The sequence below is a fragment of the Neodiprion fabricii genome, chromosome 6, assembly GCF_021155785.1.
Source record: "Neodiprion fabricii isolate iyNeoFabr1 chromosome 6, iyNeoFabr1.1, whole genome shotgun sequence".
Lineage (NCBI taxonomy): Eukaryota > Metazoa > Arthropoda > Insecta > Hymenoptera > Diprionidae > Neodiprion > Neodiprion fabricii.
The window spans coordinates 11,370,654-11,428,356 of record NC_060244.1 but is presented as its reverse complement, the minus strand read 5'-3'; the positions used below and the strand labels follow the sequence as shown (position 1 = coordinate 11,428,356).

Genomic DNA, 57,703 nt, shown 5'->3' with positions numbered 1-57,703 from the left:
CATCGTTTTCAAGATTTCCTTTGCAACAATTTACAGCTTCCAAATAAAGTAAATTGATAATCACTCAACGCGCTCCGACCATCTCATAATAATTTACCAAGAAGCATCAATTTTAAACCGTAAAAGCCCCCAAGATCTGATGGCAATTTGAACCTGCTCCATGCACCGGTTGACCCAGTTCTATTTCAAATAAGAACATTTCCGAGGCTGTTGTTGGGGCAAAGTTCATCCGAAGGTATCGCGCACCCGGGAACTGCAGTATTGCGCAAGGGCTGGGCATCAAGAACGTACCTATTGCGCAGAAGATACTCCTTGTTTCGGCGATGCTATGTATACCAGACACAATACGGTATTTTCCCCCTGTCCCGGGTCACTCCTACGTACGGATATCCGTCGATGACTGTACCAGGTACCACCCTGTCACGAGGGGGTGTAAATCACCCCGCACCTGCAGCTTGCCCAAAAGTATATGCAATATCTCGTGTTTCTGGGAAATAATGGTGTACGGCTAATCGATAATCACGTTGCTGGCGAGTGTTTTCAATTGCAGAAAGGCGGGATGATGCTACGGAAGTGGACATAAGTCAAAGTATAGAAGGATTTTTTTTTATGCAAATCATTTCAATAATCGAAATGATCGAAGATATTTCTTAGGATAATATTGAACCACAACTGTGCAACATGTTCTTAATTGTAAAAAGGAGGCATTCATTATGCCCTCTTTTCCGAAAATATTGAAGTTTATATGCTCGACACGGCGTGAATTAACTGATTCCGAATGACAGAGATGATATTTGTTTATTTATGACAGTTATTCTGACAATATAAGACAGTAAAATACATCTAATCCTTTCGTTGTATATAACTAAAGATTTCGAATTCATTGGTATCGATGCAAATGTTGCAGATATTGTTGCTTGGTTTCTCTTTCAACAGATCGGAAAAAGCAAAAAATTTATACAATATCGCTTAGCCATTTTCCGAAAGAAGGGCAACATTGAAGTTTCTTCTCTTCTTCATCGACGCCCTAAATATTCAACTATTTCAGGTCTTTGCATGGTAATTCTCGAAGAAAACCGAATGCGTTTTGCCCCACAATCTGCGCTGTGAAATCGTGTATTTGCGTTTCATTTTTCCAAATTACATTGTACACGAAAATAAAGAAACGGTATGAATTCTAGGAAATCGGAACAGTAAATTTGTAGAATTCACGCCATGTCCTTATTTCTGCGTAAAATAAAAATTTGTTGGAGTGTTTTTGTTCAGAATTGCGTATAGAACGGGGCTGTTAAGTCGATTTTCGCGTTTGAAATACGCGGACTTCCATATTCGAAGGTATACACGTCAACGTCGAAATCGAGCAGGGCATGATGCACCCGCTTAATCGCTTTCTTCGCCACAGCGCCGCACAGGTATGTGGCAATTGCAGATGGAATTGCATACTGCAAAGTGTGAGACGCCCATGCGCTGTGAAATGGTTTGAATGATCGTGACACGTATAATCTGGCTGCATGCACGACGGCAAACGTACACCCATGCACTATGCATGCAGAGCGTATATCCACTATATAATTTTCATTTACCCTATTTAGAGTTGTGCAGACCTCGGCGAGGCCATCGTGCCATCGCACATACCTCGAGCCCTGCACTCCATCGACTATAGCCAACTCTAAGTATGCATGTGTGGCTGCACTCTACAGTACAGACAGTGGAGGTCGGTGCAGATAGGTGCTGTGGTCGGGGTCGATATTGCAGGCGGGCGTTCACTGTACAGCCTAAAAAATAAGTTTGTCCGCGCATAGTTGCCGAGGTGCATAATGCGCATATAGGTATACGTTGGTAGTCTATACGTCGTTTAGCTGTGTATATATCGCGATATCGGCAATATTGCCTCTATAGAATGTACAATTCAAGATGATCGAATATACATTTGCGATGTACGTTCGTTTTTTTCGGGTTACATTTAAGGATAATTTTAACAAATACTAATCCATATTCCAGTTCATTCATGTTTCATGGCCTCCCAGACTGAATTTTTAACGAGGTCAATGAACCGGAAGTCTCGCCGAATAACTGACGATTCGCGATACTTTAGTCGCATGAAATATGACGAAACCGCTATCGAACGATCAGTAACCATTCCAGCGGCATTAAATTTCAATATAATTGTTCGTCCGCAGAGGTAACCAGTTTCGTGAACACTGAAAATCAAAAACTGGAGAGAATATCTTCCGCACTACGTACATGTACCGTAATTACATGTACCTGGACAAACAAAGACAGAAAAAAAAATACAGCCACGTTTCTATTTCTCCCTCAAGTTTATTTTATGTAACAACACGTTTCGACGGTGAGTCTGTTGTTTCAATATGAAAAATGGTTTTCGTTTGCCGCATGAGAGATTGGCTGGCAATTGCCAAAAAACAAAAAAAAAATACCCCGACAAGAAAAGAAAAGCGTAACTGCAATGCATTATGGGAAACAATTGACCCGTATACGTATATGATCGCCAATAACTCTATCCGAACTGCATTACAACTCGACGAACGTCACTCCGCAGAAACTCAGAGAGCACCTAAACCTGGGTTGATTGATGGGCAATCGGTAATTTGTATCAGGTAGAAACGGAGAGGAATACGATCGCGGAATGCCCGGGTGGCAGAGCGGAGGAGGGAGGAATATCTCGTCGGGTTCCGGTCGCTCCGTCGCGTCGGTAAGGAAGAGGCGGCTGGGCCCGGTTGGCTTGGCAGTCAAGCAAGTCGCTCCGACTCCCCTCCGGAGAATCGTCGTCCTCGACTGCGCCGCGGCGCTGCAGCCACACTGACGAGCGGACGGGCTGTTTCGGGACTTCAGTCTGTTCAGGTTGACGATTTCAGGCGGACGATAGGCGCGGACGGTCTGCCGCCTCTGCGAATAACCGACTTTTCAACCGGCGGTCTCCCGTTCCACGCCTTCCGAGTCGAAAACTACATTTTCAAACGAGGCGCGGTGCAGCGCGCGGATTTTGTTTCGGATCGGACTTTGTCGAGTGATTACAGCTACGGTATATCCGAGTTGGGAATATATATATATATATATTTTTTTTTTAACTTTACCTAAGACCGGTGTTTTGAATAAAACTGGAACATAAGGAGGGAGGGAAAACAGTGTGCACCCCGTGAAGCAGGAAGATCACGATATATGGAACCACCCCATGGATAGTAACATGTCTACAGCCTTCGCACATCGGTATGATTACACGTCGATAGCATTTTCATTGATCCGACTCGTTTACAACGCTTTGAATTTTACTGTATAATTATTATCAGTCCGAATGATCATTTTCGAAGTTTTCATTTGAAATTTAAACTCCGTTTGGTAATTATTCTGAGTTCACCCGTCCTTGCAGAGCTTAGAATTTTTCTCTTCACTGTATACAAATTTCATATTATTGAAGTCGGGCACAAATATGTAATATAGATATATACATATATATAGGCGCGGAATTCAAAAAATAACATATACATATATAATATATACTTATATATATATATATATTATTTTTCGAATTCCGCGCCAAGATTTATGCAAATATTATCGTACAGGTCTATTCGCTCTGTGGAAAAATTGTACGGATTGCTGCACGTATGTATGGATTTTGGGCCGAGTCAGTGAAACTTGCGCAAAATTTTTCACAGCCGTTCGGGATGCTCGGTGTGTCTATGTATACATGTATATATGTATGTCATGTATCCGCGGTGCGTTGATCCTCGAGGCGCAATGTGCCGGTGCCAACAACGCTCCTGCGCACTGTCTTACTTTGGTTGGATATATTACGCGTGCTAATTTAATCTATCCGCACGGGCACGAGAGGCTCGCGAGCATTTGCCTGCACACGTATAAATCTCACATGTATACGTAGCACAAAGCAGAAGTGCATTTCTTTGGATGTTAACGTGCACCACTCTTGCAGGCAATGTCGGCAAAGTTGTAATATCGCTAATAATACTTACAGCCAATTAGTCATTATAATCCCAACATTATAATTCAGCTTCGAGCCTGCAGAAGCAAGTTATTTCGCGGCTGCAGCTGCCGCCGTTGGTCCCGTTCCAGCAATTATAACTCTTATTGTGTAATCGTAGCGAATAAGAAAAAAAAAAACAAACGTTGAATATGAAATTTGCAAACCCATGTCGCTTCTGCGGCTACACTGCAGCAAAGATGGATAAAATATCAGAGGATGTACACAGCTAGCTTACCGTCCGCACCTGAAACAATCGCTCGTCGCTTTCTTAACTCTGAAGTAGTATGCTCGTCTTTCTAGTAGCATCATATTATAGCCATGCAGCAAAAATTTTGTCGTAACAATTTTCTGCGAGTGGATCTTTGCAAGCTTCTTTCGTTTTTAATTCACAGACTCGGCTTCACCGCTGGCGTTGAAACTTGTCTTGATGGTTAATGAGAGCATGTTTATTTTCCCTAGTTTAGCTTGCGAGTCTATAATATACCGCATGCACAACGGTGTCTAAATTCGCATGCTAAACGACATAGTCGGTCAGCAATTACCATCGTTAAGGTAACCAGTATAGGAATTAACTTCGAGGAATGAGAAAATTACATACACATTTGCGTTGCAGTAATATTACGAGAAAATTGATTTATTAGAATAAAAACAGAATGAGTAAATGATTTACAAAGGGAAAAGTTGTTTTAACTTATATTATACGCTAGTGGCTGACGAACCATAGTTCTACAGAAATAAATGAATAAGCAGTTTCGAAAAATATAAATCGGTATAAATTATCGTAAGTTTACAAATCCATTCTTGGTCTACCCCTGTTTCTAGAGTTTGTGACCGCAGAAAAGAAACTTAGATTTTAAGATATAATTCGCTGGCAACTGGGATGTTACAATTTTAGTTGGACTGATTTCGTACTGTCAAAAATAAAATTCCTACCTTTGCGAAAGTACATCGCAGCTAAATGATCGAAATACATTGAATGTGAACTTGGAACCGTTGCTAATTGTCGTTACGTTGTCACTTAGTGTTTGAATAACTAAATTTTGGAGACTATGTAACAATCGTTACTAAAAAATGACTTACGATCAGATAGTACCAGTTGGGGCCTATTCGTCGAACTGACAACACTCACTAAACAACCAAGTGTGCGATATCCTAGGACTAATCGAAAAAGCGAACGCGGGTTCGTTTTAGACTCCCTCATTGTCAGAATTATAGTTTTGGGCGAAACAGGTGGTCCGGTCGAGAGGCGCAGGTGACGACCAACATTGTGTAATTTCTTATTCGTTCGTTCGGAATATGGTTGGAGCAACGGCCCGTGTCGACAATACACCGTATATTAGTGGTACACATAGAGACACGTTATGTACCTAAAATTTTTACGTATTGCGCACATGGCGGTGGAAGACGGACTCACTCGTTGGAGGGAGGATGTCATGGGAGCGTATGCTTCTCGGGGCGGTCGATACACATGACGATGACAAACCGTGTGTAGTACGGGCGTGCATGAAACAGGCTCGCGAACCCGAATTTTCCGCATGACGCATTTCGCTGCCATGAAAATACGGAGGGTGCCTCCCGTGGCTTTGCATCACAATCGATGGGGGGTATTATCATCATTCCATGCACAGGGTGTCAATCGTCAATATTTACCACAGAATTCGACCTTATTCGTGCAGCTCATTTCATATTTCGCGGTGCAGTTACAAATTGGCTGAAAATTTGTGAAAAACTTACAACCACATGTATTGTAGGGATATAAGTTATTTCACATGTTATATAATAGCGTAGAAAATGTTACATACTTATAGACTTATAAAGAAATCACTGGGCATCGTCGTATATGTATGATGTTATTGCGAAAAAGTTTCTCATAGTTATTCAGATATGTCGTCTCATTCATTTGCTCCTAGTTTATTTTTCTTTAAAACATTGTTCAACTAGGAAGAGCTGAGAAATTTCCGAGTAACTATGAAAGACATTACCGAGTTTTATATAAGTGAATTTTCACGTTTCCGTAATAATTGCGTCTGAACAATTACGCAGACTGTTCTGGAAATTTGTCGAGGTTGTGAAATTTCATGTTCCGAAGAAATGTTAAATTTTTCATCCAATGCAATTTTTATTCCAAAGTACGGTGTAAAGTCAGTAACATTTTCTCGAGATTATGATTCCGTATTCGCTTCCAATACGATCGCAGATAAATTTTAAACAAACGCCAGAGAAAATTTATATAATTTTTTTTTATAAATCGCGTGCCATTTATCTTTGATTGCACAAAATACACGCTGCGGTTCCCCTTGTACAATTTGCTGAGAAACGCATCCTGCATTCACGAGAAGAAAGTGTGTGTATAAAATGTCACCTTAATTCTACGTAATTTCTGACTCAAGTGGGATGCTTCCGAGCGATCTCAGCGAGAGATTTTTCCTGCAGGGTCAATACACCACGAGTAACCCACACTGAGGTATATCATACGTACATAGATCCATATACTAGAATAGCAACGATGCAAGCTGCGGCTCACGAATTATAATCAAAGGATTGACTAATTTACCGCTATTTGTCAGATGTAGCCAGGGCAATATCACTTACGAAACCTGAGTGCAAAAGATGAATCACGAACGATCTGACTAATTTCTTCCCTTCTTATCGTTGGTCACCACACGTATAGCTGCGATTGGCATCTAAACTTTCAATCGCACGTTCGCCATCTGATGCGCGTAAGTAGATAGATCTAAAATTGATAGGTATAACTACGGCACAAGGATGATACCGTTCAACTCTGTTGCGTATCTTCGGTGGGTGGAGATAGATGATTTTTATCGGACTATCTGTGCGTACGCTGCATTGTCTGGAGTTTTGTTTTCCCGACGTTTAGTCCTCTCGTAGATACCGTGATGGTAGGCGTAATAATTAATCAGGCAGGGTAAAGACGGTCGGAGATTAATTATCAGCAGAACAGGAATTATACGCTCTTAATAGGCAAATTCCGAATGGCTGTATACTAGCGGTCCAAGACCGGTTTCAATCGATTTATTGTCGCAGGGCGATAAGACCTCTCGCAATGTTTGCTGGTGCAGTATACCGGTGAGCTAGTTCTGCACATCAATTCTCATTACTTACTTTCAGCTCTGATTACTCGCACTTTTAGTCCTGTAAAATAACTGTCGAATGAAATATAAGATAATACATGGAAGAAAAAAGCAATGATCAAAACAACGAAGCAAGAACAGGGTGAAAAGAAACTTTACAACTTTATAACGATGAAAATTGTTCAAGTATATGTGTATGTACGTACTTAGCTTGATGTTATGATGCATGCTCCGGAGAAAGGGATTCCGCTATTTTGCCTACTGCGCGCATACATAACCTAGCAGCCATAACTATAATGCGCGTGAACCGCGTTATGGATTAATTAATTTTTACGACATAAGCTTTAGCGAGGGATAGCGAGAGGAATTATTTTCTCGCGCGCGGTTTTACTGCGTGTTATATTTGAAACATTCGTACCCAGTGTCCAGAAGTGGGGTGGTTGACCATTGCGGGTTCCCGACAGTGGCGCCATCTGCTCGCCGTTTCGGTGGCGTTTCGGAATCAATAAAGGGGCAGAACCCATGAGTCACGTGTGCGTTTCTTTTTTTTTTTTGCTTCCTCATCCAGTCCTACGCCTAGCAGCTACCTGTTATCTAGCCGGATGTCGATATAGCTTTGAAAGAAGGAGAGGGATATATTTTCTGAGGGGTGAGAAACGTGAGGATTGGCAACGTTTAGAGGATGATATAGGTGTGGAAAAAAGGGCGGTTGCTTAATTGCGCGTAATCAAACGTTCACCGCAATCCTCACGTTGCGACAGCTCTTAGGACAATTCGAGCTGACTCCTCACAATAGGTGTACAAGCTCTTCAAGTATCGCTATAACCTACTCCTCGTTACAGAACAATAGAAAACCATTATTTATCCTCATATAGCGAATCGTGGACAAACGTGGTTGCAACTCTCCTAATACAAGACTCGTACATTTTATACCTACCAATTTGCGATAGTGCCGCGCGTATCTTGCGATAGAAAATTTTTTGTGCAAGTAAAGTTTGGGCGAATGAATTGGTTATGAACAATTTCCTCTATCCTGCAGAGCATATAATAATGCAATCGGTACATAATTTCCGAATGGTCAAACAAAGTAGCTAGTACACGGAGAGTTTCTGTAATTATTTGAAGAGATGCGATCTCTGAGAGATACGGATAATTGCATTGTCGGTACTAAACTTCACATATTTTTTAGGCGTTTCGAAAAAGGTAAACCCCCCTATATTAGGGCCGCTTTACACTGCCGCTACGTTCGTGTAGGAACGTTACTCAAACTTTAAACTACCAACGCAAATTACTCTTTCTGGTCGAAAGAGATAACGCCGAGTATAGCTAAATATCTTACACTCCGATCTTCAAGGTGGGATATTATTTATGCACGGTAATCATACTCCATCCGATGTATTCCAGGACCTAGTCAGCCACAGTATTACCGTTGAACCGTAACAATGGTTGCAAATATTGCCGATCATGCAGCTTGAATCTTTCTACTTGTTCGGTTCTTCATTTTGCTAATCAAGTTTTAAACTTCCTTGTAATTCAAGACGTTTATCCATGCTGGGAATATTGTTGAGGCGCGTTAAGGTAATTGTAAGAAATAACGATTGCAGTATTTTTCCATCCAGGAACGAAAGTAGGACTTCAAGACTAATTAAAAAGAAGAATGACATATTTCAAAGAGTAGAAAACCTGTATGTGTCTCTGGAAAAAAATACGAATATGCACTGGTTGTATATATATATCAGAAATAATATTCCATCCGAGAGACTTTCCTTGCGAGCGTTAGTCGCCAAATGACGACACGGCTGACTACGCTCGAATCAACAAACTAGAAATGTTGGCTTGCGGCTTCTTCAGGGTTCAGATAGTTCCCGAGTTTAAGCGAACAAGAACGCTTTCCCTTGGCAGCGTCTCGACGCGACGTCGGGAGTAAATTCGCTATTTTTTCCCCCATTTTTTCACAGTCTCTGATTTTTTGTCGCCGTATTTTTCAAACCGAGCGAAGAGTCCTAGATCGGCAACTCATCCTTGGGGCACGTTGCACGACTTTTCTATACTTCGTTCAACGCTGGCTAGATTAGCCTTCTATAAATGGTTCACTGACTCTTCTCATTGTCAGTCTAAACTCTATGCAACTTAACACTAATTCTTGCCGATGGAAATGACACGGTCACACTTCAGATTACCTTTTCGGTACGGTATTTCCGAAAAGTTCCAAGAAAACTCGATCGAATCTTGAATATTTTAACACATACTCAATTGTTGCGTACAAATATAAATATGAAAAAGAAAAAAAAAAAACTTCTCAAATGCTTACGTACAACAGTATGTTACCGTGGTTCACAAAGTATGAAAATATTTCGCACAATCATACAGTGTTCTCGAAATCATTAGGGTTCGCACTTATGGGACGGAGATGTTGCTAACATTTTCTCAGTTCGGCGCGTTGATAAATATCCTGACAATATTCCTGAATATGTTGAAAACGAGGTTAAAGTTCATAACGTTACCGTAACGATGTACATATTTTTAGGAAATCTCTTAATTTCGCAACTTTGGAGTTATCTGAAATGAAATGAACCATTCTACAGCATTGCGAAACCAACGTTTTGTAAATTGAAATCCATCGAAGTTATTCTGATATTGCACCAAGATGGTGATTTTTCGTTCAGCGTTTAGTAAAGTTAACGTCACTAAAACTTCAACCACGTGATCGGGGATCGTATTCAATCATCGCTGATTGATGCCATCATATCCTATCCTTGAAAATGAGACGATAGCCTATTGAAATACTCGCACGTATCGCCAATTTGCTGTTTTTAATTTCGTCATTCTTTCCTTATTGCAAAACGTCGACTCAAAGCTTTTCAGCAATCGTTACCGAAACGTTCTTATCGTCTTATATCATCGGCGAAGCAAAAGAAGTCAATTCAAAGGTGTAGTTTATGTATTATACTGTTTCTATACGTCCAATTTCGAGAATACGACATCCGGTGGCTTGGAATGTTTTTTGAACTGTCTATCGAGCAGTGTGACGCACATCTCATTGTGACGGTACATTCATGTGTCATTCTATTTTTATTGTTTGTAGATGTACAACAAATGTCTGTACATACATGTTTACAGTTTCCCTGTTAAAGGGATAATACGTGTACGCTGATAAAAAAACGATCATGGGTAATGCAGCTCGATTCTACTTTACGCTTGATTTGATCCAAAATACCGTAGTCTTCATCATTTTCACGCTTAAGGTTACATTCTTAGAGGCCTAGTCAAACTGCGAATGAACTTCTTCGTATTGCGGATCACAATATACACAATGAGGTAAGACACGTAATCTCAAACTGGAATGCCTCGTAGATTTGTCATTGGCAAATAAGTCGCTGTGAAGGTGAAGTTCAACTTGGAATCACCTTTTGCCATTCGTGAAAACAATTTCGCATCCTGCATTTCCGATCGGTGATCCACATCTGAGATTCAGATAGAGATCGGTAAAAAACATTCTACAGAGATTGATGAGAAATTTTTCAACCCTTGGTAAAAAACGCCAAAAACCCCTTTCAGCTCAAGTTTATAATTTTTGGATCGTTAACCGTCGTGCGTCGGTTTGATCTTTCTAATTTTTTCCAAAATTTCGCACGGTATATATAATTCGGAATATCAACTTTTTATCCGAACTTCAAGCCACGGAATAATTTTCGAAATCGTCGGCTGCTACGGTTGGTTTTTCTGCTTTTGCAGGCATGTAACGTAAGCGACTTGTTTATCACTTTTGCGTGCCTGTCCCTCCTCCTCCTCCTCCACCACTGCCTTTTCATAACACAGCCCATCTAAAATACATTCGTTATCACTACTGCGTCGGGGTTTCATATACCTGCCCGTATATGCTCACGTAAATTCCCCGGGCGATAAAGGTTTGGTGCGTAGGTGGTACTTACGGCGTAAAACGCGGCATTATGTATATAATATATACATATATTATATATATATATATGTATGTATAGATGAAATTACACTTTCGCGTAATAGCAATTATTCACTCTCTGTTACATCGGTTCATCCGTGTCTTCGGATAATATGCCTATGCCATGCCAAAGTGCGTACCCCGAGGCGAAGAAGACGCGATACTAACAAAGGCCTAATAGATACACCGTGAAAGTGTACAGCGGTACAAGGGTATACTTATGTTCCTATTCACGCTCGTGTATCATGTATGCCCAGGTGTTCTTTCAAAGAAATAATACCAGCATCCTCGATGCTGGTTATAAACGGAGCCAAGCATTTTCTGTCGCAAACGTTCAATGTTTTTTATTTGAAAATTTTATTTCAATTACAAACATTAGTTCTACGAAGTGAATTCCAGGTGGATAGACGGTGAATTGGACATAAATTCTGCACCTGTAAAGCGTACACCGATTTTTCTTACAGGTTGAAAAATATGGTTAGAACGTAAGGGTTAAAGGTGGCCTAAAATTCGTACTTTTTATTTATCTTATTACGAGATGGTCGTGCTTTGAGTATTTATTGATTCGTTATGTTATTATGCTACGAAGATGTGTTTAAAAATCGAAATATATAAAATACTGGAATTAAAAATAAAAGTTTAGATACACCGATGCTTCATTTCAAATCCATTCGAAAACGTTGAAATTAAAATCTAATAGATTCGTTTTGTATTTAAATTTATGGCTCATTTCATTCGGAAGGCTTACGGTAAATAAAATTTAATAGACGTCGGTAAATAACACAGGTCTGTAAACATTTTTTTTTCTCCTTCTTTTTATTATGTGTAATTATAATAGATTTGATACTCTGGAATCGAAATATAGTAATAAAAAATTCGCAACACGTATACCTTTCATGTAATTTTTTTTTTAAATTGAAACGCTATTTTCGCTCACAAATTATAATCAAGAACTGACGATAGCTGCAACGTTTATAAAAAAAGTTATGAACCAAAAAAGTCTAAAGTTTAAAATCGTCAGAAAATATATCTACTAGTATAATTCTAGTTATTTTGTAGTTTTACTTCTTTTCGTACTGCGTGACATAAAGTCACAATGAGAACTGCGCCGGGGCATGCATAATTGGTGTGAAAACATTGTTAGGCGATATCTTTCTTTCTCTTTCCATCAGTATGAACTGGTTTTGTATGTACAGATATCATCTAAACAGATTAAAGTAGCGACAATGCAAAAAAAAAAAAAAAAAAAAATACAACGAATTATGAATTATGAAAAACAAAAAAAAGAACATATTTAGTATATACGTGACAGCAAAAAATGGAAAGCAGATATAGACTCGACACATTAAAACCATATTCATATATTCATATCGGTAATGTATTGTTTTTGAAGGAGAATTTTGTTGCAAACCTCAACCGCAAAAAATCAATTTTACAATACCGTGGTGATACTGATTACAATTAGGAAATGGCATTATTGAATTGACAACTGAAATACTGGGAAAAACTTATCTCACGGATCGCTAGAAAATAGCGTTCTGAATAAAATGCGCCATCGTAAAGAAAAATCCAACGGACCTGTTAGATTTTGACCTATTTTTAAGTAATTTGAAAATAAGCATCGGTACCCAAGCTCTTGTTTATGATTTCAGTAATTTCTATATTTTTGTATTCTTCAAGAGTGTTTCAAGCTTACGAATAGAACAATATCATAAATATTCACGGTAAATCTTGCATCTCGTCGTAAAATTACTAAAAACCATCGATTTTCGCTCGACCAACATTGCACGTTATATTTAACAAAGAACGTATGCATTCCTTGAGGCATAAGGTGTAGGTAATCGGGATTACTTAAGTTAAGACGACTGGTGCCGTAGAGCAGTTGTACAAGGACCCGAGCGTTCCTTTCTTGGGCGTTGAGACTGGGCACGTGATGTGAACTCGGCTCGCAGGTGAAAGAAAGTTTTCCTCTGGAATACCGGGCGTACAAACAACGTACGTAGCGTACGTATAGCGTACATATAATACGCATGACGTACGGATATTTTCCTACCCGCCAACTTTGCGCCGCGGATAGTTTTGGTAGCCGGCGCGTTCTTCGCGCGCGGTTCCAAAGGCGACGTCGTAAATTACATGGTAGATGGTACTTGTAGCAGCGTTTCCCAGTTAGACGTGCACGCAATTCCCAGATAATTTATTGTCGCGCAAGCCGTTAGTCACCCTCGGCAGCAGAAACTGGCTTTGCAGTCTGCACGGTTAAAACTCAAGTATATTGATAATAATCTGTACAGAGAGAAGACCTGCGGCCTTGTGGGCTAGGTCAAATTTGCAGATCACCGTACGATTTATAAATTTTCGATCACGGATGTCAAATCGTACCTCTGCGCTACCGTGTTACTTCATTTTCCGATCTTTCTCGTAATTTTATTCCGCAGTATATTATAGTCAGACTTGTCGAATTCGCATGGGAATATATTTAAGATAAGCCTGTAAGTGATATAAAAATTACCACATTCACTTACATTCGTCGATAGTCTGTTGTAGCATGGTTCGCGTTATTTCAATGAGCCCTGATCGAGTTCGCGATATGTTGAACAGTCACTGTACGGTGAAATTCTTCGTCAAATCTTGATAATTTTCACCATGTTCGAAAGGTTTGACAGTTGCTAATGTTACACAATTTGAATTTTTTAATAATCTTCGATATCATTCGTAAGATAAGAATCAATAAAATTGACGCCTGAATACTACTAGACAATACAAAACGTTTTTTTGAGAGCTGATAATATTTTCTGAGAAAGAAGATTTTGACTGATCTGACAAGGAATATGATTTTTCTAAAACGGCCTAGGTGCGTCTAAATGCCATTTGAAAGATGCGACTTTCTCATCAGGCACACGCGTACCGCAATACATGCGTAAGTACATAAATTATGCCTATAATCGTGGTTGAAACTCGCGTCATTTACGAAGCTTTTGCGAAAAGTGTAAAAGGAGGATATATAACGTAGGTATGTACGCAGTCCGTATACCACAAATGTACGCAAGTTGTACAAGTGTGTAAAGATGTGTAATAAGGGGAATTTGAAATGCCAAGTACATGCTAGAGAGCGCTGCCATGCTGCTGGGATTCGAGTGCGTGAGAAACCTCGGGTAGTTTAACCGTGCGAAGAAGATGGTTGCATAATTAAAGATTGCAGTATCAGGCCAGAGTTACATCAATCCCTCCTGCGGTATGTGCTACGTTTGTGATTAATATTCGACATTTAAGGACATTTCTCAGGCTTGAAATTTTAACTAGACCCACAATAAGTAGATTTTCTGAGATAAAAATATTCACTCTTCACGCATTCGCATTCTCACTGTTCCCTCGCTAGGCCAACAGTTCGATTTTTCTAATCAGTAGATTCGGTATTAACTGATTTCCTGGCGCAGTAGAAGGTCGTAATGCACCCGGCGCGATAGCGAAAGACGATTACGTAGTCAGGGGGATTTAATCGCAGTTCCGTATCGATCGACCGGGTCGCGTGTTGGATTAATTCAATATCCGATTTGGTTAGCAGTACTGGAAGAGGAAATTACTGCGGAACTTCTATTAGTGGAACTTAGCTACGCATTAATCTACGCCCAATTATGAGACTCGCGAAAATAGTTCGCAAGAAGAACATTCCGTGATTTTTGAACTCGCTTAAATTCCTTTCAGCGCCACGGCTGTCTTCACTGGACCGGAAATTTCTGATCGCAAAACATCCGGCTTATTGTTAGTTCAGCTTGCTGGCGGATACTTATGCCGTGGTATTCTATAAACGGACGGGCATGGAGAACTCAAGAAATCAATGCAGTTCCATTCGAAACGGATGTATTTGCTAGAGTAAAAAATTCAGGTGGACGAACAGGTTGATTCAATGTGCAGGAAAGTTTGTTGATGAAAAATATGAATCGTTCGAAAACTGTTCAGAAAATCTGTATGGCTGTGTACTGCTTCGTTACTTTCTTAGTAGTTAATGACGTCAAGTCGTATGAACTAAAGTAAGATGTGATTATCGATTATTTGCACACATAGTACGTATACGTGCGCTTCAAGGCATGTTGCCATTATTTTCTCCGCCTATTTCTTTTGGATACAAGAATGTTTTTTGACTCAAGTTGAGATTTGAGTCGAATAAGGTGAAAATGCCGAAAGAATCACTTTTCAAATCACTAAACTTGTAAAACAATCTGCATAAAAATTTTCTGTATTCAACGATCGATTCAACTTACGATCAAGGTCGCAATAACCAGATCATCTGCATGAAAAATTGTCGCTTGTTCATTTCCTGTAACTGTAATCGCTTATTAGATTCTCATTATTGAAACTGGTACCGTTTGGGCGTGGTTCTTCAGGAACCGAACCTACTTTTTGAACACTCAAAATCTAGAGACTCGGACAGACTTACAATTTGTATAATACTTTCTAGTAAGTAAATCCATCAGTACTATAGCTGAATATTATGGCGGACGGAATTTGCTCACTGACAAAAAAAAAGAAATTATAATGTATATTGATTGTGAGTTGGAAAATTGGAGAAACGTTAATTAATTACCGCCGATGAATATAATTCCAAATTACGTTCGGTATTAGTATTTCACTGGACGTCGATAGAAACTCGCCCACGTTTCGTATGCAGTAGCAGCAGCAACGGCAAATACGCTGACTGGGAGTGATGGTTACGGTATGTTTTGGGCAGCCTGTCTCTCCCAGGAGGTTAGTGAACCAACCTGAGTCGACTTTAGAAATGGTCTGCTTGCGCAAACAGTTACTAATTGACACCTCCGCCGGACGACGGCCGTAAAATCCATCCTTCAAAACCAGGGTTAACAAATTTCTAACCTGCAGGTAACACCTCAAAGCCAGCTTTGTGGTGATCGGTCAATGAGAACTAGACGTAGGTGCATGATCGTCTACCGCGAATTCTGAGCAGCGGGTACTTTAATTTCGGAAAATTACTCTGGAACGATATCGAAAACACACGATCGAGACTTTCTGCTTACGGATAACGCAGACCGAATTATTTTTATTTCTAAACGTCAATGAACGCTCGTGACAGTTTCTTGTACGTTGACCTAGCTCGTAGCTGGTTTCTTTCCACAACTTTCCAGGCGCTTCCGAGGCTCGCGTTCAGCTTCGACTTCGAAGCTATCGAGTCGAGACGGTCCGTGAGTTTTCATTCATCGTTTAGTATATATATATATATGTATATATATATGAAAAGAAAAAGCATCTCCGTAGAAGAGGGCACGTTTCAAGCTATGAATCACTCAACTGTATCTGTATTTTTTTTTATATGGCCACAATTGCGCGGTTCAAGCAAACTATTGGTACGATTTTTTCAAAATTGTTAAAATATCCAATTCTTAACCACGACTAACATTGAAGTTCCGGTCATTTGTCCGAACTAAACATTTCATTGTATCTTCAATTTTGCATTTATGTTCAGTTTTGCAGTTGCGATAAGGAAATAAAAACCTGGTAAATTCAATTTTGTTTCAATATAAAGTATCTTTTTGAAAACTTTGAAATGTGAATTCTCTCAATGATAGTTGAGAACTGATTTTATAAAATAAGTTCAATTTGTTCAAGTAACAAAACGTTACATGCGTACACCTTAGTCGTAGGAGCTAGAATTATGCATGCTATTTATACCTTTAGATAAGAAACGTGTGGACTTGTTACAATCTTGGGCAATAAAAAAACAAAGTTAATTACAATTGGTTCAGGGTGACGCGTTTGCGCTGATTTAGATACAGCCGTGAGTCACACGGGCAAAATGACCCGTCCTTGGACATGTTAAAAAATATTTTGATGCGTTTGTTTGCACGCACTGCACACAGCGTTACAATTTTTTGAAAAATCTTGAGATCGTCGCTTGAACACGGGTACGTTTCAACTATTTTTTAACCTAGACTTGCAGCTTCGAGCTAAAAGTGATATAATTTGATTATATAAGTTATGTGTGAAGAATTAGTAAACTCGAGAAGATAAATTAGATAATCCATATCCGTAAAATTATTATGATGTCAAGGAGTTTAATTGATTTTTATACAGATTCTGGTAAGAGTCTATAACCTGAATAAAAGAAACTTGACATACTTTCGGTATGCGGCGCGTGATTTGTATAAGGTGCCACCTTACGTCGATGACCTGCCATCAACTAATTGGCAATTACAGTAAGAAAATCGCGTATTTCGAAGCGCAATACCTTCAATAAGTAATTAACATGATCGTAAAGATTAAAACTCCCATTTTACCGAATACTTATAAAGTAAAATAAAATTTTACTTGCCTTACGCTTCTTCCTGATATCTAAATTCGCGTATCCGCAAGTCGATTAAAAACGTATCCGAACGAAAAACACATATCCGTACAACTTGTCTACCCGCAGCTAGACGTGATACATGGTATATGAAGTATTTCTGATATCAAATTACGTGAAAAGAAAGTGGAACATAAGGCATATCGGTACATACGCACATATGCAAATAAGTTCCAACCGGGGATTCTGGTATAAATAAAATGAAAAATCCCGAGTTAAAAACAACTCTGTCAACCGAACGTATTTAAGGTAGTGCTCAGCTGGGAACACTTGTTACCTGCAATGAATCGGGTCACGCACGTCTACTCGATATTTTTACCTCTGTTTTCTCTCTCATTGACATCACGCCCCGGCGGGCTAATACTTTCATTGAAACAACAGGTTGATATCAAATTACGTAAACGTCACCTGTTTCCATGGTTTGTAGTCGTGTAGCCAATACACCCACACAGAGATTTCCGATTAGCTAACCGCAACCGTATTAACTGTACGAGTATCGTACGAAATATTTACTTTTACGTAACACTACGCTCAGTTTCTTCAGGGATTCGAAAATTCTCCAGCAATGGCGATACTCTCAACAAGAAAGAAAAAAAAAACGCGCAATGCTGGTCCGGGAATTGAATTTCTAACAGTCACTCAAAAGCACCATTGCAGTAAAGCTTCCCTCGATGTATATACAGTTACGATTTAATACACGAAGAAAGTATTCCGAGTGAAATTTTACCTCACAACACTTTCACCCGCTGGATAACGAAGGGAATTTTTCATTTTCGCAACCAACCGCTGGCACCAGTTCGATTTGTCGCATACTTAATGTATGGGATATTTTTCTAGCGAGTAAAAATATGCAAATCGAGTCTGTTGGAGTCACTCGTTTCATTAAACTTGTAATGAGGTTCACACTTGTGCCAGAAACACAATTGGATAGTATCAACAGAAACTAACGAAGTTAGTGATGATTTATTGTTTTTTGACGGTTGAAAAAAATTAGAATAGGTAGCAATGAAATATTTCACTTTTATAATATCACAATAATTTAATAATAATAATAATAATAATAAACTTTATTTATCACAATTTTCTTTGTAAACAAGGGAGTAAGGAGAAGAGTAAAGCAGATTGGCAGTCGCAATAGAAACACTAGTGGTGTGCAGGAATTTAAGATTCATACCGCAGTGGCAAAATCTAGACATAGTTTAAAAATTTGAAAAATGAGTGACAAGAAACAGGATAAAAAAAAATCATATCCCATAAGGTTTTCGAAATTGTTCAAGACTGTGAAACCTGGTTACGAGTTTCGACTTGCTAAATGTTTAAAACAGTTCACGGATAAAGACGAAACAAAACCGGTAGCTTGACTTGCAAATATCTAGATAAAAATATGCCGAGGTGACAAAGTTTCATGTAAGCTATGTTCGGTAGCTGCGAATTTTATCGGTTTTCGACTAATTAGGGCTGCCAAGGAATTGAGTCAACTATTTTTTAGCGAATCGAAGATATATGTGTCAAGTCAACCGTCAAACATACGCTAACCACGGGTGTGCTAACGATTTTTGGAACGTCGTGTGATAATCGCAGCGGCATAACAGTGAAATTCGCGTCGATTTACATTCGTGAAGAAACACTGGAGCGCGAATATGAATCGTCTTTGCGTCGCTTATGCGTTGACTGAAATTAGCATTTCATTGGTTCTTGCAAGGTGTATTTGATGTCTGTCACCTCTGCTTGAATTTGGAAGTTCAGAGGACATACGCAGGTATTATTCAAGTTGACACGCCGTTGACTCCTCGCTCGTTTTTCCGTCATCGCCGAATTGTTCGGTGCAAATTTGCATTTTTCTCAAGTTCTCGGCAAATCCGTATTGAAATTTCCACTGTTAACCATACGCAGTAGTTAAACAGTCGATACAATGCCCAAGGCCCTGACAAGCAAGCAGCTACGCGGGATGTTTGCTCAACCTTTCATCCAGTGTAAAACTTGGGAACGCGAAAGCGGAAGCTGCACGTGGTAAATATCCCGAGCAGCATCCTTCGTGGCGAGGCTTGACCGTCCTGGTCAGGGTGAAGGTCGCCCGGACTCGATCCTTCGCGGTAATCGAAGCGGGAACATTGTTCAGCGGGAATTTCAAACATCACCTTATACCCACTGCGATCATGGACATGGCATGAAAATTATTCAATGTGTGTAATTAAAGTAGGGTATAACGGTGTCGCCTCGTGAAGGACCTACCGAAGGTCCGTATATGTGTACATTTATATATATATATGCATATGTACATGTATGTATGTATGTATATATGGATACGTACAAAACGCACTTGATATTCAACAGGTAAGACTTATAATAACGCCCAAGTTATACACGTGTCATGCAGACATTACAGACAACTTGTACGACTTGCGCTCCGACTTATAATGGCCCAGTCACGACGGCGTCTCTACAATGCATATGCATGAAATACACATAATGCATGCGTCGATCTGTATCTCGTTTCACGCACAAGACGCACGACTTCTGTTACGTTCAAATATACTGTAGAAATTTAGTGAAAGACCGCAAGAATATTAAACGGTTGAGGCGGGGCCTGATGCGAAAGTCATCGCCGGTGTAATTACTATATGAGATTGATGTCATCCAATTTGGATTGAACATATCCCAACGGTCCAAGATATCGTTGGGATCTCATTTCATGGTTGTACGAGAAAAAATACTACTCCGGACGAGTCGTAATTTAATCGTAAGAGTTTGTTTCGACATATTTCGTCTTTGCATCGTATATAACTTCGTGTGAGAAAATAATAAGCCTGACTTTGCATTTTTTTTTATGAACGATGAACCGAAAGCGATTTCTATCGTAATATTGCTCAGCCACGCCTAAGATTCTGCGTCTTAATGCGGGGATGTAAATTGGGTCGCGAAAGTGAAACGCCGACGATTTTTGAGGTTTTTGGATAATCAAGGTATCATCAGGCCAAGATCGCTCCGTGTAATAAACCTGTTTCGAATATCACGCAGGGGGATTTTGGAGGGCAAAAAACCGTTCGTTCTTTCCCATGTTTAATTTCGGGGCCATGCAACGCGGTACGTCCCATTATAAGTATCAAACATTGCATCGTCAGCAAAAAGTTTACATACGGTACAGCCAACGTAGGAATATTTTCGTACTGCAAAAAGATTCGCAAGAGAGCGCGGAGAGCAAAAAGATGGGAAAACAGTTTCCGACTCGTTGGAACAATCGAGTGAGGTTCTAGAACGATTCAGCTGCAACTTGTAAACTGAGTCAAATCAGCCGCGAGATATTAGCTTCCACTCGGAACTAACGTTCCACTCATCTTACGGCTGTGTGCGTAGCAATGTAAAGAGATTTCTTTTCACACTGTAGGAAGTGGGCCCAACACAATAAGTAGGCCTGTGATTTCGTTTCGTATTATATACACAAGTGTGAAGTTCTTTACAACGACTTTATGCTCACTTTACGGTCAATTTTAATTACCGTATAAACATAGGAACACGTTGTCACGGTGCGCTTAAAACTGTAATGAAAAAGAAATTCGAGCGAAGGAACGATACCTTGAAAGCAGAGTTGATACGGCATGGAATTCGGAGCTGAATCAAAATCCAATTCGAAATGTATCGCATTTCGGCGAGTATTAGTTGTGAAGAATATATCTGCCGGCTGGCTCGTCTCTAAAGCCAATGGAAGCAGTCAAGCAGAAATGTTAAGAGTTTCCGAAGCGACGATAATGTGCAAAATATAAAAGGTGCCTTTAATCTATCGGAGATAGATGTCTAGCATGCAAATTCCTGGGATTTGTTTAGCCGAAAAAACACCGTAGAGTGTAACGAAATATTCAAGCATATTAAATCGAGCGGTTCGTACTGAAATGAGGCACCGTAACGCCCGGACATAGTTCGCTGCAAAAAAGGTATATTATTATAATCTCGTTGGTAGGGAAAACTAGTCATACAATAGTACAGATTCATAATCGAAAACCTTGAAAGCGTAGACATAGTTTTTACACGCGAATGGAATGAAACCTGCTGTTCCATGATGGTCTACCATCTTGATCTCACAACAGGTTCTATTTTGTCAAGAATTAGGTGGGATGGATTTTACTGGAAACTGTAAGGTTCATTTCCACTAATTTAATAATCACACAGTCGGATCAAGTCTTGGCAGTTTAGTGGTGAGGTAGCACAAAACTTGAAGCACTTTGTTGGTTTTCAATTGCCGAATTTCCTCATCTCAAAATGGACGTACGAGGAAGTTTTACCGTTCTCCATTCGTAATTTGAATCACAAAATGATTGCTTGATAAAATGGGTCAAGAGACCCAATTGGTCGTTGAAAATTTTCACCCATTACCGTCTTTCCGCATATCTGTACAAGCCCACTTCGAGACTTTGTATCGCCTGCATCTGTAGAATTCCGATAACCAGTACCAAGCTCGATTCCTGAGGCTAGACCGGCGGGTCGAGTGGAGAGGAAAGGAAAGGAGGAATCTATATCCGTGGTTCTGGACCGGGACAGAACTCTCATGTAAGTCGGTCTTCGGCTTACGATTAACTCGGTGTGTGTCCGTCCTGTCAGTCAGTCGTTAAGGAAGTCACCGACCTGCTGACACACTTGGCCCCCTGAAGGTACTACCAGCAGCCGGGCACATGGCACGCATTAGCGTCTTTCATTCTTTCTATAAACGTATGTGCCCGCACGCATCCCAGAGATAGAAGCAGGCAAAGTATATCACACTGCGTGCGCAATTTCAGGCGTCGATGATATTGCGATGGGGTTTATATATCGAAGTCCGTCAAGTCCGAGGCATACATGCGTATGTGGATGTGTGGACGCCAAGGCGGATCCCCATCCAGGGAGTTGCGAAGGCGATCACCAATCAATTACTTACGATTAGCCGCATGAGCAATCCGTTGACCGTTTCGTACCGATCACGTGGTCGGCATAGTTAGAACTATACTATTGGTGGGCAGCTATCACTGCATGTCCAACAAACTAACGCGAACGTGCCTCCGGTTGTTATGGCTCGGACGACCTCTTTATATACGGCTACATGGGATTCCGATTGTTTTCACTTCGTCGAAGTGCTCACGAAGTCGCGTTCGAGTATCCTCGTAGGTCGCGAGTCCTGATCGCTAACGATAAGCAAGTAGTATTACTCGATGATTCATGTAAGACGACTACAGATTTTTTACTTTCTATCTTAAGGAATAGTTATTCATCTTTTCACAGTTTCTATGGTGCGGAACACGAGCTTTCGTAAACTTCCGAGCCGTTTTGTATAATATAATTGATTTCAGTTATGAAGATATTTTTATTAACTATTCTAAGGGATTCGGATTGAAATGGTTTTTTAATAGTCCCGATCGTGATAGTCTTTATGCTCGTTACTAAATAGTCCTTTTTAATTGAGAAAAGCTAACGTGTTTTCAGTCACCAAATCGATCCTGACAATGCATATATCTATTTCAAATGCACTTACCGTAATAAATTAATCAATTAAATTAGATCCATTGTGACGAATTTGAGTAATTTCCCATTAAACGATGATTAACATGATTAAAAACAAATACAAAACGAATAAAGAACATAACTGTGTCACGTGTAAGTTATCCTACATTTATTAGTCAGTTTTACTGTATTATGTATATTTTAGTCCCTGACTAATTGCATCGTATATATAACCTATTTCGACTATACTTTCCTGTTAATTAATCTTGCCATACTTTGAATATTCAACAGTATCGGCACAAAATATTCACTTGTGCCATATATTCATTAGACTTGGTGACAATGTTGTCGAAAATATTAAGTACCACGTTAAATAAATCAGCATAATTTACGTTAATTACAGCAAAAAGTTTATCCTTCGGTAATGATTTTTAGCGAATCTCTTAAAATAGCAGTTCCAATATAGTATGAAACTGGTATTTTAATACATAATTAGTTAGATTACACATACATACTCTGCAGCTAATTAGAACACGAGAAATTCAAGATTAGTATCAATCGAGACATACCGCTTTTCTAAAATTAACCCAACTTTCGAGATTCGCGAGAAAAAAAGTGAACTCATATTTCTGTGGTTTTGGTCTTGCTGCAGCTAATTGTGTTCGAAAATTGGCTATCGACCGATTGAATAAAAAAATATATAAGACAAAAAACGCTGTGGTATAAATATTTTTTGGGGAATTATTTCTGCTCGTGTGACGTTTACGAACGGAATTGCAATTTTTTTTTTCCTTTTTTTGTCCCAGTATTCGTAAGTATATAACGCAGAATGTTTGAAATGAAATGGAACGAGCGAAAAGTTGGGGCCGTGAGTTTTACACCGATCTTGCCGCGGGCAGTACGGGAAGCAGGTCGTGAAGTTTTTACTGGAAGGAAAGCCACCATGGAGGAGTCAATAAAGAATACTAAAGTCGCAGTTTACAGATGCCGTCTTACAGGTGTACACTGCGGTTTGACGAGCCCTTTTTGCTGTGATCATAGAAGTGTTCTTCCTTCGAATGTCAAAACTGCAATAACAGGCAATCGAATTCTCTAATTGTCTAACTTTATATTTTATGCAAATATAAGTAATTTGATCCAATTTTACATGTGAATGTTGCTAAAGAGTTTGATCTTACAATAAAACGAAAATCGACTTCATGAAATATGTATTCGAAATTCTCGTAGTTTCACGTTCAATCGAAGCACAAACACATACCTATGCTGCTAAGGGAATGGCGAGAAAGGCAGGATGATGAATCTAGGCAATCCGGAACGATGAAGAGTTCTATAAATCGTGGCATACCGACAATATTTAATCGGATTGCGGGAGCTAAACGCTTGTGCTAAATCTCCAAGTGAATATAAGCTGTAACAATGATCAGAATGTCTGAAGACCTTTTCACGCGCCGCAGCTATCCCACAGACTTGCGCAACGTATAATATAAACAAGTTTCGCCGGAAAAGGAAGTCGAAATGCCTCCGAATGTGTATCGAAAAAAACAAGATAAACGTATTAAGATTTGCTCCCAGGGTTTTAACGTCTTTGAGTTAAGCATTCGAGCCGCGTAGTTCGTTCGATCGAAAATAGAGGATAAGGTGCGACCACCAACTGATCGAATCACAGTTGACTGCCTTCTGCCAATATGCGGTTCAACTAATCCATTTTTTGACAATGTCCGTAGATATACATGGAAGTTGAGATAAATAATAGAAAGGAGCCGCGACTTTTGACGTTAAAAAATCGTCGGGATCCTTTGGAAAAGTTTCATCGAGCAGTAGAGAGGAACAATTTACGCCAGGGTCGTGGTAAATCATTTCCACGTAATAGATAAGTAAAATCTTACGGTACAGATCAACAACCAATAATTATCGGAAATGAATCTGAGTATTCTTTATAGGTTTTTTAAACACCGATGCTGACCATCGCTGTAAAAATTTCATGTAGCTTTTTCTGATCGCCTATAATTGATCTGGCTGCAGAGAATGTAACAAAGATTTTGAACTGAATTATAACCTTAAGCGATACATTTTCAGATTCAAATCTATCCAAAAATATGACAAAAGTGTCTTTCTACAAGTGGAAAATTTAGTTTGCAACGGGTTTAAAAAAAGCTCTGTTAGTCGGTTTGCGTGACTTTTATATCAATCTCAATGAAAAAAGAACTCTTCGGACGAGGATGAAAATAAGGCCAATTATACGTTTCTCGTTATAATTGTGAGTTCAACTTCAAGTTCAAAGACACATTAAACCGAAGTTCACTGTAAGAATTAGCATACAAAAATCTTCAAGATCGTAATGAAGATTTGCTCTTTGAGAGATGCTACAGCAATTTTGCAGGAATGAATGTCAATGAGTTTTACGTAATTCCCGGTCCACTCGGAAATGCTTTCGTGGGAAAGCGTTACATCGGTATTATAATTCTTAGCGCCAATGTCATGCGATAAGTTTGTTCCGAGGCGAATAATTACAAGTTTAGTTATTATAGCTATATATAGAAAAAGTCGGAGTTTAATTTGCAACGTCAGTGACAATGCAATTCCCCGAAGTAATCTGCTCTCTCGGTTCAACGTTTTCTGATGAACTGAAAATCGATTTATGCTGCAGGTTTCTTGTTTGAAAAGGCGGCAATAAATCACTGGCGCAGAATTAATGATTATACACGGAGAGAAAAATCTGAGAAAAATTACCCTGCTGTTACTAATCGTGATGTAAAAGACACCTAATGCAGTTTTTATCGATGCATGTTACAGAAATTATGGGTTTTTATGAAAAAAATTACTACCTTGCTTAAAAACTATGTATTTCGGCAGCACCAAATTTAAATTGTGACGACGCATTTTTCTGATGAGGCACGGTAAAAACTGCATTAGGTGTCTTTTACATCACGATTATAGTAAAAGCAGGGTAATTTTTCTCAGATATTTCTCTCCGTGTACGTTAGGCAAGAAGTAGGCAAAGATGCAAAGTTGCATTATTTGCGGAAAAATGAGAAATCTGTGTAACTTGTAAAATATCATTAAAAAAATTAACTTCACATTGTTTCAAATCATTCGCCTTGCAGCATTTTCAGTCATTTTACATCTCTAAATCGTAAGCGTGAATGCAAGGTGACGAGTACGTTTTAACTCGAGAAAACATTATACAATACTCCAGAACACAGAATCATTATTTGACAATTCGCACGCGGCATCGTCGCTTCAGGTTACTGGAAATACCGAAGCGAAGAACGTCGCACGAGCATGAATCGAACCGACCACGCGTGACGAAAAGATCTATAGAGCAAGGTACAGATCTGAAGAGTCTGATCTCAAAGCCGGTGTCAGCCAGGCGTATCGGAATCAAATCTCGCTTTAGAGGCCGCGAGTTTCCATCCAATTTATAGCATTTATTTGCAAAAGTTGTAAGCTGGGTAAAGTTTTCGTTCTCTTATATTTTGGGTTGTTAATGCTTATTTGTTTCACCCTTTGTCAATTGCGTTTCAACCGCATGTGTAATTGGACCCCTTTTGTTACAGGGGGCCAAATATTCTGAAAGTGGTTTAAGTTCTTGGAAATTGTCTGTGAACTGATAATCTCAAAGTGCTCAAGTGCTCACAAATGTTGTATCAATTTTGCGAGCAATTCTTTATTCGTACCAATTGAAATTAAATACACACTTGGGTTTGTTTTATAAAGCGATTATAATTTAAATGGTCAGTGTTTCGAAACGATATTGCAAGAGTGAAAAGTTCACGCGTTGAGGATTTTGAAAGTTGAGAATCTTGAAAAGCAAGGAGAAGTGACAAGCTCGCGAACGATAATTGGACTCGGAAACGGGTAATATGCGTCAGTCTGACATCCTCGACGTCTCTTTAAAAAAAAGGGAAATTCACCATGTCACCAAAGTTGGTATCTATTTTCTCTCTCAGGCGAAAGTAACGAGCTCGTATCCTAATTGAAGGCAGTTCGGGTCTTAGAGCGAGTGAATTGCATCGTCAATGCCACGGCTGCATGCGGTATCCCATTGCAAATTAGGCATGTCGGAAAGAGCGATGATAGTTCGGGAACAATGACCCGATCGTTTTGTGGAAAGCGATTAATACACCGCTCAGTCTTTGTAACACAAGCATAAAAAGTGGTTGCGATTCGACTGGATCGAATCGGATGGCCGAAAAAATGCAACGTCAATGACTCGGCATGAGTTCCGCAGCAGTCAATGTAATTAGCGAAAATTAAAGTGAATCTCTCTTTCACCGGTGGTGCGGGGCGCAAGAATAGTATATTGTGTAACATGGAGGTAAAAACGTTCTTTTCGGGCCGAGCGTAAGTTTGCAACATGAGTCGTAGATGAGCCAAAAACGAATATTGCAAATACGCGAGATGAAAAGGCCGTTATCTCCTCGTTGCATACGATTCGTTACATAACAAGAGTATATTACGCGTTTTTTCACGAAGCACGAAATTGAGGTTAGGGTCGCGTAATAACAGAATTGTTCGCGACGGCGCATGCGCGCGGTGTAGAAAATACCACTTTTGACTCCTAGAACTTAAAATGGTCTTTTCAGTGCTCTGCGCATGCGCGTTCGCAGACTCACTATACCTTTGTACTTTGTATATACATGGAAAAGATACGTGGAAAAACGGGTAAATTATACTCGCGTTATGTAAAATATCTTCGAAATAAGTACAGAGAGCGAGCACCGAGGAAATCAACGTCATCGTAAATTCGGTCAGTTGTATTTTTGTGTTTGTTTAATTCAACGTGGAACGCTAATGCAGCTTCGCTTTCATTTCCTGCACCGTTTCATATACCCGCGAGTCATGGCAGCGGGTATGGAAAAGTAGAAATAGATAAAACCGAGGCGCGAAGTATCGCGGCCGGCGCAATAATTCGTGCATAGTGTACAGCACACAATGCCAACTCCCTCCGACTTTCCATCTCTGCATCAAGATCTACCAGAGAATGATCCTGCAGGCTCTGCGGCCATAACCCAAGATGCCTTGCCGCCCGTGCAAGTGAGATGAGATTTCACTCGTAGCAATAAACTGTAAACAGCAAAAACAATCACCTCGCATTTCACACTTACAATTTGTGCGCCCGAACCTCGAGTGCTTAAATTTATTGTAATCTGTGCGTGAAAACGTTCGCACGTAGACCCAACACAAATATTACAGAGTACCTGTGTGCTAACTCCTTATTCGAAATAACAAGCATGTTATGCCGGAATATGATTCCGCAAAGTACCTACGCTTATGTTTTACTTTGTTATTCCTTTCTACCGTGCGATGTATAACAATTCTTTGAATTAAAATGAACGCTCTTACCCGTCGATATTTCGCACGTTGTCTCGTATTGTCTCTACTCATCCGTGTATAATTAAATTTGTCGATGTACCTTATGACTTCCGCTTTGGCGTGCGAGTTCATTGTCATCGATTAGTAGCAGGTGAAAGTTACGTTTTGACACGTTGAAGTAATAATTGTTTCTTTGCGCAATCTTTCACACTTGGTTGCTGATGGGAATTCGTTAAAATTCCATACGCACATGACATGTCTGTCATTTCTTTGCAACATTTGTCGGGTAGATACAGAAAATAGATTTCCGAAACTGTCTCGTTGCACAAGTCTGATCGTGAATTGCGGACTGAATGTTTCCGATGATTTGTAAAGCATAAAATATTTTATAGCATGGTAAAAAGTTTCACCATACACTGCTACCTGTGAGATGGTCTCATTTTCTACTGCGAAATTTGTAATTTTCCGTATGTCGCCGTCATGCTTTCCAACCGCCTTCGGTTTGCTGCATCATTATGACGTCGCAGCAAGGTCAAATGGAATTTTAAACTGCTCCGTCTTCTACGCAAACTTGGAAGACATGCTGTAAAATCTTCAATCGGTAAATTCTAATTATGCTGTAGGACAAAGAAATGATTAAAACTCTCGTTCAATCGGTCATTAAATTTTTTTACCTTCAAAAATGGAAATATCTCATCTATCATCTAAATCGGCGCGGACGTATTGAAAGAGCACGAAATTTTTGCAAAAGTTGAAGTGCAGGTAATCAAACGTATGTTTCAGGATTGAAAATAGAAAAGGGAATTATTTGATTTGTCTGTCTCAATTTCCGGTCAAATTACGTTCCACTTATTTTTAAAAAACTGCACAACAGGTGAAAGTTATATTACTAATCGCCTGGTCATTCTGCCTCTCGTTATGCACACACACGTGTGATTATATAAATGTTTATACGTATATTTTATATATATACTAAACTTACAAGAAAAAATGATCGTCAATCAAGAACTCCTCTCTCCTTTTTGTTCACTGTACAGTTCCACTTCCATTTTTTGACATTTTTTAATACTGCAGGCTACAGTAATTTTCGTTCACCGTACTTCACCGTACTTCAGTTGTAGACGGCAATGGGAGAGAATAATTACAACTCGGAACTAATAGGCGTGCAAATGATCTTATAAGCTACATATAAGCAAACTACGTGTACAGCTTATAACCAAGATACTTATAGATACAGCTTATTACATAAGATCGAATATTTTTAATAAGAGTGAGCATCCCTTGTGGAATTCTCCATAAACTCAGTATTTATCTTCGTCTCTCATTGTTTTTGGTGAACTTTAAATACCTGTAAAATTATACGTCAGCTTCGATAGTATCATCTATATCTGATGTACAATACAGGTATAACGACAAGGGAAAGTGCATTGATCACTAATCAGCTGAGAATCTGGAGCTAATCGCTTTCAGGTGTAGATAAATCATTATCGCATTGAATAGCTTCTACTATTAATGTATCATTCGTGCTTGGAGGAAAAATGGGGATGTAGAATTGTTATCATATGCAGGTACATTTGTTGTGAATTATAATCTGTAACTGCGATGGCAAATTTACTCTCGCGGCGAAGTTTTCAGAGCTAAAATCATTGATATCGTCTGTAAACTCAGCTGATGGAATGAATTATTTTTTTTATAACAGCGAGACGCTTGACCGTCAACTTCAAAAGTTAGAAAAAAAATATGGCTGCCGTTGATACACTTCAAATTCTGTTTCAGCTTATACACGATCATTTTCAGTACGTATTAATTATCGAGCACTATTTTACATTCATCTAAATGATAGGAAGAATTGTTTAGTCATGATTACACCTCAGACAAAAAAGCGTAAGAACTGAACATTAGGCATACGAATTTCACTCATGGTGCGTACACGTGTCATGCCTGCCTATATATGCTGTTTCTTAATTACTGTTCATCTGACAAGCGGTACGTGGTTAAAATAATTTCACATGTACCTACGTATGCAACAGTTTGAACTGTCGAATAAAACAGCACTCAGCAAATCAAATCATAAAAATAAAATTTTATTTACAAATGGACTCTTCTGTACTGTGGTAAGGGGAAAAAACAGGAATTTCGAGTATTTTTTGAATACTTTTCATTGGGAAATGAAAAGTTACAAAATTGCTCGCGCAACTTATTAATTGTGGCACAATTGGTCAAAACTGTCCATACCATTTTTTTGTACTTCACGACGATTTCGGTTTTATTAGTTGGCGGATTTATTACTTTGGAATAGTAGCGCGTAGATAGAACAAAACAATAAGTTCACTTCCTTTAGGCATATAAGAAGCCAAAGCCAAACTTCAATACGCCAGAAAAAATGAGAAAATTTATTCACGGATTAATTTCATCTGCATCTGTGAAATGGTGACAAGTCTGTGGGCCTTCGATTTCTGCAGTCAAACGCTTTATTATTTCCTTGTGAACAACAGTCGAAATGCATCTACTTGAATTTCGATATCACGAGCCCTTCCCTTTGAATCGGGTAGATGGATTCGACAAGGCTTTTGCCCGATTTTCGACCCTGCTTTTCTGGTGCCTTTAACTATAGCATAACAGATTGATTTTTCACTCCGGCAACTTTTCGTGAATGAACCGATGCAAAGATAGCTGGAATTTACATGCTAATGACAATTTGCACAGAAATCGATTCTTCGTCCTGACGCTGCGGTACTCAAAGTGAAACTGACTGCGAGTCATGCGCCATCTGTTTGACGAAACATTTCGCATTTTGTTCCTCTCGGGGAGAGCCTGTAACGATTTTCAAATACTCCAGACGGAAGAAGAAACCTTTGCTGCATATTATCACCTGTGTATAATCAAAAGTTTAATATTAAAAATTTCGGAGTCGACCTCAGTGATATGTTTGACAGGTGCAGTGGAAAATGGATTGTAGACCATTAGTCTAAATTTTAGGGGCTTTAAAGACATTTATGACAATGATGACATTTTTCAATATTCGAACATTTGCAAAATTTGCATACATTAATCACAATTCTTGAAATCTAACCGATTTCGATGTATATTTATTGAATGTATCTTTTCCCAATTATCAGGAGCAGTTATTTAACGGCCTTGAGGAATTTAGGTATTTGAATATATTCGACTTGCCTCCACAAACCAACCAAGGAACTAACTGCCAGTGCAGGCATGAATTTTTCGTCGAATGCTCACGGCTCTGATGCCAAACAGAATCCAAGGTGGTTTTTCTTTTCATTTGAGTTCCACTGATTGAAAAGAAAATCTTTGTTGGCAAACAATAGATACGCAGTGTTGAAGATTGATCGATTTCAATGATCAATTTTAGTTAAACCTGAATAACCAGTTAATTGTATCGCAGAACGGGTGACGTGTAAGTGCTTAAGTCCTGCCATACCGTGCGAAACAGAGTCCTGAATTTCTGAAGAGTCAAAAATAAAAGATAGGGCAAAAATTATTATAACAACTCATTAGGTCATTTAGATAAATTAGACGATGAGAAATCGTGAATATATTACCTGAGAAACTCAGTCAACGCGGTGTTGTGTGCGTACAGCAATAAGACGATCATAACTACAGAGTGCACAATAACCGCGTCGTCGTTAAACATAAACAGTTTGTTGCGCAGAGCGGTTGATTCAATCCAAAGGTTTTTCATTCGCCTTCAGCAGTTTTCCCACCGTTGCAAACTCGGCCAAACTGTAGCGGTGGGTGATTTGCAGAAAGTATCCTAATTAACATACCGGTTTTTTCCGATAACGATGATACCGCGATGCGGTCGTAAATTTCATCGCGAGTGAATCTAGTAACTAGGCATGTATGTGTGTGTATATATTGCCTGCATGTGGATTCTTTTTCGATTTGACCGGTTGGAAATTCCTTGTCGCTACGAGCTGTGCAGCAGGAGGAGGGCACATAATTTCCGCCAGGCAGAAACCGAGTGAAGTTGGGCGGGTATCCGACGTGTATAATGCATGTATGTACACTTGGGGACAACGAATCTGAGACGGTTAATTTTTTACACTAGGCAGTTACGTTGGCAACACAGAGAAACCTACAGCGCCACAGTCGGCTGAGCGCGAAACTAACTCAATCTCAATAAACATAGCATAACCCATGATCGTCGAATCAAACCTTAGAATATGTCTCAATCTAACAAGTCATTATACCGGCGGTATTCGAAGGTTAGATTCGATTGTGTTATGTTATGTTTGTTGAGATTGAATTTGTTTCGCGCTCGGCCGACTGTGGCGCTGTAGGTTTCTTTGTGTTGCCAACGTAACTGTCTAGTGTAAAAAATTAGCCGTCTCAGATTCATTGTCCCCCAGTGTACATACATATCTCTCTGCGCTTTTGAAAGCTTGCATTAAGCGAAAGTGTGCGTAGGTTTGATACTCTCTCGTTTCGAGTTCGCGACACGACGCGACGATACGATCCGCCGACTGCACCGGGCGTCCGGCGTCGGTAATTCAAGAATCTGCTTTATCATAGTACCAAACTGTAGTTTTAATGCTGCGTGTGCAGCGTCGCAGTCCTTTTATCGCAGCTTCGAAAGGATTGGGAAGGCTGGTAGGCCAAAAACGTCGATACTTTTTGTTCATTTTATTACGATATGGTCGTACATTGAGTATTTGTCAAATTGTTACATTCGTAAGCCATGCAGAAACTATCTTTTTTTGGAAAATACGAAAATGTTAAACAATAGAATGTCGTTATTTCATTTCAAAACGTTTCAAAATTGTTAAAAATCGACTATATTCGTTCGATTTCATTCTACGATGGGTCTTTTTATTCAGAAGACTTTTCCCCAAATTAACTTAACGAATAAACAAAGTAATCCTAGAGGGAAATCGAACGAACCTGCTAGATTTTTAAACATTTTGAAGAGATTCGAAATAAAGCATCGGTCTAAACTTTTTTTTATAATCCCATTATTTTCTATCTTCGTATTCTTTACAGAGCTCCATAATTTGGGAATATAATAATTTGATAAACACTCGACGTACGACTATCTTATGGTAAGATTATTAAGAAGTATCGATTTTTACTCAACCAGCCTCTTTAATCGTTACGATAATTACGTCACCCGTGTAGAAAAAAAAATAGCGTTATAAACGGTACAATTGACTACGTATTCCTCGTGATTATTAACTCGGTGCTGTTTTAATATAAAATTGAAATTTTAAATGGAAAAAATTCAACCTAAATTCAAATTGGTAGTTTCGTTCTATTCAACCGAGTCTCGGGTCATTGTACAGTTTGTCACGACGAAATCTTGAAACGGTGATAATTGCTGAAACATTATGCACGTTTAAAAAATGCAGTCAATGTCAACCGGATTAACATTTTCTAGGAAATGTCCATTGTGGTCAAACTTTTTTAAGCAAGGTAAATTAGTTTTATTGAAATATTAATTAACAAAAGATTTTTGTACACGCGTGAATAGATTATAGATAGCGATGATTTGTTTGGCATTTGGTACAACTGATTTTTCTTTTTCGTATAAAAAATCATTTTACATCGTCAATGGTGTGGGAAAGAATTTTACAAATCTGTATCAGTTAAACAGCGGAGTTTCTATTCACGAACAGAATGAGCAATATCACGTGGTCAAATGCAAAAAACGAACGTAGAAACGAACAGTAAGCAATAGATTGAACGAAATATATGATTTCTCTCAAGTGCTTGATAACTCAACATTGATACCACGAAATCGAAATTATATGTAATACGTTTCTACTGTGTTAAGGGGACATTTCTGGAATCATAATTTAACTTTATTTCCAGCATTTGCATTTTACAAGTCTGTATTACACACATAGGCACAGGTATATAACATATGCGGACGCACTTTTTTGTGTATGTGTTTTATGCTTCTCTGTTGATAGAATATGCTTAGCCAAAACATCCGTTATTAAATTTGACGGAGAGATCGTTGATCATTTTCTAAACGTAATTAAGGTCAAAATTTACGTATCATACGGACTCGATTTACGAGAGATCTTAGTTTCCGCGTAACGAATGGAATACAACTATAGATGCATATACGAAAGAGACGGTACATCGGTCTCAGGATATAATAAATAAATGTGTAAATAGCGAGGCTACATGTATGTCTGAAACGACGTTGTGTCATAGAAAAAAAAAAAACAAAAACAAAAGACACGAAAAATTTCGTGGTTTCGTCAGCATCACGAGGCGTAGAATGCAGGTTGAACATATCGTCGGCCGCCTCTTACGTGTATGTAAATCTGACCTGATAATATCAATTTCCATCATTTATACCACAGGGGCAGCAGCGGCTCGGCCAGCACTTCCAGCAGCGGAACCGGAACTGGAACAGGTTCCGGGGGACGAGTCGCAGTGGTTGGCGTCACGAGAAGCGTCCGTCTCAGAAAACGCGGTTCTTCAGGTTTCGGATTTTCACTGCGTGGTGGCCGGGAACATGCCGCAGGATTTTACGTCAGCGAAGTGCAGCCTGGCGGTGAAGCACACAGAAATGGCCTCAGGGTGAGAAAATGATTCAAATTCCTTGAAGAGAAGCTTGTAATAAGACTTCAGAAATTGCCTTAAGGAGGTTGGTTGGCCGAAAATCAATAATTTTCACTATTTTCATTACGATATAATCGTACATTGGCGTCTAATCGAACCATTATATTCGTAAGCTGCGAAGAATATGTTTGAAAGTACTGAAAAACAGAAAACAATGGAATTATAAAGATGACCTTAGATAACAATACTTTATTTCGAATCGTCTCAAGATGGTCGACAATATAACAGATTCGTTTGATTTAACTCTACGATATGGCCCATTTTATTCAGATCAAGTCGTATTTTCTACAAATCTACTTAAACAGATTTTGTTTTTTGTTCCGTAGTCAATTCAATATTGCCAATTTTTGATTATGACCAACAATTTATATATTTGAATATGGTAACGTGATAAAAGAAATCAAATTTCAGGGACTATATAGGAAATCACATTTAGAATCAAGTGAGTCTGCATTGTTGAGTAAAATCGAATGAATGTACTACATTTTTTGTTATTTTGAATCGATTTGAATCGCATTGACACCCAAGCTATCGATTTTACCTAATTCCAGAACTTCCTCTTTTCGTATTTTAAAAGAAATCTTCATAGCTTACGAGTATAATATTTTAATGAACGCTTAATGTATGACTATCTTGTGATAAAATTACCAAAAATGATCGATTCCTGGTGAACCAACCTCTTCAAGGTTTCATTTATTTTGCGAACTGTTTATTCATGTGAAATATATCATTTAAAATTGTTAAATAGAAATTACAGAAAGCCAAAATCGATTTACACATTGCTGATCACTAATTATGTCGGATCACAAAATTGTGTACACTTGATAATCAACTTTTTTTGGCGCCTGTAATCTTACCCACATTCAGATTATTATAATACGTACCATCGTTGTTTTTTTTTTTCTTTTTTTGTAATTTATCTAAATCTTGGTGGTCTGTGCTGTGCTCCAAGAAACTTCGTACATCCCTAATTATACTTGTAAAGAGATGCAATTTAAAATCAGACTAACGTAATGAGGGGAAAATTTTTGTACAAGAGTTCCAAATTTTCAAGTTTTTACTTGCACATCGAATACGGGTTATCGAATCCTGACATCCTCAATCCACGGTAAAAATGATGACGGTAACCAAATACCTTAAGTTTGAGCCTTCTCGGTTTACCGCCTCTCTAAATATTGAGTCTGTAGATTGCACGGAACTGGAGACCTTCGGTACGTCAAATTTCTAAGAAGGTCGCAATTTTCCACCTATTACTCATAGAGTTAACGCGCACTGTTTAGTGAAGTTTGAAAAATGTTTGAAATATCGGGGCAGCCATGTTGTGATCACTTATTCAATTGGAAAAGATTCAATCTATCGACCGAACGTTACTAAGCATCAATTACCGACTAGGAACGAGTTTCAGAACGCTTGAATTTTTATAATTCATGTTATGTCCAGTTTTTGATCTTGGCCTCGAGGTGAGCTTAATGTGGTCAAACCTTTAGCCGAGAGTGACGATATAATTTTTCTTCTCCTCCTCTTTTCCCCAATGGAACAACCAAGTACAATAACAGGAGCTGTAATTTTAGTCAGAATGCTGCTGCGAAGTAAGATTACTGTTCTGTGTAAGTGGCTAGGCTTCAGCCATCCGGAAGTTGCCTTTCGGTGTTACGTATACGAGTTTGCTTTCAAAGGATGACGCGCGCCTATCTACTTATAATTGCTTAGTGGAACCGGGTTTGTTCTCAGGTTGGTGACCAGATAATAAGAGTGAACGGATACCCGGTGGAAGATGCTGTCCATCAGGAGGTCGCGCTTCTCGCCCGAACACAGCAGGTTCTAGTACTGAAAATTAGAAGTGAGTATACAATCTATCGCAATTGAAAGTTTCTATTTGTTTGGAACGGAAAATCATAGTTCTCCTCTTCGCACGAATATCTGCAGTCAAAGATGAAATTATTCGCGTCGTGGACATACGTATATTATATCTGTTATTAAACCTATATCTTGACAATGGATATTACATCGTACGTAATTCTATTCCGCTTTCTAATTCGTTCTCATCTTCATTTTTGTTATTTCTATATTTTACAGGCGTTGGGATGATACCAGTCAAAGAGTGAGTAACTTTTAACGTTACAATCGTACTACGAAAAATTTGAGACTCACACTATTGCATCAAACCTTATCAAATACTTGCCTGAAATTTATCAGGTATAAATTTTCTCGGTTAACAAGATTTTGGCAAAAATATCTTCTTTGAAAATTTTTATTTTTTTTCTTCAGTAACAGTAGGATAATTTTACAACAGAATTTTTCGCCGAAATTGGTAACGGATTGTTTATTTTTTGATAGACATTATTTTAGCAATTTTTCTGACATCAAGTAAGTAAAATAGTTTCGTGTTGTTTTCTCGAAATGCAAAGTTTAAGAAGAAAAATATCTTCAAAGACTTTGGAAAATATCTGCATCGGTAGTTTTCATGGCAAACTAACTTAATTGCTACGATTTTTCAAGAATGGTGGAATTTTTTCATGGATACACCAATGTCTTCGTGACAATGAATTTCCAAATTTTTTTCTCAAAACGGAAATGCAATATTTTGATCCAAACGGAAGAGGAAAGCGATTGTGCAATTAAAATTCATTCCCAATATTTTTATAACCTTAATCTGCGTTAATTTTTTTTCGAATAATTATTTCAAAATTGGAGATAAATACGCAAAAAAAAGAACGGTTACTGGGTTTCGCCTTGAATTGCTTTTCTTTTTGATCGTGATTAACTGTATTTCGATTGCTTTCTAAAAAAAAAAAAAAACAATTCTCCAACAAAATTTAAAAAACGTTTGCTGATTAATTTTTATTCGAAGAAATTTTTACCCATGTCTGTCACTCGACTCGATAATAGTTTAGATTTAACACCACTCTAAAGGAAGTGAAACAGAAGTTTATCGAAATTCGAAAATGAATTACTGTCAAAAATGATCCAAGAATTCTGCAAATTCTGACAATTTCTTCTGGGAAAAAAAAATTCTTCAAGAACGGTTAATTTGTCAAACTCCTCTGACAAATTTTTTTACCATGTACGGTATTTTTCACGTCACTTCACACGAGCCGCGAATTTATTCTCACCTACACAATCAGCCGTGCCTACTTCTTCTTGATCGTAAAACGAATTTAAAAACTTTTCAATGTAGCAATCCGAACGACCCAGTCACGTGGCACATGGTACAACAGCAATGCGAGAACGGTTCGAACATCCTTCCGCTGAGCACAGAGATTCGAGTACGAGTCATGGTGGGATCCAAGGGCCGTCTCGGATGCGGTGTTTGCAGAGGACCCAACCCCGGCCTCACGGTCCAGGTAACGTGAAGTGCAAAGTAGTAAACTACTAGGTATTGCTAATCGCGAGCGTAAACACCGGTTATGCAGGCATTAATGTCACCGTGACGCGGAATAAAAGTTTATTAATTACACTTGTAGTAAATCGAATCAGATTCGACGTGTAGAATGCATTCTGAAGAAATGATCAATTACGACACACCCAACAGATCTCTCGTCAAACAAAATGCATTTCTCCTGTAGGCGATTAGGGGAATTTTTTAAACAGTCTATGATGGGAATTTTCGAATTTCGTAATACTGCTTACGCATTTGGTGATTCAAAGTATACGGAAATCGAATGGTCGTATTTTGTACGTGCAGTTTCAGTACTGAGAAGTGATTTTACGAATTGAATTCGTGAGAATTTTCTTACTTGTTATTCAAACATGAATCATATCGTGGAGTGTTATAATAAATATAAGGTATTTCCTCTGATGACTGGTTAAAATTTACAAATCAATTAACTCGCGTCTCGGATTCGTATAAAATTTTTAATATATGTAATGTACTACATAATATTTTAGACACAAGCAGAATGTAAAAAAAAATCGTTCTTTCAGTGCATTCTCAAATAGCTTTATTCGTAATAGCGATACTAATTCTACAAAAAAAATCATAAAATGATTCAACTTTATTCAGTAAATTTACATCATTCTTTGTTGTGCGATAAAAATGCATATATTTACGAGTACAGCCTTATCGCACACGTGAAGCAGTTCCCAGCAAATTGAGTCGATCTTTTTTTTTAAATCCATTTCCTGAAAACTACATTTTTTGCACTTCAACTGCGATTGATCAAGAATGAGGCTAAATCTGGATACGAAATTTTGCAGTAAAAATATTAAATCGGAGATCCTTCTGTAAAAAATAGTCGAATCTGACCTTAACACAGAATGTAAAAACCTCATTTCAATTTGTTCTCCATTTTGTTGAATGAAAGAAAAAAAATCCTAAAGCCTGATGCCAATAGTATAAAATATGAAGTTCTATCATTTTCATGTCTGGTCAAACTCATATTTCACATGTCCAACAATTTTGATCAGCAGTATAAGTAATGCCAGCCACGTTTGTTGCAGCTTTGTTATTTCTCTGTAAATAAATTATTATGTTTCAATTAAGGATTGCACTCTGTCCCGGTTGCTTCACGAATAAAATTCATGCTGTTTCCGAAGTATGTAAATTAGTTACCGATTTCAGTGACCAGTGATCATTTTTTTTTATTGCAATGCCGTATCAATATCGAACAGTTTATAACCCTAATGTCCATGTAGAAAAAAATCAGCCAAAACTGCAAGTTTTCCGAAAACACGTTTTCAACTTCCCACTTCTCGACTTTTGGATGCCAACAACAATGGAATTAATTTTTTGTGAAACACATTTTAAGGGGTTATACGCAGCCCGAAAAAAGCTATTTTCCAAAGACTTTTCATGAAGAGACATTTCTTATTTATTATATAATATAATTTATTAATACAAAAATTTATACACATACTGGGGTAATATTGAAATTCATTTCGATATTTTTTATTTGTAAAAATAATGATATTTACAGCTGCTATAGCCGATCTCCGGAAGCACCTCTAAGAAAAGATGTCTTGCGGGGAGCAAGATATGAAAACAAATGAAAAAACGAAAAAGATTTAGTTAATATAAGTTATTGTACGGTCTTTAGTCGAAGGAATAAGCAAACACTAATTTTTAACAGAACGGCGGCTCCTCAAAACAAAAATTCGATTTTCCCTAAAAAATTTCACCTTAATTTGTTTACAAATTGGAAAATATTTATCGGTGAGAAAAATCCTTCGATCAAGGACTGAAAAATGTATTCATAAAGATTGTGTAAGAATTTGAGACTGATTGGTTCAGCTGTTTCCAAGAAATCTTGCTTACCGACTTTGGAAACATAGTTTAGAGAAAAACGCGCTCAAATTTTCAAAGGCACTGTAAAACGCTTTAGGGCGTCTTTGCAAATGTGCGAGTGAGTTTAAGAATATTTGTCGGATCACCATGAAATCGTCTGTGTATATACCTGAATATACATGTGTATTACGAAAATGAATTAAAAAAAAAAATGGATATTTCAAAAATCCTATCTGCGTATAACCCCTTATGAACGAATGAAAGGATTTTTATTAATTTCAATAAATCGCAATAAATGCAGTTCTTTCCGACTTAAGACTGGCTAAATTTTGTGAACAATGCCCGAGTTGTTTGCAAAAATGTGAATTCCTGTCTGACAAGAACTCGGAAAAGAATAAACCGATGTCGGTATTTCCGTCATTTAGCTTTTATAGAATTGATCGAATGGTAAACAAAGTTGGTGGATCTTTCTTTTTTTTTCCACTGTGAAAGCAATAATCTCATGGTACGAAGCATTTTCAGAACAACTTGTTATATTCTCAAATTAGGATTGTCAGAAATGCATAAACAGTAATTATAACATCAGGAAGTTAATAGTTTGAATATTCAACTCCTTCAAAATGCTTCTGCAGCACGGTGATTTTTGTTTTATTAGCGTCCCGTTAAGTTATTACGTCAAGTGCTTAATACTTTGTACTCGTAAGAATTCATATCCCAGCGAGAAAGGGGGACAGATAACTTCGTGGACTGATACTGTCAAGTCGGTCGACTTGTTGCCTGTTTTACTCGACGATTATCCAACATTCGTAATCTCTTCCAAATTTCTCATATTCTCCACGATTGCACAGGGCACGAGAGAAGGGGGCGCCGCAAGAGCGGCGGGTCTGAGGCCCGGCGATGTGATAGTAAAGTGCAACGGACACCGTCTCACGGACGTGCCCTTCGAGAAGGCCGTCGAAGTTATGCGGGGCTCCGGAGTCCTGGACCTCGTCGTTAATCGTCCGACCTACTTCACGCCGGACCCGGGAGAAGCGATTTTCCGGGGATCGAACGGCTACGATTCCGGCAACTCGAGTCTCCTCGAATCCAGTTCTTTGCCACCGGCTTTGCAAGGGCCGCCGCCGCCGCAAGCGCCGATCCCGGGTCGCCACGTCTATCCGCAGAACCAGGGACCCTGCACGAGGAATCCAACGCGACCCAGGACCGGCTCCAGGGAAGTTCAGTGGGCGGATATCGACGGCAAGGGGTATGGATTTATGGAAGAATTAACTTTACCTTGATTAGTCGTTCCCTCGGGCATACAGAGGCGTTTTCAGGCGCGCGGCACAGCCGCGAAGATCCGTCGTTTCGAAAAACCTCGCTTCGAAACGAGTTTAACTTTTCATCCAAGAGGCATATTTTATCACTTGTCTTGAAATCGTTTTTGTTTTTTGCCAACGCGTTTCTCACGTATCGTTCCATGTGTTTACAGCGTAGGGAAACAATTTTTATGCTGAATTTTAGCGTGTATTTCGATCGATTCAGAAAAATTTAAGTGAAGAATCCGGCAACATTTGCCCTGAAATTAAAGACTACCCTATTAACAGATTTTTATTACATTTTTTTCAATTCCATCTTTCATATCATTCGCTTTGAGGGGCGTTCATTAAGCACGTGATCCATTCTTAACCCATATTCAAGCCCTCTTCCCCCCTCGTGACCGCCCCTGAGGTTTTGACGGACCCTTTCTCCCCCTCCTCGTTATCGCGTAGATTTTTTTTTACCAATTCGGCAAATTCATGAGTCGGATTGGTACATCATGGAGCGATTAATATATACTCTGTCCATAATTTACTTGCCAAAAACGATAAACTTTATTGAAACCAAAACTAAAATTGAACTCAAATCCACTCGGTATTCATTGCGAAATCTAGCTTCACCGGTTTGGATGAATACTGGACAGTGATTCGCGATCAGACAGAATTTTTTGTGTCGTAGGCATTTTTGAATACCAATTTAAATAAGTTCTTATTTTCGCTTTTACAAGGCATCACATTTTTGTGTATTTTAATGAATTCGAAACTGTTCTTAACCGGGTGTTTTAAATCAGAATGCTCGCTGAGTTTACCACGGCATTCTTAAGCGTGGAATTGGTGTAGAAGCTACTTGAAGACCGCGGAATGAAATTTCTCGAACGGTACCTTAGGCAAATTTATTAATACAGGCATCAAACCGTTGGAAATTCTCTACGGTAGAGCGTCACGCAACACGTGTAGCAATCAACTCAATGAAGCCAATTTTCACAATATTAACGTGTAGAAAAATGCCGCGCGGTGCACTTTCCTGCACTTATCCCTCTTTAAAACTCTTTCTCTTATTACTTATGTTTTCTTTCGGAATAACTGCAACGCGTAGTAGACGGATGCACGTAAGAATGTTGAAAAACAAAAAAAAAAACCTTTGCTGGCAATCGATTTCGGTTTCGAGACGCATAAGCATCGACGGAATAATAAATTTCCTACAGGATGTTGGCCAAGAATTATTCGGTATTAGTTACTAGACGATGATCTGGTCTCCGGGCTCGAAGAATATCGCATAGCTTGGATCAAGGCATCAGGAAATTTGTTTATTTGTATTTTCGAGACGAGCGACTCGAGGCCAGCGAACTTTTCGATAGATATTACCTTGTCGAGTCTTACGATCCCCAGAGTTCAAGAACCACGTCCTCCTCCTTAGCCTCTCTTACCCGGAGACGTGGGACTGGCCGATGTGAAAGCGCCCTTAGGCCATTCGTGGTCGAAATTATCCTTAACGTATCGAGTACAGTCTCGTTCGTATCTAATAATAAAAGGCTTAAAAGTTTCGATGAGGTTTTATACGTTGATCCACTACATTCACTACACGCATCTTTTTTATCATTTGCTTTTCATGGTCACTGAATTGTTGCCCAACGTATCCACCTGTAGATGTAACTGTATGGTTATTTTCTCTGCAATTATCACGGCGGTATTTGCTATTCGCTACTTATAACCTCTTGCGTTTTTTAATACAGTGACAGAACATGTTGTCCTTTGGCTTCATCGACCGAAAGCTGCAGCTCTTCGGGATCATGGAGACACATAGATCAGGTAAGAGAACCAACCTTGATTTCATCATTGACAAAACCGGAATCTCAGAGTTCGGTGCGGTGAACTCTACCGAAGCGATTCCTCTCTCTGTAATTATTGTAATTACGTAGCTGAATATTTTCGACATTGCGTTACATGTGCATCAGCAGAGCTCCGCTAACAGCTGTAATCAACTGCGCCCAAACACAAGTTGGATGGTCAATGTCTTCCGAAAGTAATTTCATACAGGCCACTAGGTTACTTGTTTATCATCTCTTAATCACAGAGTTGATGTACTTTCTCTCTCCTCATCTGCGACTTACTACCTTTCATCACAACTTATTCTTTACGCGGCTTGCGGGGAGGATAAGGATAATGTACACGGTTTCATACCTAGACGACATTTTTTTTTTTTTTTATGTTTACCGTACGGATTGCACATTTTGGTATTCAGTGCGATCTAACGCCTACTTCGCTTACAAAAATTAATACTGGTTGATCTCTCTATCCATCGAACAGCTGATGTTTCGCTCCAAAAAAAGAAATGAACTTACGGAAAAAAAGTTGAAATTATTTTTACAAAACGCCGATTCCAGCCGATCTTGTCTCCATAGTCTGTGTACTCTTTACGTTGCTATATCGATAACTAGCGCCGTAGTTTTCCCAATTAATGCTATTTCTTCAAGCTCATAGATAACACATTTCCGATATGGAGTTAGCTTTCGGTTAAGTTTTCAAAATCGTAGTGTCAAAGTATTTGACGATGAGAGCATGCCCCCTGAGTAATGTCTTATAACACATAGATGGCGGAGTGGACTCGGAAGCCGAACAACACGACGGTCATTCGCGTTAATCAGCGCCAGGGTGACCCCAGTCCTTACCTAGGAAAAGGACCACATTTGGGGTATCGAGCAGGCGACTACGAGGATGAGGAACCACTCTATGATCCGGTCGCCGTATCCCGAGGTGGGTACGAGTCGCATTACTTCGAGGCAGATGGCGAGGTCGAAGGGCGGCGACCGGATGGCATGGATGCCAATGGGGTCCGCAGTCCCTTATATGACCCGGTAGCTGGAGGCTACCATGACCCGAAGGCAAGTCGATTGAATTATTGTACTGTTAAGCAGGGTGTTCGAAGGCGATACCACGTATTTCAGGACATGTACGTGTATCGAAGGTTGAAAAAGTGGGTAAATTGTGTTGGATGGCTTACGAATTTTGGGAATTTATATTTTAACAGCCGATTGTTCAATTCGACGTTCAATTCAAAGTTTGTTGAATTCAAAAATATGGGGACCAAACTTGATTTCGACAAAAACGTTAACCTTTTTGCTCGGTAATATGTTTTGCAATACCAATGATACCTTACAGACGCCTTAAACTGATTTACTTCAAGTTTGGAGCCGCTTTTCGTGGATGATTATCCTCTTCGCTGTGAACCGATATTTTTTTCAACAAAATGACGACGGTCTGAATTTGAAGTTTGACTTTACATCAAAAAATTACGATTTTTGACCTGAAGACATTTAGTACAGCCTTTTCTCGCCCAATGTATTTTTGTGAAACAATATTTGATTTTTCCGAATAACTTAGATCTTTGGGATGTGCTGAGAACAATTTTTTTTGTATTATGAATCCTATTATGCACGCGAACACTGGAAAAAGTTGTTTATAATTTTTTGTGTGATAAAGTATACAAGTAGAAGTAGATCCTGATTTTTTTTTAGGTGGATCGAAAATGAGGTTATTATTACAGATGAATCGGTATAAATATCCCAGGGATCTCGAATTTCCTGAATACATTCTACACTCCCGTAATACTTACATTATCATAATCATGATACCATTATCATGCAACTTTGATGACTTCGGGATGCACTCGAAAACGTGTCTACTGCACGAGATAGAGAAATTAAAACAATTTGTTTTTTGGACCCTTGTATACATTGCATTTGTACAGGACTCGAAATGTCAAAAAAAAAAAACTTATTTATTGGCATTTCATGAGCGTCTACTTTAAACTGGGTTCCATATTCCAAAATATCAGACTTTTTCACATGAAAATATATTAAGTCAAATTTTTTCTGACGGCAAGAACTGCTAAAAATTTGGGCACAAAAGTCCAATTCAAAAACGTGATGGAATTAATCAACTTATTTCTCGTAAACTGTAAAGTATAGAGACCTATAAGTTTCACCTTTTTTACATCTCAGTGTACACTATAACGTATCCAAATTTCAGTCAAATCTTAATTTTTACCCTAAACAGCTCGCTAAAAGTTCGTGAATCGGTCCATATAATTATTATTTATAAAATGATAAAAACATATTACTACGAAAGCTCCAAGTTTTCCCACAAGCAATTGAAACTTGAGCGCATTGAACAATTTTCATTGACCATTTGTTTTTCAATCGCAGGATGATCTTCGGGAAGGCAGCCGCTTGGCTGAGTTGCAGTTCATTCAAAAGCAGAAAGAAACGGAAACCAAAACTATAACGACTGTCGAGGTGCACCACGCCATTTGTCCCCCACCACCACCTTGTATGCCACCACCTGGTTCCTGCAAATGGCCAGCTGGACAGTACGCCGGTACGTATAAAATGTTAACATCTGTTACGAATGATGCAATATAGGATGAAACTGAATGAAATCAATCAAAAATTATCAACGATCACAAGCTCTCGAATCCGATTTTGAACTCTAGACGCAACGCCCTCCAATTAAAAAATTGTTTTCCTGACCGAAGCGTTCCACCTGTAAAATTTATATCTAAAAATTGATGCTCGCCCCATAATATGAGACAATCCTCAGGGAAGACTTTTATTAAACGTTTCTCTTTACAGATTCGAAACCACCGATGAGTGCCGTTGGCGGTCAGATGGGGAGCACCATGTCCATGGGAAGCACCGGCTCAACCGAGACTGAATCTAGCTTAGAGTCATCCTGCGGCAAGGATTCCGCCTCGACGTCTTCGTCCTCGTCGACGTGTGAGCCGGCCTCGTCGTCCTCCTACGTATCCGTATCGGCCAGAAAACTCCTTGACGATCCGGAACCACCGAACAACATTCCCGCACCACCTGTCGCACCCCCCTTCCCTGCCGCAGCCGCCAACATCGATCTGAGCTCTGCAATTGCCCAAGAACTACAGAGGCGAGCACAGGTACACGTATAAATCATGAATAGTCGTCAGGTTTCATGAGCTTCTTTTTTTAACAACTGTTTGTTCGTTACGAACATTCCATTGACTTAGCAATAAGAAATTTCTATATTTTCGCATGAAAATATTCGTATATGTACATGTGGTTGATCGATACTACCGATTATAGTTTGAACCTCTTTATTGTTCCCAGGAGTGCATTGAGAATTCAATACTTTTATAGAATTTCTATGTTTTAATAGTCACGATTTACTAACGGAAATAGCATGCGGCTGGTATTCCAAGCAATGATTTGCTAAAATCATGACAGTTAAAAAAGTCCTATTGCAAGAAAATTTATCTTCTTGGAAAGTTGTTAACTCGCGAATTTGAATAAATTTCAGAAGCCTGTTTGATTCGTTTCATAATTCTTCGCAAAACAAAACATCCTAAAAACTCGCATATATATCTTCGCGGAGTATCTGGAACTTATGGTAAATTTATAAACAGGGAGTTCAACATTTTTTTAGACAATTTAGAGCACTTTACTTATTATTTCTATTATTGCATGAAGTTTAACGTACCTTGATAAAATATCTAGTTTCCCCGATACGCCCAAAAAAATTTCATTCACTTCAAAGAAGTAACAGTTTATTGATAATTCGTATTTTCGATACCATATTACAATAAGATGTTCAGCTTCTCCCGTTTCTAAATTCATATATCTGCACAGGGTTCGAATATAATATAAGTACTCGTATAATTCATTTATACACTTTGATACAAGCCTTTGGTCGGCAACAGGCTGCTTTGACCATAATGCAATTGCTATGTAAAACATACTGAGACTGACACTGACCTTCGCGATGCATATGCTGTTAATAAATATTAGCAGATGCTTATTCGCATGATATATATATATATATATATATACTGTACCTACTCTAAACTTACAAAAATAAATACACCCACATCAACTTCCAGGTAAAGCATCTGATACAAAACGGACAATATAGCCATACGTCTCATCTATACGTACATAGGAATCAGTCTGACTGGTTTTTGTCAAGTTTAGTATATAATAGTAATGATGAGACCCGGTCAATCTTTGCATACGGATGCATTCATTCGAGTATTTACCGAGTGAAAAATTCTGACAGTGAGGTCACTTATTATTCTCTATTGTATGCACACAATGCGTGACGTAATCGAAGTATACGAGATAATTAGCCCCAACGGTATAGAAATTACATAACTTCGCACTGACGTTATTCTCGAATTTCAAGCTAGTCATGTTGATGAAAAATTATTCTTCACACAAGATAGTGATATATATCCGACATCGGGTAAAGTACGTGTAAAGAATACAAATCCGAAGTTCAATTCAAGCTTTTTCACATTTCTACAAATCGCCAACATATATTTTCCAGAAGGTTAACGTTTTTTTGATGGACGAAAACAATTACCTAAGTTTATATACACACTTACGATTTTCGTTTTTGTTGCTACAGAGAAGTTTAATGAGTAAACAGTAATCATCTGGCTCAGATAATTTGTATAAAATTGACGTTCACAAACAAACTTGTTTACGAATCATTTTTACAGTTTCTTCCTCTAAGGCTGTCGAAAACTGCGCGTTTTTACTTTGAATTCAAGGTTTTCCCACTCTCGCTTGCGTTAAGATAATATTCCGTTATTCGCCTCACGAATTTTACGTTTTAATGCTTTTTGGCGCAGTTTTATAGGCGACGCATTCTTAACCGTAGTCGCTGCTCCAGCAAACTCTTATAAACAATCCGACGACTTCGCAGCATGTTTAGTCGTAGTGATGTAATATACGTATATTGTTATGTATTACAGAAAGCGAGGGCCACACAAGACAAGTCGAAAGCACAAGAGGTGCGAAATTCGCGGCTGGTGGAACCGTCTAAAATTTCACCGGCTCATGAACAGAAAATCACTCATGATAAGGTAAGTACTTCGTTATTATTGTCATTTTCGTAACGAAGAACATACAGATCAGTACAGATTGATAAATATTTCCAGCCAATTAAGCTACGATTTCATCTGAATTTTTCTTATGAAAACTGATAGCAATTTTTTTTATTTTTATTGGTCGCGAATCGGTTGACTTATACTACGTGAATTACAGACGCTTACGGACCGATGGAAAAACTTTGAAACTAAGTTATATAAATCTCTTACTCGCGACTCAACGCCGAGTAACTTTTACGCAATATATGTAATTCCGCGAGTTTTCGCGAGAAAATATCAAATGTTGCAAATATTTTAGGTATCCCAGAATTCTAGGTGTAATTTGTAGCCTCCTAAGAAAAATAAGCGATATTATTCCGATTTACCTGAGTAAAATGCACGCGCAAGTTTTTATAATGACATTTTAATTATTCTTCGTCGTTCTTTTAATCTTCGGCTCTTTTTCGAAATCTTGTTCTTTCACTGAAATCAGATAATAGCAAAAAAACGATAGCGAAATCCAGAAAACTCCGCATAAACTTTTATATTTGAACTTACACCCAATTGTGAGGAATTGTCACGATTATACCAATACTTGATCTCGAAATTTTAATTTAACCCTTCCAGTCACGCGATTTAGTTTTTTTTTTTTTGGCACGGAAGTGCAATTATACGTTTCCTATGTATTTTCCGACACTGAATACGAATCCAATGCGAAAAATTTATTAAAACTAAAAACAACCCCGACAATGGGGTGAAAACTGGGTGAATTATCAATATTCTTTTGGGCAGTGTTCTTAAATGAGATTTATATGAGCATTTATTTTGATACAGTACGATTGTAGGCCTAGAATAAGTGCAACCCTTGATACTATCTATACGCACCCATTAGGAGGGTTAAAACTGCGCCTACGCATTAAATCTTGTAAATCTAATGGCCATTCTGAGATCTTTGTTTGTAAACCAATGAATTCCAAGAGTTTTTAGTATACGTTTATTATCAAATTTCTTCGCTAACAAATTACATTAACGAGAATCCTTTTGTTTCATATGCTTATTTATAAAAATTGTAAGTAATTATGGATTCAAAAAAAATTCCTAATTATTCCAAAGTTTAAGTATTTTTCTACCTGAAACTGGAAAAAAATTCAGGATTTTGCATGAAATATAAAAAAACGACAAAAAAAAAACCGGGCACCACTATAGTGGCTTTTGTTATTGAAAGGGAGGGTTAATATAATATCTCAATAACATGAGAAGCTGTTAAATTCTCCGAATCAAATACATTTTTGACGGGAAAAAGTTGGAGAGCAAGTGAATCTGAAATTTTTGCTACTTATTTCTCAACCGACTTCCAAGTTCACTGAAACCAAACTTTCATCTGGAACAGTTCGCCATTTCAACCAAAACTTACAAAAATATTTTTCTATCTAGTAAGAAAAATACCGTGACTTTTCTCCAAACATCGTTCTGTATTAATTTAAAATTGACGGGGCATTTTGAAAAGACGCGAGTCAGTATAATTTGAGAATCTCGTTAACTGGTACAATGAAGTTTTATTTTTGGCTTGAACCGTCCCAACGTGTGAATACGGAATACGTACAATTCTGAACCGGTAAAAATGACTTCCCGGACATCGGATCGGATCTTCGTCGCGTTTCACGTGGTTCAGATATAGGCACAATGCCCGAAGTTAGTCAACTGTGAATGAATAATGGTGATTTGGCGTAGTGTGTTAGCCGTAAATAATAAGCGATAACGAAGCATGCCTTTCCGAGTTCCGAAACACCTGTAACAGAGCATATAATTCTGAGGCTTGCCTAACCCAACGAAACATCGATTCAGTTACACTTTATTCGACACTTCGTAGTTGATGGAGGAGTTCAAACGCGCCCACCAAAGAATGTTCAACTGTAAACGGAACGGAGAAGCCAACGGCGCTGACGAGCAGGCAGCTGCTGCACCGAACAACGTTTCGACTCCGGCTGCCGAAACTTCGGAACAGGTAATTTTTCAACCGCCACCATTGTTATTAACAAGTAATTTTACGTATAACAGAATGCAAGAAAGTGAGACGTCTCGTTTGATATGCAAATTATACGTAATTCCAAATTATCTACAGAGGATCCTTTGGATTTCCATATTCGCACATCTGTACATTATTTGTAGATGTTGTACCAGTTTAATATCTTTACAAATGTATTTCGTGAAATTGTGTGTACCCAATGTCGATCATTATCGACGTGATTATTCGTCACTGCTTGTATGATGCTTGAAGCAAATGCGTCATTCGATTAGCATGCATAATCGTACATTCAGCCGCCAAATTATGTGTGCTATCTAACGATCTTTATCACTTTACATCAATTTAACAGTAAATGTTTTATTGCCTGAGCAATGCCGCTGCTTCTCTTGTCGTGTCTCGTGATACCTGATAGAATTTTTTCATTCAAATTCACAAGTGTACAACGTGTGATATCATTTAAGTGTGATTATGGATAAAAGATATGCGTTGTATACATACGCACGCAAGCGCCTGCAATCATTATTATTAGTACTATTCTTCAAGTCTTTAGGTACTTTATTTTCGGAGTTGATCAATTTACGAGTTCGTGATGAAAGATTGATCTTTCACTCATTCTTACGCTGAAGCAACATCAGCCTGTAATTTGAAATTAATGGACTTGTTAATTGTAACACGGGTTTTCCGTAATATTTTCAAAATTAACAGAAATTCCTAAGCTGTGTAATCTTCTCTGCGGTTAAAGGTATGCCATTAATTGAAATACATGATGTTGAATCCTCTGAAACCTCTCACAGAGGTTACCAATGATGTGGTCTGATCTTTTAGCTTAGTTCATCAAAACAGTTTTGGGTAATAAATTAACTTCCGCGATCGTCAGAGTGTTGTATAAAATTTCGAAAAAGATTAGAGAAATAACCAAACGATGGAAACCTGAAACATTTTTTTGTACAATTTATTTCTCATCTCTTCTCCTCTTCTTTCAATGAAAGAACTCTGTTCAATGATACAATACGTTTTTTAGATTGTATAATTAGTTAAAAATTCTCACCCAGTCAGTAAAAAATGGCACGGAAAATTTTCGGACTGGGGAATATGGAAACATGGATCCAACAAATCTTATCTACGTCGAACAAGCGATTTTATAGAAGACACATGTTAATACAACATCGCGGGAAATCACCAAACCTCAAGTACAGCAATAATTATCTTTTTTAAATTTTTACTAGCTCCTTTTTATATACGCGGTCGAATGGTGCAGTACATATTTCCGATAGCATATCTGAGGGCACTATATTTATAAATCAGTACGGCATTTTTGCGGCAAGCGTTTCGAGCGAGATTATGAACATTTTGAGATAAAATCGGAACGTGCACACGTATATAATCCGTAATTTTCAAAGTATAACAACCGATCTTGGAAGTGTATATAGATTGCGCATACACTCTTACGTATACCTTGTATTCACGGATTTGCGATAAGCACGCGCGTGTTATATCGCTCTTTCGTGTGCTCGGACGACGCACACACGCACAGAAATTTACACCTGCGATAAACGTCCGAAGGAATTATGTGTTCAGAATTCACATCGAATACGGGCAAAGCGTGTTATGCCAAGCCGCTGCATTCGAGTGAGATGCAGAACGCGGTATGACGATTGTTACCCGCGAAACACCGAAGAGTGCAATCGATTGCGTTCGTGTTCGTGTTCCTAGCACATTGTCAGTTGTATTGCGGAACCAACCGAGCCAAGAAGCGTACTTACCCACTCTGAGGAAATGTAGCATTATATCCGTGGCTAAAGACACGCAGGTACGCGAGGCTCAGTCGCCTGTGTTCACTCATTCAAGCAACAGTGGTTATATAGTCACGATATTATACCTAGGCGAAGATGAAGATTCGAGCGAATAGTTAATACAGAGCCTACAATGGCAATAAAACGAGAACGATAATTTTTGGTCGGATTTTCGTGATTGAACAATAAAAACAAAACAGGTTTCCATCATTCGCTTTCCCCGAATATTATTTCCATAATTACAAGTGATCTTGTACTTACTGACGGTAAAATTTGTTTCCGCGGTAGGATTGAAAGTGATTTACTACGGTGCGTGAAATTTAAACGCTCACAACAATATTATTAATACAGCCAACGAGTTTTTAGTATGATTAAAAAACTTTTATTACCGGTACGTACACTTGTGTGCAGATGCGTTATACGTAACGCGATTGGACAACTTCAATGATACATTTCTCAATTTATTTCGATCTTGAACCAACTTTTTTCGATCATATAATTGAACTTCGGTATATATAGGTAATAAGTGTGAAAGAACTACATGATATATCGGAACTTCAACACGCGTCTAGCGTTTGTCACGCGCGATGAAACTTCGTTATATTGTCTGTCGTTTGTTAGATAATGAACAATTATTACATGACGTAAAGTGAAATTGCATAATGATGTTTCGCAGTGTACGGCATTATGTGACCTATGTTTAGAATAGGGAGATTAAGTTGTACATACACCTACAACAATAGCGCGTCTAGCCGGCTTTAGGTAATTTATAAAGAAAATGTTACAAGTCAAGATAACAGTATACCGATTCTTTTCTTATAACATCGCAAGCCAGGGAAAGAATTTCATTCATCGACCGGAATAAGCATTGACCGTATCTAGCCTAGATATTACATCTGTACCTTAACTGGCGGTGCGCAATACAACGTATATTATATACAGAGTATATGTAAGTACATACATGTATTAATGCGGCGGTTTACGCACGCTTTAATAACCGCGGAATTGATGATTTCCTGGAAACGTAACAAACTACAAATAACGCGATACCGGTACTCCATTGGAAAAAAGTTATAGCCACATAGTTTAATCAAATTACATGAAATCTCGTGCGTCATTCGAAGCTTTGGGCCTATAATGTGGTTATGAAACGGACGAAGCTTCGCAGAGTGAAATAAGCTATATAGAGATCATTGGTAATTTATTGGGAGGAAAAACAAGCCTTGGCTAATAAACGTGTGTGTCCGTGCGTGTATGTATAAGCGGCTGCTGGTTTGTAGAGCGAAGCGCAGAACGTACAGGTGAATGTGTACATACAGATAAGTAGTGCAAATAGACGTTAAAACAAATGAATACCGCACTGAGAACAAACGACTGGTCTTACTTAAATGATAAGCCTGCAAAGTTGGGAACATTACTTCGTACGAGGATGAGCAAAAACGGGGAACCGTCGAGAAAATCATCGGTTTTAGTCACAGTTACGCCTTACAATGTGAGTCAAATGTCTAATTTATCCATCTTATCGATTGTTTATCGATACGTAGGCACGTAGGCTCAAATCTCCAACGTATTATCGAAATTTTACGACAAAGCAATAATTTTTATAGGCTACGATTATAATATTTTTTCCAATATAGATATTTTTTCTAGGAATCCTTAACCTCAACTCGAATTATTATTCAGTATTTCATCGTACATGTACAGAAAACTTTTTCGAAATCTCACGTTCTCTTGCAGCATTCATCCATTAATATTTCGAAATAAATCAAAGCTAAAGTTGGAACCTGTGATAAGTGAAGTCACTTCTCGCAGCCAAGGGCAGTGTAAAGTAAAAGCGATTCTACCGATCACATCGTTGATTAGCGACAGCTAAAATTGACTGACAACATTTTAAAATAACGATGTTCTCGAACTAAACCAATAATATTCAGTTCAAAATTCCTCTTCGTTATGCCAGAGTATGTATAACGGATCTTTCCTTGCGAATTGTAATGAAAATTTGTCTAATGGCTTACAGGGAATAGAAGTGAATTCATTCGATGTAATTCTGTGGTTTTCAGTCATGGAATGTTCATATTGTATTCTACATGTATAATATACGCGATTGTCTTTAAATGATAACGAGTGCGAGGCATTACATAATTATTAATCTTTCCCAAAATCAAATATTTCTCAGTTTCGATACGAAGGCAATAACATGCTCAACGTTAACAGATAGTAGATGAATCATCAAATTCTACATCCAACCACATATTGATATTCCATAATACGTGTACTTAATCGTAAAACCGATAAACAGCGTCTCTGAAATCGCCTGAAACGATTCAAAAGTTTCCTCCACGACGTATGCACGGTATAATAAGGCTAGCAGCTAATTAACCAACTTTGATCTCTCTGTCGATTACGCAGGAACGTCGTGTCAACGGCGTAGTGCGACGCCAAAACCCCGGCGCCCCGACGCCGCCGCCGCCGCCACCTCGCGGAGTAACAGCTCAAAAACCAAAAACAAACGCGAGTGACGACGCTGTGGAAATGCAGAGCATAGAGTCGTTCAAATTGAAGGAGCCGCAGAGCGTCGCGACGCCGAAGCCACCGTCAACCTACTTCCCGGCATCCCGGGATGAATCAGACAGCAGCACCCGACGAACCGGAAGTCCAACGGGGAGCGGGGATACGAAAAAGCAGCAACAGCCGACGGTGCCGATGGCGCCTAGCATGCCGAACGGGGCAGCAGCACCGGTCAACACCGTCGTCGGCAAGGGGAAAGTTGCCATCAGGATAGGTGCTTATTCGGGCGAGGCGAAGGCACCGTCGAAATTGGACTTTTTGGGGGGCCAACCGCCGACGGGGACTCCGACGCCGACGCCGATAGCCAAGGGGGTTGAAACGACGGATTCGGCGCCGGTAGCATCGCGTCTTCAAAACGAATTGGCGGCCACGCTGCAGAGGTCGAATTTAAGAAAAAAGACTGACGGGGTAATTAGCGAGACATGTTCCTTATACACTGATTATTACGACGATGTTAGTAGTCTAGAGTCAAACAAACTCGTTTTTTTTTGCAGTACATATAACACAGACGTATAAGTGATTTCCGCAAATTGAATCCATGGAAGTGTAAAAGTATTTATCGCACATTCGAATGAAACAATTAATGCTTCTATTAAAATATTTGACGTAAAATAAAGTCCGTTAGTTCCAGGTTCGCATTACAGAGAAAAATATTGTTCTTTAGGATATTCGTCAGGTAAATTTGAACCCAGGCGCTAATCCGAAATGGCTGTTGTTAGACACATCTGTAATTTTATTTTGGCTCTGTACTGCTTTTCAGAGCTCGTTGGATATTAAATTTAATGTTCATCTTCAACCAAGTTCCAATTACCGAGAATTTAATCCGCGAGATTACCAGTAAGTGTGTACAATGTGCATGCTTGCAAGAAGAATTTGGTACAGTTTACATTTCAGTTCCGTGCCGATGCAACAGGCTGTGTAGTAATTTACGGAGTAGATAGAAACTACGCCCCAAGCCTTGGAAATACAGCATTTTGATTCATTAGTACGAAACGCGTTAGGGATTTTCAGCTCATTGTAGCAAGCGAGAAAGTACTTACACGTTTTTAAATTATACCTCTTTACCGCTGCAGGGGCGACGCTAACGAAATTTTGATTTTTATCTCAACAATGAGATGGGAATGTGTCGTGAAAGTCTGACACGCGTAAATTCAGACCTACCGGTATGACGACACGTATATGTATTACACTTGTTGAATTTTTAGAAACTAGGAAGCAATTCGCATTTCTTTTTTAATCTTCATTGGTTAGTTCCATCAATCAGGGTATACCTGCTTTGATTAAGTTGTGATATAAGTTTTCTTCGAAATTTATTCGGACTATGTTTTTAGTAAGAATGGAATGAGAAAAGTCAACTTGTCTCGAATCCCTGTACGTTTAAAATTTGCTTTCGAGAAACTAATAAGAAGATTTTCCCATATGCATCAAACGGGATACTGTACTACGAGAAAAATTTTTAGTTCAACATTCTCGTTTTGGAAAGTTCAATTTTTACTTATCTTGGGTACGATTTACCTTCATATTGGAAATCTTGATGATTAGCTGAAGTTTACTTTACGTCGTAAGTTCGAAGTACGATGTAGTTTTAAAATTAACAAGACTCTACCCTATAGCTAGACTCTGTTCTAGAATGAGTTTGTATTTATTGTTATGAAACAGCGGAAAATTCAAAAATGCAATACATAAATTATTATATTTGATCTCCAGGAGAACGCTACTGCAAGACCGGTATCGAACAACGCGGCATCCCCGACTAGATTCGGTGCTGAAAATCCAGCGATTATAACGCAAAGCAATGTCGAAAGGTTGGCTGCTGTTCTGAGTAACAAGGTTACCATAAAGATCAACACAATCGACAGTGTCTCCCGACAAGATTAAATTTCTAGATGTATTCATTTGTAAATTTTGCTATACATATATAAATATACATCATATTAGTCTATACATACATAGGTAATGTTATCAATATTATATACATAATTATATACGCATTTACAATTTTTTATATAGATATATACTTTTTTTGTATTATTTATTGCTAGGTATGTATACATATATATACTGTATGTATTGACCAATGGAACCTATTTATAGGCAACTATCATTCTTATGATTATTATTACTATTATTATTACCATTACTACGTTTTACGATTATGCTTATTATTCTTTTTAATTATATTATTATCACTATATATCGCACATATGTATGTATGTGGTACGTCGTATCAATTAATACAGGCATTGCTATAATAAAGGATGTATACATGATAAACGTCTCCTGATATTTGCAATGATAAATAATAATAATTATACCTCTACAGATTATTACATGGAGTTGGTGTAACACTGTCACAGTACATTATGTAACAAGGAAATAATCAACTTTTTATTACTGTGTTACATATACAATTTTCAGACTCAACTGTGTTCACAATATTGACTTCAAAAAAAAAGAAGAGAAAATCCAAATAACGCTTAAAAGTAATACACGGACGTAGGTCGGCGGTAATTAACGTGTGGGAGCGAGTACAGGACTGCAGGCCCTGGTGGGGATGTAGAGGGCGAGCCCCCTAAAACATATACTTTTTATAATGGAATTAATTTTAAGAAATCTTGGAATTCCAATAAAAATAATTGTCTGGAATTTATTCTATATCAGCAGCATCAATAATTCACACGATAATCAATTATAATACAGAGAGATGTAGTTCAAAATGCAGAAGAAGTAGAGAAAACCAGAAAAAATTTACAAGTTTTCGTTGTAAATTGATAGTCGGTAACAATGTGTAACATCTAGCCTCGGTAATGAGCAAAATTTTCGTGAAAACATCCGAGTCGTGCACGGCAATGCGGCGTGCTGTTCAAGACTGAAGTTAACAGAACTAACGGCCGACAGCTGTGTCATCTTTTCTTTCTCCAATTTTTTTCTCTTTCTCGCTTTTTTCAAACGTTATGAAAATGTTGATGTGCCGTTATAGAGGTCTTTCACCATAGACTTACAAAAGATAGACTGAGCGCTCTTATGAGCCGCTTGAAGCAATCAATTAAAGGACAGAAATATGCCGGGAGTAGTCCTTTCGCTCACTGACGATATTTGTGGCGGGGATGGAGGC

The 57,703-nt window shown here is 38.6% G+C and overlaps 1 protein-coding gene and 1 long non-coding RNA gene across 2 annotated transcripts; one reads left to right on the top strand and one right to left on the bottom strand.

Moving 5' to 3' along the window:
• Positions 1-2,838: 2,838 nt before the first annotated feature.
• On the top strand, positions 2,839-56,858 carry LOC124185374. The gene is made up of 15 exons (XM_046576079.1): positions 2,839-3,043; positions 3,101-3,228; positions 34,520-34,739; positions 36,513-36,621; positions 36,858-36,882; positions 37,960-38,125; positions 40,854-41,251; positions 43,037-43,112; positions 43,895-44,185; positions 45,509-45,680; positions 45,935-46,251; positions 48,088-48,198; positions 50,072-50,206; positions 54,430-54,996; positions 56,296-56,858. The coding sequence occupies exons 2-15, from the start codon at positions 3,194-3,196 to the stop codon at positions 56,464-56,466; spliced, it is 2,793 nt and encodes a 930-aa protein (XP_046432035.1). The 5' UTR covers positions 2,839-3,043; positions 3,101-3,193; the 3' UTR covers positions 56,467-56,858.
• LOC124185400 lies at positions 30,329-31,055 on the bottom strand. Its single transcript, XR_006871385.1, has 2 exons — positions 30,872-31,055; positions 30,329-30,795 (listed from the first exon to the last, which is right to left on the bottom strand). It is a non-coding gene; the product is annotated as an uncharacterized LOC124185400 (long non-coding RNA).
• Positions 56,859-57,703: the final 845 nt, after the last annotated feature.

Bases quoted from the DNA above. Each gene is read 5' to 3' on its own strand.
- LOC124185374 (XM_046576079.1), top strand. From the start codon at position 3,194: ATGGATAGTAACATGTCTACAGCCTTCGCACATCG. The intron at 43,113-43,894 runs GTAAGAGAACCA...TATAACACATAG, and splicing joins CATGGAGACACATAGATCAG to ATGGCGGAGTGGACTCGGAA. The intron at 48,199-50,071 runs GTAAGTACTTCG...GACACTTCGTAG, and splicing joins AGAAAATCACTCATGATAAG to TTGATGGAGGAGTTCAAACG.